Source organism: Argopecten irradians, chromosome 14, assembly GCF_041381155.1.
Source record: "Argopecten irradians isolate NY chromosome 14, Ai_NY, whole genome shotgun sequence".
NCBI lineage: Eukaryota > Metazoa > Mollusca > Bivalvia > Pectinida > Pectinidae > Argopecten > Argopecten irradians.
In genome coordinates, this window is record NC_091147.1 from 4,708,712 (window position 1) to 4,780,800 (window position 72,089).

Sequence of the window (72,089 nt, forward strand, 5' to 3'; positions counted from 1 at the left end):
ACGAAAGATGTCAACAGATCACACAAGTAATATACATAACAATAACTGTTTTAAGTGACAGTTTTTTATTTGAAAATCATCTGAAACTCCCCTCAGATTTCTCCTCGTCGCCCACGCTGTTCCCGCCATTACAACCACATGGTTTCCAACATGATGAACCCCCAGCATTGTTAGATAAAGACTATTTACCTGTTGTTAACCCAGATGTTTCATCACAACCTGCTTCAAAATCACCATTGAATACTGAAAGAACTCCATTAATTCGAAGATTATTAGATTCGTTTGTGAAATGTTCCGCTCCCGGAGGCAGTGATCCCGGTAGGCCTATCTTCGACATTCCCATGGACAGTACTCGTGATATAAACATGGCGAAAGTCACATGTGACACCTATTCAGGATATCCTCACGAGAACGCTCAAAAATTTCTCAGTCAGTTTGAATCATACACGACATTTCTTAATATACATGATGATGACCGGAAAGTAGCAGCGTTTCATCTTCATATGAAAGGACCAGCGGTCGCGTGGTTTAATAGCCTGATAGACAAATCATGGGAATCCATCCTAAATGAGTTTAGGACACGTTTCTGTAACACACAGTGTGGACCGACATATCTACTGGAGATTGAACAGTTCTCCAATACCAAACTTAGTCCAGGTCAGCCTATAGAGGACTTCCATTCGCAGCTACACTAGTTGCCAGGACCTCGCTACCTAAGACATGGCATGTTCCTCGCAGGATCCACAGAGGGCTACTCAATGTATCAGGTCAACTCTGTACAATCCAGGTAATGTCGGTGAGACTTTCAATATGGAAAGCTTCCTTAGTGACATTGGTGATATGGGCATTTTGTTCCCATATGTAGCCTCCAAATCAGCAGATAAGGTATATAAGGGTTTGGCAATTTTCCTAAAGGCAGTGTGATCAGCTACCAGCAGAAGAAGTCAAGTGATCATGATTACCTTCTTAATTTGATAGATATTAATGATTTTCCTCAGCTTCCAATCAGGAATGTGATGGAGACCCATGTGCCAATTGTCTTGCAGGAACCACATCTGAACGACCCAACGTCGATCTTTAAAGGGACAGTTCAGTCAGGTAATCCCATGGAAATCGGATGGAAAAGGAAAATATGTCACTTCTAATGAAATATTTTATATTCGGCAACTGGCTGACCTGCAATCGATGTCCACTGCGGTCAGTTTGAAAATAGGGATATCAGTTTCAGTTTTTTGATCAGGAGGAAGGATCAGTGAGGATGCCATTCGCCTCTACTTGTGCTTTGACCTTGAGCTTACCTCGTGGTACTGATCCAGATACTTTGCAAAAATTGATGATCAGGGCTCTAAAAGAATGCCAAGGATTTGGAAAATGCTAGAAGTTTGATAAGATTTTGTGGATGACATATAAAAGATAATTGAAAATTATAAGGGAACATAATGCAATTTTTATTATTCAACATCTGATCATATTGGACTCTTTTACCTGTTGCCTTCTTTTCCTGTGTGCATCTGAACATTTGACTAGATGTATTTTATGAAATCAATTATCAATTTCTTAATCAATTTTGCATTTTGCATGTAACTTAACATCAGTAAGATCTCAGACAATGCAGAAAATAACAAGAGATCCCAGAGGGATCTTGGCGCCCACCAAAGAATGATTTATGTCTGACAATGGAAAGAGGATCTTTTCCCTGCTTTTCAAACTTTTTCAAACACACTACATATAAAATTTGAGACAGATCGCTATAGTACTTTCTTAGAAAAAGTGGTAACAAACTTCAACAATGAAATCTAAGATGGCGGCCGGTTGGCCATCTTTTTTACTGATCAGTCCCAAAAAGCATTATGGAGCAGTCCTTAAATGCAATATGCACAACTAGGGTTCTAGGGGAACCTACATATGAAATTTGAGAAAGATCCCTTCAGTACTTTTTGAGAAATAGCGGTAACAAACTTAAACTATCAAAATCCAAGATGGCCGCCTGTCGGCCATTTTGTTCACCGATCGGTCCCAAAATGCAACATACACAACTAGGGCCCTAGGGAACCTATATATGAAATTTGAGAAAGATCTCTTCAGTACTTTTTGAGAAATAGCAGTAACAAACTTAAACTATCAAAATCCAAGATGGCCGCCTGTCAGCCATCTTGTTCACCGATCGGTCCCAAAATGCAATATGCACAACTAGAGTCCTAGGTGAACCTACATATGAAATTTGAGAAAGATCCCTTCAGTTCTTTTTGAGAAATAGCTGTAACAAACTTTAACTATCAAAATCCAAGATGGCCGCCTGTCGGCCATCTTGTGGACTGATCGGTCCCAAAATGCAATATGCACAACTAGGGTCCTAGGTGAACCTACATATGAAATTTGAGAAAGATCCCTTCAGTTCTTTTTGAGAAATAGCGGTAACAAACTTTTAACTATCAAAATCCAAGATGGCCGCCTGTCGGCCATCTTGTTGACCGATCGGTCCCAAAATGCAATATGCACAACTAGGGTCCTGGGGGAACCTGTATATGAAATTTGAGAAAGATCCCTTCAGCACTTTTTGAGAAATAGCGGTAACAACCTTTAACTAACAAAATCCAAGATGGCCGCCTGTCGGCCATCTTGTTGACCGATTGGTCCCGAAATGCAATATGCACAACTAGGGTCCTAGGGGAACCTACATATGAAATTTGAGAAAGATCCCTTCAGCACTTTTTGAGAAATAGCGGTAACAAACTTTAACTATCAAAATCCAAGATGGCCGCCTGTCGGCCATCTTGTTGACCGATCGGTCGCAAAATGCAATATGCACAACTAGGGTCCTAGGGGAACCTACATATGAAATTTGAGAAAGATCCCTTCAGTACTTTCTGAGAAATAGCGGTAACAAGAATTGTTAACGGACGGACGGACGGACGGAAGGACGGACGGACGGACGGAAGGACGGACGGACGGACGACGGACCACGGACGAAAGGCGATTTGAATAGCCCACCATCTGATGATGGTGGGCTAAAAAATCAACATTCATTTACGGAGTTATTGCACTTTTTAAAATTCAATTTTTTTTTTACTGAGCTTAGTTTGTTTGTTTGTTTGTTTGTTTGTTTGATTAATTAACGTCCTATTAACAGCTATGGTCATGTAAGGACGGCCTCCCATGTATGCGGTTTGTTGCGTGTATGTTGTGCGAGGTGCGTGTTTCGGGAGACTGCGGTATATTCATGTTGTGTCTTCTTGTATAGTGGAACTGTTGCCCTTTTTATAGTGCTATATCACTGAAGCATGCCGCTGAAGACACCAAGCAACACACCCCACCCGGTCACATTATACTGACAACGGGTGAACCAGTCGTCCCTGAGCTTAGTCATTGAGCTATTGGAACTTTCAATAAATGCATATGTAGCCTTACTTCAGTAAGATCTCTCAATTGCTCTTTGTAAAAATATTGTGATTAGACCTTGTGAAGACGATACAACATACACGCAGCACATCGCATACATGGGAGGCCGTCCTCACGTGACCATAGCTCTTAATAGAACGTTAATTAATCAAACAAACAAACAAACCGTTAAAAGCTTAAGGCATATTTGAAGAGACCACTCCAGTCCTTTCGAACTCTTTGTAAGCTTCCGATGCTTTCAAGTGTAGTGACAGTAGTCTTGGAATAATTTATCTTGAGAACATTGAACGTAATCGTGAACATCAGACTTCTGAGACTCACGTTATATCTCGCGATTCCAGTAAAGTTTCAGTATACCGTATATTCAGGCGTTAGGGACTGTATTCAATCAGCAGAATCGATTGATATTATGAATACCAACGTTATAGTACATAACTCATCGCACAACACGATTGAAAATACGAGAGACGAAGAACTACTTTCAATAGCGGAGCGGAGTACTGCAGACGCCAGCCTGGGTAATCCACCTTTCAAGCAGGATCGTATCTCTACGCAGCTAACAATGACATCACGTAACAATATGGTAGCGCCCATGACTGAGCTAACTGGTACGATGACCACATTCATTCTGGTTATTCATACAATATAACAAACTGTGCAAGGTCTATAAACTTTAGACGGATCAGGTCATATAGTTCCACAAGTTGGGTACACATTACCGCAAACTGAATTTGGGGTTCCTCTAGAATACCTAACACATATTGACATATTCCCTGATAAGCTTAAGAGAAAAATCTTGGAAGGCCAGAACGTTAATCTTGCCCAACTTCTTATGCCTCGCTTTGAAACCGTACGTGAAAACGAAAGTAAAAACGGGACCATTCACATCAACATAGGCGCGAATGAAGATCTCCGACTAAATAAATTGCTAACTAACGATCAGTGAATTTATAAAAGCACTCGGGAAATATAAAAGGACTATAAAGCAAAAAAGCTCCCCTGCGACGGATAGAGCTGGATAGATATGAAGCTAACATAATTGATATATCCAATGTGTATGGGGGAAATTTTATGACTACCATTGCCAAATTTCTGCCCGCGCCGCAGCAGCTCTCAAGGACAAAAGCTAAAGTTGATTGATCTGTTCGTGACAACGGCCTACTTGCTATGATTGTCAGCAAAACAAGGGTCAATACATGTCAACCCTGTTTTTGACTTCACATTCAACAGCTTTTTGTCCACAACGAAGAAACAAGAAAAGTCTGCAATTTCAGAAGAACAGCACAAATCAAATCAAGAAAACAGACAAATATGGTCGTCCAAAAACAAAAATCAATAGCAAAGAAGTTTGCAATAACTTTTACCCAAGAAAATGCTCAAGAGGTGATAATTGCCGAAGTTATTTAACATAATGGATGACAATCTAAGGAAAAAACGTGTATCTGATTGAGCTAAAACACACAAGATAACTCATGCACAATGTTGATGAAACGATGAAATGGTGAGTTGATATGATGAGAAAACGTTCATATTTTATCTAAAATACCGATTTCTTTGAGATAATTAAAGATACGATTATGTCTCACGACATTGAACAAAGTGTACATGTTGGAGACATCGTAGTACTTATCTCTTATGTGCTTAAAATCAATACAGTGCACTAAAATATGATCCACTGTGAGAGGAGAATCACATGCATGGCATGTGGGAGGATCCTCCCCTCTCAATAGATAGGAATGTGTAAAATATGTGTGTCCAGTTCGGAGCCGAGAGAAAACAACTTCCTCTCTGCGGTCTCTCCGACTGGACAGTTAAGGATTAAGTGTAGGTTGAATTTTAAACAGTTTATTGTTTGTTTCGGTAGACCACCTTTGTTGCCAATGGTGTTTGATGGCCGACTGAATTGAAGGTTTGATGTCGGTGTATGGTAGTTTCAAATCTGTTTGTGCTAGGCGAAGAGCAGTCTTAGCTGCTTTATCAGCCTGTTCATTCCCCTTTATACCCACATGACTGGGAATCCAGAAATAAGTAATTTGAGTTTTAGAAGATAATCGAAATGTTCGGATTAAAAGATTTTGAATTAGAGTAAATCTAGGGTTTCTTGATTTCAAAGCCTGAAGAACCGAAAGAGAGTCTGAACAGATGATTGCCTTTTCAAAGCGGTGTTCTTCGATGTGGTAAAGAGTCAGACCGATAGCACAAGCTTCCGCAGAGAAAATGGAGGCAGAATCTGGAAGGGGAGAAAAATCAAATACATCATAAACAGTGTAACCAATGGTATCCTTCATGAATATTATTGTATTATACCTTATGTCACAATGCAATATGCATATAAAATACATGTAGATATTCAAAAACGAATTGACATATAATACTGGCAACCCCTTTGGTATAATGGACTGGTCCATGGGACAAAGCAAGTGTCTTTTTCAGAAACATTATTTACCAAATATTTCTGAACAAGTACAACCAACAAAACGAATTAAAAGAAAACAGAAATGACAATCTAAGGAAAAAACGTGTATCAGATGACGGTGAAATGATGAAAAGGAGGAAGGAGAGGAGAAAAGAACAACCAAATAAACCCGTTCTTGGAAGCTTGAAGTTCTATGTACAATCAGATGAGGCAAAAAACAGTCATGTTCAATAAGATCGACGAAGCAAAGCTATTGCTGAACAAGATATCAAATGTGACAAGTACAGAGCTTCTTAACCAAATTCTCAAAACCTATGAAGACAAAGAATCAGAAGACAGTGGAATTTTAAACTTTCAACAGTACCTACATTGTGATAAAGTTACACGTGAAAGACATCCAACGGAATAGACATGTTGCCAAATTAACTTTTATTTGTAAAGGAAAACATTATTTTTAATGCAACACATCCCCTCTCACTGAAGGTGGGAAATACCTAGCTAATCTGAGGATGATGCATTCTCTTTATGGATTGAGATTCACACAGTATGAAAGGGAAATCCAGCCAATATTGGTGTGTGTTCCAAATCCTCCTTCGAAAATGTACATGATGTCTGTTGTGATGTGACATCGTAGGTTACTCAAGAAAGCATTGAATATGCCATAAAGGAAGAAACAGAGGTGATGCACGTCACGGTTGGAGGAAAAATGCCGCAGAGTCAGATATAATAGCTTTGGGGTGCATCACACACAGAGTTGTCGGTGCCATAACAATTATACGAGAGGACGATCCTGTCTGTCAAAGGCACGAAGTGTTGGGAGCTCAGGCACTTAACAAGCATTTTGATGAGTGTGGCGTAAACATAAATATCCATGGACATGATTGAAATGCATCAGTGAACAAATACCTGAATACTGACCAACCAACAGTGACCAATGCCAATGATACATTGCATGTTGGTAAAAGAGTGTCCAAAATTTTAAAACTGTTACAAGTGGAACAAAGAAAATGCATGGAATCACGTGGCATAAGGAACTGTCTGACAAAACTGCATCGGTAAAAACCCATTGTTATTATACGGTCAGGAATTGTCACAAGTCAGTTGAACAATTACGCGCGTTGCTAGATAATGTTCTGGAACACCATAAAAACATTCATACCAATAGTTCTTGCTGCCGCACTGACGAAAACTATGAATCTTCAAAGAATGTTATTAAAGGCTCTGGTGCTGAAAAGATTTTGTTAAAGGCAATTCATGGATTACAAGTCTACAAAGTCTACAAAAATGCATTGACACTCATCATGTCTATTAACAATCTACCACGACAAGAGAAATTGCATTTGGACATAAAGAATACCAAAGACGCACAAATATGGCCGTTCTTGATTGGAACCAAAATGCGGACAAAGACTATACCTTAATCACTTGGTATGAGGATCCACGAAAAGCAAGAAAGAACTCGGCATAAAAATTCAGGGCCAAAAAGTTATGAACATCTAGGAAAACTCTGGGAATGGTTTATAACTCTTTTGTATTAGAGATACTTAATGTGACTTTGGAATGATCCAACTATTTGTCGTTAACAGAAATACGCCACCAAATAACAAACAATATCCTTTAGTAAGTAAGAGATGATATTCTAATAAGACTTGCTAATCATTCTTTTTTACTGGTATGCAAAACTGACAGATATATATATACTTTTCTGATATGTAATAATATAAGACTCTTTCATATGTGGATATGAAGGATAGGAATATTCTACCCGAGGCTTGCCGAGGGTTTTGCAACATTTTGTGATCCTGAGGGTAGAATATCCCTATCCTTCATATGCACTAATGAAAGAGTATTTTTCTTTCATACCTTGCCGTTTTATTGCAATTATACAACTATAATATCCCGACATTTTGAAATAAATTCGAAGAAATCCGCGGCTGAAAGTAAACTTTTCATTAAAGAAAAATTACGTGATATTTTCAACAAAAATTCCGTTGTTTGCATCTTTTAAAGTAAAACAAGCGAAGTTTGTGAAAAAATGTTTAGATTTTACCGAAGAAATATAAATTTTGTTGACGCCGTGACGTCACGAGGCTTTATTGCATGGGTAGCCATGCAATACAGCCTCAGGTGACATGCGTGTATTGCCCTGGACCAGCCAGTATTACACCCGTAGGTATGAAAGAAACATATATATTGATAAATAAAGGTTACTACATGTAGTCCATGATTTTTCAAAAGATGATATTGTAAGATTAATTAAAGCTATAAAATTCATGAACAACTGATTTTGTTTTATTTATAAACCTCTGTAAACACTAGCCACTGGTCAGTGTGTGATGTTTGGTGTTTACAAACTATTTGTTTGATTGATTTATTAACGTCCTTTTAACAGCTATGGTCATGTAAGGACGGCCTCCCATGTATGCGGTGTGTTGCGTGTATGTTGTGCGAGGTGAGTGTACTGGGAGACTGCGGTATGTTTGTGTTGCGTCTTCTTGTATAGTGCTATATCACTGAAGTATGCCGCCGAAGACACCAAGCAACACACCCCAACCGGTCACATTATACTGACAACGGGCGAACCAGTCGTCCCACTCCCTGTATGCTGAACGCTAAGCAGGAACAGAAACTACCACTTTTATAGACTTTGGTGTGTCTCGGCCAGGGGACAGAACCCAGAGCCTTCCTCACAGGGGCGAACGCTCAACTCAAGACCAAAAGTGAGGCGGTGCCAAGGGAGGCATTAGGAAAGATAAAGTCAGTTAGGAAGAAGAGAAAAGATAAGATCCCAAGTTTAGTCGCCTTTTACGATCATGCAATAGGGGCAGCAGGTACAATTCTAACGCCATACCTGCAGGGCCACAGCTGCTGATGCTATTTTTATTGCTGTCTTGGCAGAAGTCCCTCCCCTAAAATTAGTTACGGCTGAGCGGTAGACTGTGCGGTAGGATCTACCGCTGACTCTCCTTTAAGTTATTTAAGTGGTAAAACAAAATACGATATCCGATATATGCACAGCATAGAGTAATTTATGTATCAACTATTTTTTCATCTATTAATTATATTTCTCCGGTTCATCAGTATAAAATGATTTTCCGTATCTGGGATTTATCTCCCATAATTAGTAGTTTCCTCCAGACAAGTTTGATAAAGATTTTATATAATTTGATGGCATTAGAATTAAAATTTGATATACTCAATTTCGACATGTAAAAAAACCCATAGCAGTGTGATTTTGTGAGTTAAGTTATTTAAAACAAAATACGATGATACAAATAATGTACGCCTTGCGAGTGCTATGGTTTAATGAAACGAGGTAACCGTGATGTAAAAAGAATTAAAAACGAGATCACAGAGGGATCTTGGCGCCCACCAAAGAATGATCTATATCTGACAAAGGAAAGATGGATCTTTTCTCTACTTTTTAAACTTTTTCAAACATACTACATATAAAATTTGAGACAGATCGCTTCAGTACCTTTTGATAAATAGCGGAAACAAACTTCAACTATCAAAATTAAAAATCCAAGATGACTCCTTGGCGGCCATCTTGTTGATCAATCGGTCCCAAATCACAATATGCACAACTAGGGCCCTAGGGGAACCTACCTATGAATTTTGAGACAGGTCCCTTCAGTACTTTCTGAGAAATGGCGATAACAAACTTTGAATAACAAAATCCAAGATGGCTGCCTGGCGGCCATCTTGTTGACCGATCTGGCCCTGCAGGTAGGGCGTTAGAATTGTACCTGCTGCCCCTATTGCATGATCGTAAAAGGCGACTAAAGTTAGGATCTTATCTTTTCTCTTCTTCCTAACTGACTTTATCTTTCCTAATGCCTCCCTTGGCACCGCCTCACTTTTGGCCTTGAGTTGAGCGTTCGCCCCTGTGAGGAAGGCTCTGGGTTCTGTCCCCTGGCCGAGACACACCAAAGTCTATAAAAGTGGTAGTTTCTGCTCCTGCTTAGCGTTCAGCATACAGGGAGTGGGACGACTGGTTTGCCCGTTGTCAGTATAATGTGACCGGGTGGGGTGTGTTGCTTGGTGTCTTCGGCGGCATGCTTCAGTGATATAGCACTATAAAAAGGGCAACAGTTCCACTATACAAGAAGACACAACACGAACATACCGCAGTCTCCCAGTACACTCACCTCGCACAACATACACGCAACACACCGCATACATGGGAGGCCGTCCTTACATGACCATAGCTGTTAATAGGACGTTAATAAAACAAACAAACAATTGTTGACCGATCGGTCCCAAAATGCAATATGCACAACTAGGTCCCTAGGGGAACCTACATATGAAATTTGAGGCAGATCCCTCCAGAACTATCTGAGAAATAACGATAACAAACTTCAACTATCAAAATCCAAGATGGCGGCCTGCGGGCATCTTGTATACCGATTGGTCCAAAAATGATATATGCACAACTAGGGCCCTAGGGGTACCTACATATTAAATTAGTGAAAGATCCCTTCAGCACTTTTTGAGAAATATCGATAACAAACTTCAACTGCCAAAATCAAAGATGGCTGCCTGGCGGCCATCTTGTTTTTCCGATCAGCCTCAAAATCTGTATGGCACAACTAGGGACCAAGGGTACCCTCCATGTAAGTTTGAACAAAATCCCTCCAGTAGTTCTCAAGAAATATCGATAACAAACTTCAACTGCCGAAATCAAAGATGGCTGCCTGGCGGCCATCTTGTTTTTCCGATCAGCCACAAAATTTGTAGGGCACAAATATGGACCAAGGGTACCCTCCATGTGAAGTTTGAACAAAATCCCTGCAGTAGTTTTTAAGAAACAGTGATAACAAGCATTGTTTACGGACGGACGCAGGGCGATTTGAATAGCCCACCATCTGTAGCCCACCATCTGATGATGGTGGGCTAAAAACTAATCAAAATAACGCTTATCAAAAAGTTTACATCAAAGCAATATGTAATTATATTAAATTTCTAAGTGGTATTAACATGTGATTCATGCACCTGCAAATTAATTTAAATTTTTCACTTTTAATATTTTTTGGATCAACTCCATTACATCGAAGTCTAAAGAAGGGTGTTGTGCCAAGTGTGTTCTCATGGACTGATAAAGCATCGCCATAGGACCATGATAGAGAAAAACGTATAATGAATAGAGGTATCAAGAGTAAATTACTGGTAGAACTTGATGCTGTTGTTAATACTGATGACCATTTACATACTGTACCAGATGTTGGACTTAATGTTGAGATTTGTGATGATGAAACCGGTTAAGTGTTATTGGAAAATGAAACCTAGTCTGACATTAGTGTTCGAACCACCTTTACGCCATCCATTCAGACACCAGCTCATCCAAACTTTATCATTTATAACTTTATTGATAATGATGCTGGAATACATTTCTATACTGGACTAGAAAATTCTTTGGAATATATAGGACATCAAGTTAGTAATCTGTCAGTTGAAAATCAATTTTGATGACATTGATGAAACTAAGACGTCACACTAATAATTTTGAACTGTCAAGACTCTTCGGGTTATCTGACAACACAGTATCTAATATTGTATTAACTTGGATAACTTTTATGGATTAACAATGGAAAGAGTTAGATTTGTGGCCAGTAAGAGAACTTGTACATCACTTTACACCATCTGACTTTGGATTGACGTTTCCCACTACTAGATTAATTGTTGATGAACTGAGTGCCCTATTAAAAAGCAAAAAAACCACTTAAGGCTCAACAAGCTACTTTTTCTACATATAAAAAAAAGAAACACTGTTAAGACTCTTGTTGGTGCCACACCTGGTGGGTTTATTTCAAATGTTTCCCAAGCTTTTAGTGGTTCAAGAAGCAATTTATCAAACACGCAAACTTGTTCATATTGAACGAACAATTGAATAATTTTGAAAAAGAAAAAAATATGTCCAACGGTAAAATTCATGGGAAAGTCATACGGAGTAGATGAAAGTTACAATGCCTTTGACAACATCCATGCTACAAATATGTGTAAAAAAAACCACAGAAACTCCCTATATTGTTGGCTCAGTGATGACACAGATTTTACACCACAGACAACAGTCTTTTAACGATCTGCAACAAATCAATGCTCTACAACTCTGGATTAGATTGGAGGCGACAAAAGACATGTAATTTTAAGGGACAATTTCAGAAATGAGATTATTAGGAGTACCTGACAGAACTGAAACATATACTTACTGTATATAGATTCGAATTTCTTCAGGTGGTTACATGCTTCAATCAATGGGGAATGTCTGTTGGGAGTCCGGGGAATGCGAGCCACAATTGACAGGATGAGTTCAGTATATGATGAGGACATATGTAAGTGGAATAAAGACATTTCTGACCAGTGACTGATGGCCTAGCTTTGGAGCTATTCTGTACAGTGATAAGGGGCCAGGATCGTGAAACAGTCTTAGACTTAAGCTTTTGCTGAGCCAATCAAAAATGACGTAACTTTTTGTAAAGTCATCTGTGATTGGCCAAGTCTCAACTTAAGAATATTTAAGACTAAAGACTGTTTCATGATCTTGGAGACAGATGTGTCAATGGCCAGCAGATCAACTGGACAGCAAACGCCCATGTCCACTTTTTCACCTTCTATTGGTGCACAGGAACATCCTCTACTACAACACGTTCTTGAAAAACATCTTAAGAAACTTGAGAAACAGGATAAGGACAAATATACGATTTTATTTTATGACATTTTAAAGAAATGATCAATTAATGTAGAAGGTGCAGTTCATGTAAACCATGAGTTTCTTTTACCCATATCTTATGTTTTCGATACAGTGTATTGCAAGGATCTATCCATAAAGGACCTCTTTCACGAACAATGGAAATTTGCCTGCGAACTAATTTTTTTTAAATCTTTAAGAAAAATTTTTGGTGCACTCAAACTGAAAGTGGAAGTGGGAAGAATTACCATGTTTAATAATTGACATGGCCGAAAATAACACCCAGAATTTCTGTCTTAAAAATGTAGCCAAATTTTTATTTGTTACATTTTGCCTACATATTTGTTATCATAAAATGTAATTATTTATAGTCTTTATTACATAAAACATTACTTTGATACCAGGTTTAATTTGGCTATAGCACAGGCCCATTGGGCCTTTTGATTTTTTTAACGTATTTCAAGGGATGGCAGTTAAGTTGCTACATACAACATTTAATTTAAAAAAATTGGTTCGTGGTCAAATTTCCATAGTTCGTGAAAGAGGTCCTTAAAACCTCTTAGGATCTCAAACTAAAAGTTACTATTTTTTTTAAAATGAAGTTTCTGCTCTAGATATCTTCTAAGTTTCAATTGTTCAATCATTTTTCTGTGGGATTCTCAATCGACGTTGACAATGTGAATCAACGCCTCACAGTTAGACATATTTAACATGGTACAGGCATATGCTGCGAAAGACAGAATACCAACTCTGCATTTGTCGGATGACATGCATTATGACCAGAAAAAGTGGGAGCTTGGTCCCAACACATACATTCATATTGACATTTTACACCAACGTTACCACAAAACATAACTGTTGGTTACCAGCGTTACACTGTCAACGTCTACATCCCAAATCCATTGAGATGCCGGAACTGCCAGAGGTACGGCCATTATGAGAGCAACCGTTTTTTGGTTTTTTTTTTGTACATTTTCCTATATAACATGTATTATATATGTGTTTGCTAAAAAGTAAAGCTACCCAGATAATTTATCTCGGCGATCACGATATTGAAATAAATAAAATAAGCAATCGATCGATCAATCGTTTGTCTGTCTCTCTGTACACTATGTGGCACACATAAAATAAAATTCTTTAAAGTTGCATCACAAAATGTAACGAGGTTCTGTCTTCACTACAGATTAGGTTATACAGGATCCCTTTAGATGCGTGTGCATTTCACAAGTCTTATAGCGTGATCTATGTAACAAAATGTGTTAATATTTAGTATGTAACAAGTAGTTTAAAAGTACATTTGATATAGCACATATGGGAAATAAAAGCAAACAGCAGATTGATAGGAATAGATCTGTGATCGTCAGAAGCAGCAGTGTTGTCTTGCGCGGTATCACGTAGTCTGTCATCTTGAGAGATGATTTCCAAGATATTCAGGGCAGACCCTGACTTGCAATTAACCAGTTCACCCCTGTGAGGAAGGCTCTGGGTTCTATCCCCTGGCCGAGACACACCAAAGTCTATAAAAGTGGTAGTTTCTGCTCCTGCTTAGCGTTCAGCATACAGGGAGTGGGACGACTGGTTCGCCCGTTGTCAGTATAATGTGACCGGGTGGGGTGTGTTGCTTGGTGTCTTCGGCGGCATGCTTCAGTGATATAGCACTATAAAAAAGGCAACAGTTCCCCTATACAAGAAGACACAACACGAACATACCGCAGTCTCCCAGTACACTCACCTCGCACAACATACACGCAACACACCGCATACATGGGAGGCCGTCCTTACATGACCATAGCTGTTAATAGGACGTTAATAAATCAAACAAACAAAGCAATTAACCAAAGCGGAAATGACCGATAACCTTGAAGCATGATCTTTCTGAGTGATGAAAGTGCAAAGTCATTTATTGATAAATAAGTTACAATTAGGCCACGTTGGCAAGTATTATAGTACTTGTAAGGTTTTTAACTGAATTGGAATAATATTTTGTTTGTTTGTAGCATTATAAGTTAACACAATTATGAAAAGAAAACAGCTTTAGTACAATTCAAAATTCAATAACATTTGAATATTGTTTGATTATTTTAACGTCCTATTAACAGCGAGGGTCATGTAAGGACGGCCTTCCTTGTATGCTTTTGTTTGTTTGATTAATTAACGTCCTATTAACAGCTATGGTCATGTAAGGACGGTCTCCCATGTATGCGGTGTGTTGCGTGTATGTTGAGCGAGGTGCGTGTTTTGGGAGACTGTGGTATATTCATGTTCTGTCTTCTTGTATAGTGGAACTGTTGCCCTTTTTATAGTGCTATATCACTGAAGCATGCCGCCGAAGACACCAAGCAACACACCCCACCCGGTCACATTATACTGACAACCCTTGTATGCAGTGTATAGCGTGTGTGAAGTGCAAGGTGCGTGTTTTTGAGTCGGAGTAACCAGTTGGTAATTTATATTACCCCCTACCAGTCGGGGTTTCTTAGTTGGTAATTGATATTAACCCCCACCAGTCGGGGTAAAAGAAGTTGGTAATTGATATAAGCCCCTAGCAGTCGGGGCTGCAAGTTTGTAATTTATATTAGCACCTACCTGTAGGTGTTCTCAGTTGGTAAGTTATATTAATTAGCCTCTACCAGTCGTGGTTCTCGATTGATATTTTATATTAACCCCTACCAGTCAGGGCACTCATTTGTTGATTTTTTAGCCCCTACGGAATATTAAATTGGTAATTTATAGTAGCACTTACCAGTCGGGGTTACCATTTGGTAATTCATTTTGGTCCCTACCATTTGAGGTAATCAATTGGCATCTTATAATAGCCCCTACCAGATGGTGATTTATATTATTTATAAACCCGGTAATATTCTACAATTGCAGTTTATATTAACAGACAACCAGGCGGCCAGCAGCAGTGAGACAGCTGCAGTTAACAGTCTGTCTATCGCTAATACTTCAAAAGGCAGAGGATCTAGAGAAAAAGCCACAAAGACCCAAGCCTCCACTTCAAGTTAACAGTCTGTCTATCGCTAATACTTCAAAAGGCAGAGGATCTAGAGAAAAAGCCACAAAGACCCAAGCCTCCACTTCAAGTTAACAGTCTGTCTATCGCTAATACTTCAAAAGGCAGAGGATCTAGAGAAAAAGCCACAAAGACCCAAGCCTCCACTTCAAGTTAACAGTCTGTCTATCGCTAATACTTCAAAAGGCAGAGGATCTAGAGAAAAAGCCACAAAGACCCAAGCCTCCACTTCAAGTTAACAGTCTGTCTATCGCTAATACTTCAAAATCACATGGGGCGAGTTCACTTGAAACTCTAGGGTTAACCCGAGTTACTGAGGTTTCAATTGGACGACGCGAGTTTTAACTCCAATGACGTAATTTGACCTTTTACCTTAACACGAGTTCAACCCACCCATGCTGCGAGGTTCAGAGAGTTCCAAGATGGCAGATCATGCACGTACCAGTGCGGACGAAAAATTGTAAGTGTCAATATTTTAGTATTTGTGTTAGTATTTCCTAGTAACTGTGATATATTTGGCATCAACAAAGATGAGTCGATACCAAACTCCAAAGTTTTAATATGTATTTGTTGTGGAGCTGTCATTTAAATTTAAAATTGATGTTTATACAGAAGCCAGAAGCATATCACTCAGTCACTAGCCTAAATCTAATAGGTCTAGTGCGTTTCTGAGTAGGCTGAATATACATGTATACTGTATTGTAGATGTTTGGCGTTATTTTTCGACATATTAGACTTAGGCCTATAAGTTATTTACTGTGCAATTTGTAAATCGTACAAAACGCTCGGTTCGCTGTATACAGTAGACCTATGGCTACTATGTGATCAGACACTGGCAGGACTTTCATGCACCTGCACGTGGAACATGCAGCGCCCATGGTGCGCGTAAACAACCTTTACATGACACCGATTGGATTATCAGTGTTAATACTTCATTTGAGGTATACTTCAGCTGGAGTTAGGTATCCCATGTGATGCTGTGCGAGATGTTTAATATCAGAAATACTGTACCAGAAATACTGTACACTAGGCCTAAGTAATTATATATTTTAGCTCACCTGGCCCACATGCGTTTGGCTCTATAGATATATATTTTTTTATATATAAATATATATATATATACTGTGTCAATTAAAAGTTTATAACTTCTTTGATCCCTGTATAAAAAAAAATCTACTAAAAATAGAAATGTATTTTTTGGGACAAAATTCGCAACTGGCAACAGATATTGATCAATTGTAAAATCTCAGAAGAATACATTATTAAAGATAAATTATTTGTCTGTTGATTAAGAATATTGCCAATTCTCACATCTTATTGAGTTTGTTAATAATCATACTTTTTCTGAAATTGGGTAGTGTTATATGGCCGGACGAGTTATACTTTAACACAGTATTACATACATGTATATATAGCCTATAGAGAAAAAATATGTATGGAGTCTAATGCCTGTGTCTGGCCTGAAGTGCCAGTGAGCTATGTCATGGCGAGCCTCCCGTCGTCTTGGAACATTACTTGGCATTATGAACCAGGTGATCGATACAGGCCCTTGTTCCGTTTGTGCAAAAATATACATCATTATTAATTAATGCCCCTTAATTTTGTCACTATAACCTAATAAGCGTTGAGACAATAAAGTTAATTGTATGAAAGAAATTAATGTTGTTTTTGTTATTTGACAGGGTTAAAATTCGAGTCATCAAAAATAACAAGACATATATGGCTTTACTGGGAGAATCATTGGCTACAGAACTACAATCTCCAGACTGTGGTGAGTATCAGTTAGTAGCTTCCTCTTTCCATTGCCAGGTATAGATCATTCTTTGGTGGGCACCATGATTTCTGTGGTAGCTCTTTGTGTAATGTGAACTAAGATACCAATTAAGTGAATCTAAGGCTATAGTCTAGTCACCCTAAGCTACGTTTCACCTCAAAGTAATTGCAACAGACACAATTTAAGCAAAAAAGTATCAATTATGACACCATAAACACATACTAAAAATCGCCAAAGGGTAAATATTGAAAATTATGATTTAAAATTGTTGATTTATGTATAGATTACATAGGGAACAAAATGATAAATCTGTATATAAGACAAATACAGAAGACGATATCTATAAATACTGTACAAATTATAATATATACATATATAAATATATATGGGTCAAGGAAGTAATATCAACAGTTATTTTCAACACTTGATCCTTATAGACATATGTCTGTAGGATACGAATTACTTAAAGTCGTAAATATAGGACAAAGAAGTAATTCTAACAGTATGGACTTATAGAATCTTACATTGGTCTAAGTGATTTGAACAGGGATATCTCAACCTTGTCCACTTTACAGACCCATCTTTGATTCTTTTTCTCCCATACTTAGTAGAAAAAAATGATGAAATTCCACTTGGTTTTCAGTTTTGTTATTGCGACATCATCGCAGAAACGTCGTTATGCGTCAATATTGATCACGTCATCTACAATACGCGCCGCAGTTACGCAGCATGTATTTATGACGTCACATTATTGTCTAGTGCATGTGAGCTTCCTTACACACCCCTGTGTAAAAAATATTGTTGAATTTTCGAGACGATCTGCCCCTTTGCTTTTTTGCGTCTTGACAAAAGGGCAGATCGCCTCGAAAATATGAAAATATTTTGTCCACACTGTAAGAATTACTTCTTTGCCCTATATATAAATATATAGGTATATATACTTATGAAAATGTAGTAAATGTACAAGAACTTGTAAGTGTTATAATACATGCATGTTATAAAGGTTAATGATTAAGTATCAGTTTCTTGAAATTGCAGATCAAGCAAAAAAAGACCTCGTCTTTGAAGCAATAGGTGTCCCAAATACACCAATACAAGATGAAAATGCAGCCAATAGCCAGCTGAAGGCCTTTGAGTCACTTTGGCAATCCAAGATCCAAAAGATCATTGGATCAGCCACAGCAACAGCTACTCAAGCCACAGCAACAGCTACTCAAGCCACAGCAACAGCTACTCAAGCCACAGCAACAGCTACTCAAGCCACAGCAACAGCTACTCTAGCCACAGCAACAGCTACTCAAGCCACAGCAACAGCTACTCAAGCCACAGCAACAGCTACTCCAGCTACAGCAACAGCTACTCAAGCAACAGCATCAAGTCAAGAACAGGTATTTAGACTTGTACAACAATTTGGCCGGACTTTAAATTTCGCAATGTCTGGATTCATTTAGACTCTTGGTTCCTTTGGAGGACTGGGAAGATAAATATATTCGAGTTTCAAAAGCTGTTGTCTTGTCAAGAGAAGAATTCCATTCTATTCTAGTTGAGAAACTCCCAAAGAGTAAACTTTGATTTTAACAAATTGCTTTTTATACTTGCAGATGCACGTATGGACGGACACAGAAGAAAGACTTCTCATTCATCTTAGATGCGCTAGGGAAGAAAAATTTCTTTCCTCAAAAGCCCACGACACATTATGGAACGAAATATCCTCAGAAATGAAGAGAAAAAACACTAATGTCACCAAAATCCAATTGATCAACAAATGGAAGAACCTCAAGAAAAAATATAAAGAAGTTATTGACAAAAACAAAAAGACGGGCAATGCCAGAGTAACGTGGAAATTTTATGAAGAATTCAATGAAATATATGGAAACAAGGCTTCGACACATCCATCTTATTGTATCGACACTAGCAACACAAATCCTGTGACTATAGGTAATCTGACGAGTACTGATGACCTTCCAAAGCTAGCAACAACTCAAAAGAGGAAAAGAGCCCCCAAAAGTAAAGACGATATTGGCAAACTATTACAGGACAACAACCAGGATGTGTTAAAGACTTTAAAAAAACACCATACTGAAAAAATGCAAAGAATGGACAGGCTTCTAGACGTGTTTGAAAATTTTGTTGGCAAAAGTAACAAGCCTCGAAGCGAGGTTAACACTGATGATGATGATTCGGATGATTAATTTTCAAGTTCAAGATTTCGGCAGTTAAACTTTGTGTCGCAACCACAGGGACCTGGCACGAATTTCAAACTAACAGTATATAAATATAGTAAAAAATTAACGTACCCTGCGAGGGTATAAATATCAAAAAAGGAAAAAGTGAAGACTTGGTTTCCTTAATTATATATATATATATATATATATTAATAACTAAATGTGGGGAAAAAAAGTCTTCATTTTTTTTCTTTTTTGATATATACATACATATGTATTAAAGTATGAAGGGTATGAACTCTACAGTATAGAAAACCGACATTTATTTAATCCATGATTGTTTTGGTAAATAATTTATCTTTCAAATGAGTGCTTGATGAAGAAAATTGGCCAAGTATTGACCAAGATATGGCCTGATGAACAGAGAAATATACCCAGACTAGGTTATGTCCTGTTTAAATGTTGTATCGCCTCGATCTAGCTCTATTAATGGGTACTTCAATAACTAAGTCAAATTTACAAAATCTACACTTGTGGTGGTAAATAGTAATCATAACTGTGTTCATCCACAATCTCCTTTGGAGGTGTTGTGTGCAATACTTTATAGAAACTCCATTTAAACATCACGGTGCTCACTTATTTCAACCAGAACTGCCATGTTCATTTTTTCTTGGGAACACTTCTCGATTTAACATATTTTTAATGTATTACATGATTATGCAAATTATGTAGTGTTGTGTTGGTCGGTAAAAGTGGTAATTAAAATAAATGAGCTACACAGTGTTTAATGCATGAAGTTTCTACAAAGTACGGGACATAACACCTTCAAAGGAGATTGTGGGTGAACACAGTTATGGGTACTGTTAAGCATAGATTTTGTGATTTTGACTTGGTCTATCAGGTACCTATTAGAGGCGACAACATTTACACCGGACAGGGAAATGTCTACCTACCCTAGTTTGGGTATATTTCTCTGTTCATCAGGCCATATGTTGGTCAATACTCATCGAGCAGTCATTTGAAAGATTAATTATTTCTCGTTAAGGTAGGATATGCGTCACTAATATATATAGAGCCTGTTTATTAAAAAAAAAGTATCTCAGATTAAAAGAATGTCAATTTTTCTCTACCGCAGATATAAACCCTTGATACTATTATAATTATATATACATAAAGTACGTGTTTGGTAGAAATTCGTGCCAGATCCCTGTGGTTGCAACATGTTGTTGAGGTTTACAAAGTGTTGAAAGTTCTAGCTCACCTGGTTCAAAGGAAAGTTAGTATTGAATATCACTCATAATCATATGGTAAATATAACATAATTATATGGTGGATATTCTATTAAAAAGAAATTGTGGGATAAATTTTGCTATTTCTAATTGCACAAGTTTTTGTGATACTGGTAATTACTTAAAAACCAGATGAGGGATACAGATCCTCTAGATCTGGGTCTCTTGTTGTCAAGTTGATTTCTTTGATATCATTATTATTATAGGTCATGACATTGTACATATATACAGCCATCGTGATTCATCCGTCGTCGTCCATCGTGTATCCCCCCTATTTTAAACTTCTACTCCAGTTTCCACCTGTGGAATTTAGTTGAAACTTGTCTGAAGTAATCCTGACCAATTTATTTTTTGGTTCAATTCAAAATTAAAGATGGTCACCATGACGCCATCATGATTTTTTTTTTATTCTTCCTCTTCAGCCATACTGGTGCTAAAAATTTTGAAAGGAAGGACCTTGCTGTTCCATCTTCTGTACATTATAGTAGTTCAAAAAAGAATTCAGAAGGTAAACACTTTATTATCAGTACATTGTATATATCCATGTAGTGGTTTATTGATAATTGATAAAATGAACTAAGGACATGTGATTTTCTTACCTTTAATTGACTCAACAAATCTTAACAATCAAAATTGCTTGCATTCAGTCTTTTGTAAGAGACATGTCTACATGTATTTTTAAATACAAATGTATTGAATAAACTTTAATTGCCATTGATCTATACCTGATATCGTACATTACTGTAGGTACATTATAAAAATGCTCATAATTAACTTTCAAATACCGGGTATTCCAAATGTCCATGTTTTCCAAAAAGATTTATTATTGTTTTTTATACAGGAATATACATTTATTTTTATGATGCAAAGTATGCAATTTTTACATTTGTTACTGTTTTTTATTAAATTGTTTGAATTTAAGAAAATGTTTGTTATATCTTGACTCTCACAATAACTTTCACAAGAATTGTATGGTTTACATCAAAAATTGACTGTTGAACAGTATGGAAAAGCTGTATGCAATTCATTGATACAAAATACACACAAATGTATGTTTTACCATAGTATATTTAGAACAGTATATTTAAGGCAAGGCATTCATTAGCTGTTCCCTTCTATGAACCCCATCTATGGCGTTCTGAAAAATATTTGGAAAGTGATTATTTGGGTGGTTGTCATCTTCATTACTTCTGTCCACATATTGGTCTAGCTCGTCATGACAGAGGATACAAAGGTTGTGTAGAATACAACCGCAAACGATTGTTGATGCAATGTTTTTCTCTTCGTGTACAGTAATTTCTTGTAACCTCCTGAATCTACCCTTCAAGTGCCCAATGGCTCTTTCCACAACCTGACGTCCAGAGGACAGCACTCTATTGAATCGTCTCTGAACTGGGCGCAGGTGTCCGTTGTCCTTGAATGGGGTTACCAACCAGTGTTTAAGAGGATATGCACTATCAGCTGCAATAACCTTATTTGGTGCTAGATACCCTCCTTCTTCAGCTTTATCATATAATCCAGAGTTTCGAAGAACTCGTGCATCATGTGCACAGCCAGGCCATCCAGTGTAGCAGTCAATTATAGCCAGATGGTTGTCGACAACAACCTGAAACAATACACATTTTTACTTTACTCAATATGATAGCAGTACTCATTATGAGCTCACCTGGCCTGAAGGGTGAGCTGTATACAGAATATTTCTTGGAATAGCAAACCAGGTGAGTAATAATTATAGGCTCTCTGTGCCTCTTTTATTTTATATTCATGTTATAATTGATTTTAAAGATGAGAAAACATACACCATAAAACAAAGAAAATGAATGCAAGTTTGTTAGCATCAATTTACCTGAAGCTGCATTGACGGGAAATGTTTTCTATTAATAAAATCATTATCCCCTCTTGGACAACCGGAAAGTCTTATGTGTGTTCCGTCTAAATAACCCATGATGTCGGGTAGACCAAAACTTAATTGGTTCTCTCGTGCCGTGGTCTCTTGTGCATCAAAGCCGGGCCATTGTATAACCTGTAAAGGAATTAATTATTATATAATTGATTTGAAGATGAAAATAATAATTAAAAATATTTGCATTTTGATATGATTTTCATTCCGATAAATGCAGAGAATTTCAATTACAAAGAACGCTCATTTTATTTAATTCTTTGTTCTTAGATTGGTTTGTCACTACTAGCTGTATATTTATATAATTATTGTCATTATTCGTTGGTTTAAGATTTTCGTCAGTTTACTTACATATTTAGCACTGGACCTACATCTATGCATGCATGTACATGTATACAAAATGTACCTTTGAAATGGAACAGATACAAATTACGGATTTAATTGGCTACTTACCTTCAAAAGTTTATCTAGGAATACCTCTGCAACTCGCATGATAGTGTTATGTACGGATGACTTTCCAACTCCAAAATAATGTCCAATTTCTCTCATTGTTTCTTTATTAGCCATGTAACAAAGAAATATAAAGAGCTGTTTAGATGGTGATATTTGGTCGTGGCCTCCGCGATGTCTAAATGTCAAAGGTTCTTGAATTTCTGATATGATTGCCGTAAACATTTCTTTGCTGATACGAAAATGAGTTCTGTAATCCTCTGTAATAAATCGTGGTAATACCGTCTCTGTATAACCCTGGACACTGGGAAGGTGCTCTCGCCTTGGTTTGTAATGCATAATATCCCGTAAATGACTATTTGTTGCTAAAATGCATAGCAATTCATCACTGTCTTCGTTGATAAGTTCAAACATTAACGTACCGAACAAACAAAACACGTGGTCGGCCATGTTTGTTTACAACTAGAGTTTGGGGTTTCCCGTTTTGTTGAACTTGCGAGAGAAGAGGTATATTTTTAGAATATTACGTCACGAGAGTAAACCCCAGAGTTTCAAGTGAACTCGCCCATGCATGGCATGTAGGAGGATCCTCCCCCCTCAATAGATAGGAATGTGTAAAATATGTGTGTTCAATTCGGAGCCGAGAGAGAACAACTTCCTCTCTGCGGTCTCTCCGACTGAACATATTAGGATTAAGTGTAGGTTATATTTTAAACAGTTTACTGTTTGTTTCGGTAGACCACCTTTGTTGCCAATAGTGTTTAATGGCTGACTTAATGTAAGGTTTGATGTCTGTGTAAGGTAGTTTCAAATGTGTTTGTGCTAGGCGAAGAGCAGTCTTAGCTGCTTTATCGGCCTTTTCATTTCCCTTTATACCCACAAGCCTGGGAATCCAGAGATAAGTAATTTGAGTTTTAGAAAACAATCGAAATGCTCGGATCAAAAGATTTTGGATTAATTTGGTTTTAGGGCTTCTTGATTTCAAAGCCTGAAGAACCGGAGAGAGTCGGAACAGATGATTGCCTTTTCAATGCGGTGTTCTTCGATATGGTCAAGGGCCAGACCGATAGCACATGCTTCCGCAGAGAAAATGGAGCAACATCCGGGAGTCGGATAGAGGAACAGTGATTAGATGTACAGCATGCTGCCGCAACATTATCACCATCTTTTGATCCGTCAGTGTAGATCTGAACATGGTCAGGGAAAGCACTAATGCACTCTCGAAAGGAGGATTTATGTTCTTGGCTCCTCTCACAGTGGAGTCTGCGTTGATTTCGGCGGTTTGACACTCTGTCTCTTGTCGCCTAAAAAAGGACCAGAGGTCCTAGGAGCTGTTTGACGAAGAGGATGTCGGAAACCTCTGGCCGCATACTGGTTGTGATAGGGTTGGAATCTAGTCGGGCCTGGTAACCGCTGGAGAGGTGACTTATAGTTGTTCCTACTGCCTCTATGGCCCCCTCTGTAGCTTCCTCTATTAGCCCCTCTAAGACTTGGCTGTAACTTGTGTGTAATGTTTTTGGCATCAGTCAACTCTCTGAAACGTTTATCCAGATCATCCCCAAATAAAAGATCACTGACTAGGGTGTCCTAACTACAACATATAATGATATAAAATATAGTAGAAATATTCGCTATGCAGTGAGACTTGGCATTTGTAATAAGAATGTAATATAACATGTATATATATTCGTCATAAAATTCGAGTATAATTCCAAAATAGAAAATATATTTTTATATATATTAGAAACTTACCTGCACAACTCTTTGTAAGACTGGTGTACATGTGGCTAAATAGCCTCTCGTCGTCTGACAGATCCGTTTATAGTATTTGGATGAGTTTGAACGAGTCCATTGCCAATTTCATACATTCTGATATATCTCCACCGAAAATTGTCAGCGAACATGCCGTGCTCTGCAAAATTTGGAGCCCCACGTCCAAATCTCTCGCGTTCCGTGTCATGCTCTGCCAAACAGCTTTGTTAACACGAGGAGTTTTAAGTGTGGAGCAGTTCCCTGGCCGTTTGTGCAATTCTAGTAAAGCTTTACGTTTCTCTTTGGAAATTTTCACACGAAAACTTTTGCTGACAGCGCTGGCAAGACCTTCCGAAATATTTGGTCCGCATTTGTCCTCTGTATCGAAAAAATCACTCAAGTCCGAGATAATGTCCTGAGACGTAGGCTCTACGTCGGAAGCCACAGCTTCATCATTAACAAAGTTGTCCAGATCATCTAACCCGTCTGTGTTTTCCGTCTGATGCACAGTCGGAGTTTGCTTGGGTATAAACCCTGACATCTGCTGTTGTAAAAATGTAAACATTCTACGGAAGTCCGCCATGTCATTAGGGCTCTGTCCCACAGTAAATGCGCCCGGGGAAACAGTGTCGGTTGAATGCGCCTGCGCAGAACAAGTAGGAGGTGGACATGCCGGAAGTGAAGTCTCACAATTGCGGTTGTCAATGTTTTCGACGATAGCCTCTGTGACTAGGGCTTCGTCATCCCCATTAGCTGGTAACTCAACGTCACCGGACACGACCTTTAATTGGCAGAATTGCCGATGAAATCATGGCGCAACCCAGAATTGGGTGGTAAACTCGCCAAATTAGTCTCATGTGTAGGCACTGACCCAGAATTGGGTGAACACGCCATCTTGGCTCGCAACACCTCGAGCAAAATGTAAACAAAAACACGTGGTTAACACGTGTAGTGTCACTGAGAAGTCTATAAAATGTCACAAAATGATCACGATCGAATAAAGCACAATATACCAACAAAATCGTAAAAACACCGAAATTGAGTAAAGTAAAATCCAAGCGAAAATCTTCTGTTGAGCTGATCACAACAAGCGTATGTACTGAATCATGTGACTTGCGCATGTCATCTCGTGGGATCTCTCAGCGTGGTTGATTTGAAAAAATAACCTATTGGGTAATTGTTTGATAACAGTCATGTAGATATTTATCTGTTTTACAATATTTTCTCCCCATTTGAACCAATTTATTCTACAATTTAGAAAAGGTAAAGTAGAGTTATTTCCCCTTCCCTCAAAACATTCGAGTATCGTTGGGAATATGGCTAGAGTTATTGCCCTTGGCTCGTTCCGGGAAAATGGTGGAATCAAAAGTAAACAAACCGGAGAGGTTTGACGGAAGTTTAGTTGGTTGCTTGTAGCTATTTGATAATTGGATTTTAGATGTTATCTTGTAAATATTTTAAACAATTTTTGTTGTTAACATGTATACATGAGAAAATAATGTATGAATTAATTATTGAAGTTATTATTGAAAACATGAGGAACATTTGTACTTGCTAAATTCAACACATTGTTGGAGGTTGGTAATAATAAAAGAATATAGAACATATGTAACAAGAGGCCCAGAGGGCCTGTATCGCTCACCTGGTTTGAAATGCCAAGTAATGTTCTGAATACGTTTGGTTTGGTTTGGTTTGGTTTATTTATTTTTACGTCCTATTAACAGCCAGGGTCATGTAAGGACGTGCCAGGTTTGTTTGTGGAGGAAAGCCGGAGTACCCGGAGAAAAACCACCGACCAGCGGTCAGTACCTGGCAACTGCCCCACATGGGATTCGAACCCGCATCCCAGAGGTGGAGGGCTTGTGGTAATATGTCGGGACATCTTAACCACTCGGCCACCGCGGACAGGTTCATTGTTTCTTTTGTAAAGGAATCTTAATATTTACCTCTAAAACCCCTATTGGCCCCACCCCTCCTGCCCCCAGGGGGTCAGAGCCAAAGTTCTGTTCTCCTTCCCCCAAGGATGTTTATGGCCAAATTTGGTCACAATCCAAGCAAAACTCTAGGACAAGTAGCGATTTATAGGATTTACCTCTATTTCCCCTATTGGGCCCCGCCCCTCCTGGCCCCGGGGGATCAGAGCCAAAATTTATACAAGTTCTGTTTCCCTTCCCCAAGGATGTTTGTGGCCAAATTTGGTTACATTCCATGCAGAACTCTAGGACAAGTAGCGATTTAAAGAATTTACCTCTATTTCCCCTATTGGGCCCCGCCCCTCCTGCCCCCGGGGGGTCAGAGCCAAAATTTATACAAGTTCTGTTCCCCCTCCCCAAGGATGTTTGTGGCCAAATTTGGTTACATTCCATGCAGAACTCTAGGACAAGTAGCATTTTAAAGGATTTACCTCTATTTCCCCTATTGGGCCCCGCCCCTCCTGCCCCCGGGGGGTCAGAGCATAAATTTATACAAGTTCTGTTCCCCCTCCCCCAAGGATGCTTGTGGCCAAATTTGGTTACAATCCATGCAGAACTCTATGACTAGTAGCAGTTTAAAGGAAATGTTGACGGACGGACGGACGACGGACGCCGCGCCATGACATAAGCTCACCGGCCCTTCGGGCCAGGTGAGCTAACAATTAATTATCAAGATGACAATGTTACCTCCATCCTATGTTACCCTGTCCTATGTAACCCTATCCTATGTCACCGTCGTCCTATGTTATCCCTGTCCTATCTCACCCTGTCCTATGTTACCCTGTCCTACCTCACCCCTGTCCTATGTTACCCTTGTCCTATGTCACCCATGTCCTGTGTTACCCTGTTTTATGTCACCCTGTCCTATGTTACCCTTGTCCTGTTACCCCTGTCCTATGTCCACCCTGTCCTATGTTACCCTGTCCTATGTTACCCTGTCCTACCTCACCCCTGTACTATGTTACCCTTGTCCTATGTCACCCATGTCCTGTGTTACCCTGTTTTATGTCACCCTGTCCTATGTCACCCCTGTACTATGTAACCCTATCCTATGTCACCGTCGTCCTATGTTACCCCTGTCCTATCTCACCCTGTCCTATGTTACCATGTCCTACGTCACCCCTCCTACGTCACCCCTGTCCTATGTCACCCATGTCCTGTGTTACCCTGTTTTATGTCACCCTGTCCTATGTTACCCTTGTCCTGTTACCCCTGTCCTATGTTACCCATGACCTATTGTTACCCTGTTTTGGTGCTAATAGCCTGTTAACCTGCCTCAGACAGATCTTCATTGTCTTGTAAGGATAATATTTGTTATATTAGCTATAATATTTGATAGTATGATAGATCTGTGCCTTAAATGAGGAATTCTGTAGTTATCCAATTATTTTTCATTGGGAATTGGATGTTACAGTATGGATAGATGGATGCCTTTGCGATGTTACTCGATATGTAACATTTGTAATGTAGAATTAGTATTATGGCACAGTTTGTCCTTGTGTAAAGGAATAGCGATACTTTAGGATGAAGTACAGATTACGCTGTAATGAGATAACTTGTAGCGTTGTATTTTGAAGTTACTTTATTAACTAGTTATGGTTAAAGTTTAATTTTAGTTTATTAATGAGTAAAAGTGAATGTTGTACATGTATAGACATAACCCTAGACATGATAAGCCAGTGATATGTTATGTTAACCGAGACATGATAAGCCAGTGATATGTTAACCGAGACATGATAAGCCAGTGATATGTTAACCGAGACATGATGAGCCAGTGATATGTTAACCGAGACATGATGAGCCAGTGATATGTTAACCGAGACATGATAAGCCAGTGATATGTTAACCGAGACATGATAAGCCAGTGATATGTTAACCGAGACATGATAAGCCAGTGATATGTTAACCGAGACATGATAAGCCAGTGATATGTTAACCGAGACATGATAAGCCAGTGATATGTTAACCGAGACATGATAAGCCAGTGATATGTTAACCGAGACATGATAAGCCAGTGATATGTTAACCGAGACATGATAAGCCAGTGATATGTTAACCGAGACATGATAAGCCAGTGATATGTTAACCGAGACATGATAAGCCAGTGATATGTTAACCGAGACATGATAAGCCAGTGATATGTTAACCGAGACATGATAAGCCAGTGATATGTTAACCGAGACATGATAAGCCAGTGATATGTTAACCGAGACATGATAAGCCAGTGATATGTTAACCGAGACATGATAAGCCAGTGATATGTTAACCGAGACATGATAAGCCAGTGATATGATAACCGAGACATAATAAGCCAGTGATATGTTAACCGAGACATAATAAGCCAGTGATATGTTAACCGAGACATGATAAGCCAGTGATATGTTAACCGAGACATAATAAGCCAGTTATAATTAATGTATGATATTGTTTATTATGATGTTCTGCCGTCCATGAAATAAATGTTCAGACACTGAATTTCTGCCTCCGTGTTTCAGTTCCCCAGTATCATGACCCTGATTTCCCGGAGAAATAGAAATCCCGTCGGCTACAGAGACAACCATCAGTATAGTGACAATCATCAGGATCCAGACAACCATTAGGATAGTGACAACCAAAAGGATAGAGACAACCACCCGGATAGTGACAACCATTAGGATAGTGACAACCATTAGGATAGAGACAACCATCAGTATAGTGACAATCATCAGGATCCAGACAACCATTAGGATTGAGACAACCAAAAGGATAGAGACAACCACCCGGATAGTGACAACCATTAGAATAGAGACAACCATCAGTATAGTGACAATCATCAAGATACAGACAACCATTAGGATTGAGACAACCATCAGGATACAGTCAACCATTAGGATAGAGACAACCATCAGTATGGTAGCAATCATCAGGATACAGACAACCATTTGGGTAGTGATACATCAGGAGAGCGACACCCATCAGGATTTTGTTTGTTTGTTTGAGTTTTACGGCCCATCGACAACTAAGGTCATTTAGGGCCAAACTACAAGTCGGGCATTAATATCAGGATAAAAGATCAGGGTAAGAAAAGGCAAGTAAGGATTAAAACACAGATTGTAAACGTTTATTTGATAAAAAAAAGGTTTGCATGAGATAAAATAGTTTTGGCTAAAACACACGAGAAAACTCATGCACAAAGTTGATGAAACGATGAAATGTTGATACGATATGATGAGAAAACGTTCATATTTTATCTAAAATACTGATTTCTTTGAGATATTAAAAATAAGATTATGTCTCACAGCATGAAACAAAGTGTACATGTCGGAGACCTCGTAGTACTTATCTCGTATGCGGTTAAAATCACTACAGTGCACTAAAATATGCTCCACTCCGAGAGGAGAATCACATGCATTGCATGTGGGGAATCCTCCCCTCTCAATAGATAGGAATGTGTAAAATATGTGTGTCCAGTTCGGAGCCGAGAGAGAACAACTTCCTCTCTGCGGTCTCTCCGACTGAACAGTTTAGGATTAAGTGTAGGTTGAATTTTAAACAGTTTATTGTTTGTTTCGGTAAACCACCTTTGTTGCCAATGGTGTTTGATGGCTGACTGAATTGAAGGTTTGATGTCGGTGTATGGTAGTTTCAAATCTGTTTGTGCTAGGCGAAAAGCAGTCTTAGCTGCTTTATCAGCCTGTTCATTCCCCTTTATACCCACATGACTGGGAATCCAGAGATAAGTAATTTGAATTTTAGAAGATAATCGAAAGGTTCGGATTAAAATATTTTGAATTAGAGTATTTCTAGGGTTTCTTGATTTCAAAGCCTGACGAACCGAAAGAGAGTCTGAACAGATGATTGCCTTTTCAATGCGGTGTTCTTCGATGTGGTCAAGAGCCAGACCGGTAGCACAAGCTTCTGCAGAGAAAATGGAGGCAACATCTGGAAGTCGGATAGAGGAACAGTGATTAGATGTACAGCATGCAGCCGCAACTTTATCACCATCTTTTGAGCCATCAGTGTAGATCTTGACATGATCAGGGAAAGTCCTGATGCACTCCCGAAAGGAGGATTTATGTTCTTCGGGTAATGCACTGGACTTTGTCCTCTGATGCAAAGTTAAATTGATATCAGGTGTTTGAATGAGCCATGGTGGTACATCCGATATGGTGTACTCGTCAATGGTGTCGAAATTTATATTTAGTTCCTGCAAAAACTTTCTGATGCCAAATGTTGGTATGAGCTTTTGATTTTGTGTAAATATTTCTTGGTGTTGTGGATTGAATACAAGGTTAAATGCAGGATTTTTGGGGTTGGATTTCAGTTGAGCAGCATACTGTAAGGATAATTTCTTTCGTTGATCGTCTAGAGATGGCTCATTAGCTTCCACATGGAGACTCTTCACAGGTGTTGTTCGAAAAGCTCCAAGTGCCAGACGCAGTCCCTGATTCTGGATAGGGTCAAGCATCTGTAGACAGGAGCTGCGAGCCGATCCATAGACAATCGAGCCGTAGTCGAGTTTTGATCTAATAAGTGCACAGTAGATACGCAGAAGCATTTCACGGTCTGCACCCCAATCAGAATGGGACAGAACACGTAGAATGTTCAGCGCCTTCGAGCACTTATCCTTAAGGCATTTTATGTGTGGAACAAAGGACAGTTTCGAATCAAATATTAATCCAAGAAATTTAGTTTGTTCAACTACTGGAATTTTAATTTCATTGAGTGTGAGGTCTGGATCGTTGTGTGGTTTTTGTTTTTGACAGAAATACATGCAGACAGTTTTTGATCTTGAAAATCTAAAGCCATTTTCCGTCAGCCCAATTTTGTAATTTGCCTCAACATTGTTGTAGTTGTCGTTCTAAACGAAAGAACGCAAACAAATCTAAAACGCGTTTGAGGGAATGTTAGATGCATGAAGTACTCTACTATGTGATATTGCGGAAAAAATACTGCATTAATTATGGCTATACATCTATACATCTCACATTTTATGTTAATAAACGTTATTATATATTTAAAGTTGAGCTTTTATATTTTTGACTTTGTAAATAATCTTACTGTGAACTGCAAAAATTAATACTTATATTATTGTAGTTTGGTTATTTTAAGCAAGTAAAAATATTTCATCAAGTAAATTTCCTACTTACAATGAAATAAGCTTTAATAAGTTTGATAGTTTTAATTACTGAAAAATTCAAGTAATTGTTCGAATTTTCAAGTAATTGTTCAATATTAAGTATGCGATTAATTGTTCGAATTTCAAGTTATTATTCGTTATTAAGTATGGATTACTAATATGTCTGGGTTCTGTGTACATGTTCCAGTATACTGTAAACCAACTTTCTTTCGCGTGCAATTTATTTTCGTGATACAAATCAATCCACAAAAGTTTATCTCCGCGAAATATTATGTACTTCATCTCTACTGAAAGCATACAATATTCAACTTTTAAATCCACGAATGGTAGCGTTTGGGAATTTGTTTTGAAATGGAAATCGCAAAATCAAGTAGCTGCCAAAGAAATTTTGGTTTACAGCAAACTTGTTAATATATATTAGTTTGGTTCATTAGATTAATGTCCTATGAACAGCTTAATATTTGTGGTTTTGGCAGCTGTGGTATGTGTGTTCATGGAACAGGAGAGAAAATGTAGTGGCCAGACAGGGATTCAAACCCCGGACATTTGAACACTTCCTGTTCACCGATGATCGACCATATCAAATCCCGCTTCAATAATGATGTCTCCCTTGTTATAGAGGAATGTTTGTTTGAATAGCGATATCTGACGCAAGTATTATATGCCACTTTTTTTCCACAATAGGCGGTGTAAACGCTGCAGCTGTTGATTAGCAATATTGTTTATACCACACGTGGTATAAACTCTGTACGCATTCTGATTGGCTGACACGGTGAACTTTGACCGAACTACTTATTTCTCAGTGTCAAGTCATCATTGTCAACGTCATCTATAATCAAATTATGTCATTCGATGTTGTGATCGCCGCTTGTCGTCCAAAACTGCTGTTGGAAAGTGTATGCGTTGTTGTCATTCTGTCAAAATACGTGACATTTCCATACATGTTAAATTGACCTTTAGTACTAATAATACATCTTGACGGACAAGAATTTTACTGCTGAGTTTCGTAGATTTAACATGTTACTGTATCCCTGCTGTTTTTCTATCTGCTAAAAACAAGTCACACTACATTGGTTGTTGAATATTGAATTTAAACATTTAAAAAATAACTCACTCATGTGGAATAAAATAAAAATTCAACAACCACTCATCGTGTAACCTCTTTATAGACACCAAATCAGCAGACCACAGTAGGTCAAATTATACTTACAAACCAGTCGTTTTGCTCACTTTAAGCTGAGACAGAATTTAATAACAATACTCCAGTTCCTTCCGTTAAAAACTTTCATTTCATGTCATATTTAAAACCAAAGAACAGCAATTTCGATTCCAGGTACTACAAGCATACACAGCAGATCCATCGGTAGACAAAGGTGTCTGTTTGATTAATTAACGTCCTATTAACAGCTAAGGTAAGGTTCAAGGTAAGATGAAAAGAAATATATTTGTTAAGTAATTATAGAACTACATTAATATTCATTCTTAAATGACAATGCAAGTTAAAAATTATTTAAAAATGGTTTTTGAAAAAATAAGTATACTTGTATTTCATGAATCGTTAATGAGACGTCTCATTCCCCTGTTGAGGATGGTCTTTTTTGTTTTACATTCCGACGACTCACCAACCCCCCTATATAAAGCGCTCATTCATGTACATATAAACCAAGCGGTCCACATTATATCACCTACAAACATGTAAACAAAGCCCTCACTTTTTAAACTATAGAAAATATGTCAACTTCTCTAAGCTGCCATTTAGATGTTTGTCAAAATAAAATTTCAACACAAATAAATAACAAGAGATCCCAGAGGGATCTTGGCGCCCACCAAAGAATGATCTATATCTGACAAAGGAAAGATGGATCTTTTTCTCTACTATTTAAACTTTTTCAAACATACTACATATAAAATTTGAGACAGATCGCTTCAGTACCTTTTGAGAAATAGCGGTAACAAACTTCATCTATCAAAATCCAAGATGACTCCTTGGCGGCCATCTTGTTGATCAATCGGTCCCAAATCACAATATGCACAACTAGGGCCCTAGGGGAACCTACATATGAAATTTGAGAAAGATCCATTCAATACTTTCTGAGAAATAGCGATAACAAACTTTGAATATAAAAATCCAAGATGGCTGCCTGGCAGCAATTTTGTTGACGAATCGGTCCCAAATCACAATATGCACAACTAGGGCCCTAGGGGCACCTACATATGAATTTTGAGACAGATCCCTTCAGTACTTTCTGAGAAATAGCGATAACAAACTTTGAATAACAAAATCCAAGATGGCTGCCTGGCGGCCATCTTGTTAACCGATCGGTCCCAAAATGCAATATGCACAACTAGGTCCCTAGGGGAACCTACATATGAAATTTGAGACAGATCCCTTCAGTACTATCTGAGAAATAGCAATAACAAACTATAACTATCTAAATCCAAGATGGCGGCCTGGCGGCCATCTTGTTTTTCCTATCAGCCTCAAAATCTGTATGGCACAAATAGGGACCAAGGGTAACCTCCATGTGAAGTTTGAACAAAATTCCTTCAGTAGTTCTCAAGAAATATCGATAACAAACTTCAACTGCAAAAATCAAAGAGGGCTGCCTGGCGGCCATCTTGTTTTTCCGATCAGCCGCAATATCTGTATGGCACAACTAGATACCAAGGGTACCCTCCATGTGAAGTTTGAACAAAATCCCTTCAGTAGTTCTCAAGAAATATCGATAACAAACTTCAACTGCCAAAATCAAAGATGGCTGCCTGGCGGCCATCTTGTTTTTCCGATCAGACTCATAATCTGTATGGCACAACAAGGGACCAAGGGTAACCTCCATGTGAAGTTTGAACAAAATCCCTTCAGTAGTTCTCAAGAAATATCGATAACAAACTTCAACTGCCAAAATCAAAGATGGCTGCCTGGCGGCCATCTTGTTTTTCCGATCAGCCTCATAATCTGTATGGCACAACAAGGGACCAAGGGTACCCTCCATGTGAAGTTTGAACAAAATCCCTTCAGTAGTTCTCAAGAAATATCGATAACAAACTTCAACTGCCAAAATCAAAGATGGCTGCCTGGCGGCCATCTTGTTTTTCCGATCAGCCTCATAATCTGTATGGCACAACAAGGGACCAAGGGTAACCTCCATGTGAAGTTTGAACAAAATCCCTTCAGTAGTTCTCAAGAAATATCGATAACAAACTTCAACTGCCAAAATCAAAGATGGCTGCCTGGCGGCCATCTTGTTTTTCCGATCAGCCTCATAATCTGTATGGCACAACAAGGGACCAAGGGTAACCTCCATGTGAAGTTTGAACAAAAACCCTTCAGTAGTTCTCAAGAAATATCGATAACAAACTTCAACTGCCAAAATCAAAGATGGCTGCCTGGCGGCCATCTTGTTTTTCCGATCAGCCTCAAAATCTGTATGGCACAAATATGGACCAAGAGGACCCTCAATATGAAGTTTGAACAAAATCCCTGCAGCAGTTTTTAAGAAATAGTGATAACAAGCATTGTTTACGAACGGACGGCTGACGACGGACCACGGACGCAGGGCGATTTGAATAGCCCACCATCTGATGATGGTGGGCTAAAAATCTAAACAATTATCGGTCCAAATATCTCCACGTATATCAACGTACTCAATCCACTAACTGACCATGTACACGTGACAACGCACAACTATCAAGGTCGCACACCGTTACAATGTACGTTTAAAACCTATAGTTTATTGAAGTGTTTTATTTGCTCCTACTGGACATATTTTGGGATTTAGCTGACTACACATCTATTACTTCAGTGAAACCTTGTCAGGTGAGTGCAGTATTTATTTTCAATTTGCAATATCAGGGTATGTGTATCTGAGACAAGATATATTTAGAATGAGGCATGTATGTAGAGGGTAGGCCAGTGAAGGTTGTTACTAAGCAGAGCAAAGGAAAAATGGCTGCCAGTTCCTTGATTTGTTTGTTTGTTTGTTTGATTTATTAACGTCCTATTAACAGCTATGGTCATGTAAGGACGGCCTCCCAAGCATACGATACTTTCATAACTAAGGGATGTCTCAGAAACAATTTTCGAAATAACGTTTTCCGTTCGATTTTTTTTTTGTTTATTGGTTTAATTTCAAATGCTTGTTTTTTAACTTGCATTGTCAGCTTTAAACCATTTTTGGCTGTAATATAAAAGAATTGAAAACATTTTCCAGCATAGACAAAACCAAAAGTTTACAATGTCTGATTTGTATCATTTATTTTGTTTTAGAATACCCAAATGTGGAAAAGGAACAGTTTTGTGGTTTATGTTGATTCCCTCCTGGAATGAAATTTGGGGATGACATCTTTGAAATGTAAGTGAGGAGTCCATGAATCATCATATCCTTTTGTTTCTGCCTTTTTATAAAGTTCCAGGAACTTTCCCAAATCTTCATGTAGGCTTGACTTATCCAGATGTAAGAAAGAATGAAAACTGTTTTTAGTAAAAACAGTGAAATTCAAAAAGAGCCAAATAATCATTATAGTGACGATATTAAACTTGTTTTCTGCAGTCCATAGATACAGCGCTTGCTTGATGTAAAACAAATAGTCATGTTCGGAGTCATACAGACAAACTGTTACATGCTCTGATGTAGCTCCGAATGTTGGGACTAGGTATTCAGACAACAACAGCTGATTCGTGTTGCCCTGAGCAAAACTGTTGGTAATAGATTCAGCGAAGATCTTTTGCAAGACTTTTGTAGAGTATAGAACCTTTTCATCTGTAGACGCGAAATCAGAGCTGTCATTTTCACCTCCCTTTTCTCGCTTCCTTTTCTTCCTTACAGGTCTATCATCATGTTCATGACTGTAATTATGAACTTCAGCCTTGTCTTCACTGTCATACTGTATAACTGATACAGGTACTGTATGATTCACTAATATGTCTACACTGCCATGCCATGTTCCCCGAGACCCTGTTTAAAAATGAAATGAAAACATACAAGGGCTTTTCCAGTAAATAAGTTAAAAATGTGAAAAGTTTACACACTGCGCATAACAACGAAAGAAACATGATGACTATAGGGCATTTTCAAAGGGTCAGATAACCTTAAAAGGGACCTCCTACCTTAAAGCCCTTTATATCACCAAATGACAAATGCCCCTACCTCCAATGTAAGATAGAGATATTCTACCAGAGGATCACAGATTTTGGTTTTTAAGTTTAACGTCCTATTAACAGCAAGTGTATGTAAGGATGCACTGCCCAGCAGTTAGTACCCGGCAACTGCCTCACATGGGATTCAAACCCTCGACCCAGAGGTGGAGGGCTTGTGGTTTGTTTGATTAATTAAAGTCCTATTAACAGCTATGGTCATGTGGTAATGTCAAGACATCTTAACCACTCCACCACTGTGACCCCTTACCAGAAGATCACAAAATGTAGTAACACATGTGGCTTGCAAAGGGTTTTACAACATTTTGTGATCCCGAGGGTAGAATATATCTATCATTCATATACCATGCTCATATGAAGGAGTATTTTTCTCTCATATCTTGAAATTTTGTAAAAATGTTATGACAGATCACCATTTCGAGAAATAAGTTAGAAGAAAACTGGGACTGTAAATCAATTTTATATCCATTCATGAAAATCACGTAATATCTTTAACTCAAATCCTGTTTTTTTTCATTCTTCAATCTGGTAACACAGTTTCTGCATTTGTTTGTTTGATTTATTTACATTCTGTTAATTTATTTACATCCTATTAACAGCTATGGTCATGTAAGGACGGCCTCCCATGCATGCGGGGTGTTGCGTGTATGTTGTTGTGTGAGGTGCGTGTTTTTGGGAGACTGCGGTATATCAAAAGTCAGCTAGTTGTATTGCTTGCATTGGATCACCATGCAATACAGCCTCAAACGTCACCAGATAAACCAGTATTACATCCATAGGTTATGAGAGAAATAAATATCATGGCTTTTCTCCACCTCCTAAACCTGGTATACCCTAAATGACCCTGTCTGTTAACAAGTGGTATTACAAAATCTATGTCTTACCTATTGATGTATTTCCAGTCACGATGTTTGCTTCACAGCCACATGGACACAATGTTGGTACTTCCCTCTGATGTCCATCTACCTCACACACATTGCCTGGTACCAGCTGGGAAAACAGGTGCTGTGCAAGTACTGTCGAAACACGTGACTTATCCATCCAAATGGAGTTAAATGCTTTCTTGATTGCCTTAGAATGTGTGCTTCGTTCTGCCAAAAAAAAAATAAAAATTGAATGATAGGGAACACATTCTAGGATGAAGCACAGTATCATCAGCAATTTGAAATTTTGACCATGCATCATTTTCCATCCCGAGTACCACAACTATGTTTACGAACAAGAGGCCTTTTTACGATTGGTCATCTGACTACCTTGGCAATAATTGTATAGAAAATTTATTAGATATATAAGGTCATGGTAGCCATCTTCGATTTGGGATTAACTAGAGGTGTAACAACACATTGTTGGGACGATTTCAGGATCATTTCATGCAAGTTTCAGCCAAATGGCACCCGTAGAACTTGAGAAGTTCAAAATGTGTTTTCAAGATGACGGCATTTGAGAAGTTCAAAATATGTTTTCAAGATGACGGCTATAGCGCCCATCTTGGATTCCGGATCAACCCGAAAAATAACAATTTGTCAAGATCATTTCAATTAAGTTTCAGCCAAATTGCACATGTAGAAATTCAGAAGTTCAAAATGTGTTTTCAAGACGACAGCTATGGTGGTCATCTTGGATTTCAGACCGGCCTAAAAAATAAAGGCTTTGTCAGGACCATCTCAGGATCAATTCAGGCAAGTTTCAACCAAACCATTGAACAGAGGAGATAGGAGTCCCTTGTCATTCTCCAGCCTATGATTGACAATAAAACCTTTGATATGCAAGGCATTCAAGAATATCTGTGTTATACTAAAAATATGTTTTAGATATTTTCACCGCTACCACATGGAGGCGTCCTTCTATATGACAAGGAGTATCACAAGGCCTAAAGTTTGGTTTTAAGTGGTCTTCTTCGTGTTGTGACATTCAATACTTTCAGTTACTAACCAATCCAAACAACCCATCATCAAAATTACTTTTCAGGTTCAAACTCACAATCCTCCGGTACAGCATTCATAATCAAGTGACTACAAAACATTCCCATTCCTCCCAAACGGACGCGAAATTTGCCCAAGGTTCAAAGTTGATGCATGCAACACCCCTACCCGTCGGCTATCAAAAATAGATTCAATATAATCAAAAGGGACATAACCCTTACAGAAGGCATTGACATAGAGAAGTATGCCTCTTGTTCAAAACATAGAGATCCAGTAGAAAGTCAAATAAAGCAGGAGATTGAAGCTTTCTATTGAATTGAAAGGTCAAGGTCGTCAGTTTTTACAATTTTGTGTTATTTCTCTCTCATAATTGAATGTCATGACATTTAACATTAGTGCAGGATTCTTGATAACATATCATTTACTTTTATCGAGCCCCACTTAACATTGACGTAAATGTATAATCCATACCATGCAGAAAATCTAACAACACCATGAAAACTGCGTGAGATTCTGGATCATCCTCAACAGCACTAACTCCACCAATGGAAAATCTTTTTAGGACAGCTTCATTAAGGATATCATTCATGGAAACAAATCCGCACTTCGGATAAACACAAGTTAAATCATTCCTCAACAGATTGACATCGTCAAGTACTTGGAGAGAGATTGTAGCGTCGGAAAATAATGATCCTTCTCTGGCATTAGAACTCCTTATAACTAAATTATAAAAACTGAATCCATTTCTTTCTGTAAAAAAGAGATCCAGCATCTCCTTCACGATTCTTTCCTCTGCAGAATCTTTATAACGATTTATTCGATTTACAGGTAGTCTGGCTGCCATTTTCTCTCACGCCGGATGCTCTTTGGTAGCGCGATACGGAGGACAACTCGGCACTCTAGTCATTTCGGCCACCGAGAAATCGGGCCACCATTTCATTATACTAAAGAGATAATAAGAGAAATTTCCAATTCCCTCGTATTTTATAAACCAATTTATATAAGTTTTTAAATGACATAATGTCCATTACTATGGAAATTAAGCTATGACGGTTCACACACAGTGGTAACGAGATGGTTTTGTGTCGAGGAGATTTACGGTCCGAGATGGTCAAATGTATGTGGCGTGCTAAATCATTTTCGTATTAACAGTATGAAGTTAAATTAAGACTCTTTAACACAAAGTAATGAAAACTACAAGGAAATTTAGCATATTTAAAATCTTTTAATCACGGATACCCATTGAACAAATTTTAATTTGCGGCATTGCAAGTTAACTACGTACTTTTATGTGAAATCCGGATAATAGTGTGTGTCACAGGCATGCCGGTTTGTATTGTATGTTCGTCATACCCGTATCCTCAGTGTCTCTCATCTGTTCGCTACAGTCCTCCATATTAAATGGGACTCAAGTCCGTTTACTTCATAAGGTGTTTATTCAGCAATGAACACGGTCTGAAAAGACACACAAAGTGAATTAGATGTAGACAATAATAATTGGCGACATACTGACGCATACATGGACACATACATGATCAAGTATAACATATAATCCTCTACTCCCCCCAAGTCTTTGGCGGTGAAGTATCACTAATATGAGTACTATTGGCAAAGACTGATATACAATCACTAACATGTCAAACTACTTGTCTAAGTGAACATAAAATGAACATTAAGTCTGTAAAAAGTACAACACAAATGTCCTGAGTAGTAGAATGTCAAATCATCCAGACATATCGTAGTCTAAGTGCCACGCCGGTGTTGTTGTTGTACGACCAGATTTACGGACGGGTGTGAGTGATGGAGTTTGTGGTATAGGTATAGGACTAGGGAGCACTGTGAGCGGAGTTCGGTTACGATTGTCCTTTGAACTTGATGGAGAGTTGAATTCCAGATGGCGACGACTTTGGGTGTCGCGTGTTACAGATCGCTGAGTATCGTGATTTACATCAGGTGATGAGCAAAATAAATGTTCCTCATTTCTAGTAACCGTCGGAGTGAAAGGAGTAGGACTAGCAATTGTAGTTTCTGGAACTTTTGAGGTAGGTAGCGACACACAATGAGGAAGGCCAATGGCAATGTCTATATCGATCGTCAGATGCGCTGGAGGGGTAATAACAGGGATGTATTTTCGGAGGAATTTCCTGTTGCTCAGGGTAACACGTCCAGACCCATCAACCTGAACTACATATTGGGCGAATTGGCGAACCTCGATGATAACACAGGTCTTGTCCCATTTGAGGGGATGGGGTCCGACTTGGTTTTGGATACGCACATGATCTCCAACTACCAGTGGCGAAAGACGTTTAGTATGTTCAGACCAACGTTCGCTATCACGCATATGTCGGTTCCTTAACGCTTCTTCGCGGGCTGCTAGTGTTTCCATCCATGTGTTATGTGGAATGTACCGACCTGGTGGTATAGGGATGAAGTCCCGTATAGGATGACCGAACACGCACATAGCAGGGGAAAGTTTTGTGTCCCTGTCAGGTGTATTACGATGATAGTCGATGGTGAACACCCCAGTTTTCGAGGAATCGTGTGCTCATGGCAGTGAACTCGGGACTTCTATCTGAGGCCAGTTCATCTGGAATGCCAAAAGTAACAAATGTCCTTCGGAGGCTTTCTATCAAGCCGCTAGAATCATCTGACGCTTTCTTCACTATTTGCCAGTTAGAATAACGATCGACGATTACGAGATAGTTACATCCCATGTAATGAAAGTAGTCGGCGCATACACATTGGAACGGATAGTCAGGCGTGGTCAAAGGCATTGGTGGTGCACTCGGGTTGGACGGGGCGTTACGATTGCAGTGATTACATGATGCCCGAACCGACGCGATGGCAGGTGTGATCCCAGGCCAGAATATCGAAGCCTCAGCTCTTGAAGTCATAGATGTAACCCCCTGATGTGCTGATTGTAGAGAGGCCAATATTTCCTGTCGAAGTGATGGTGGAATGACTATTCTCTCCTTGTAAAGAACCACACCATCTACTGTATGAAGGTCGTCACGGAGTGTGAAATACTCCTATAGTGACTTCGGAAGTTCATGCCGAGTGTTCGGCATACCGGATTCTATCAACGCGAGTAACGCCTGCATGTTGTCATCGCTTGTGGTGGCTGTTTTGACACGATCCCATGTTACAGAACGTAGTGTGTAGAAGCTGCCGCTATGACATGTTCCTCGACAAAAGCTAATCCGGAGGATGGGATGCGTAAACCATGTAGTACACTGAAGTCAGTGGTTGATGAGAACATAGTTGCAATGTCATCTTCGAGAACGAGTTTATCGGGATCGCCAATAGGATGTCTAGAGATGCAATCAGCAGCGCAATGTCGTATGCCAGGTACGTGTAGCATTCTAAACCGATAACGTAGTGTCTTTTCCTTGAGGTTGCGAAGTCGATTGTTCGGAATATTTTCGAAAGATCTATCTCCAAATAGCTTCAAAAGCGGTTTGTGGTCGACCGCTATGATCAAGTTGTCACACCCAAGAACGAAGTGTCGAGCCTTATCTAGAGCATCCGCTACGGCTAAAGCTTCTCCCTCAACTGGCGCGTAGCGCATTTTTGCGGCGTGCGTGAACCGACTTCCGACAAGTGTTACTTTCCATCCATCGCGACAGCACAGGTGACTCTCTTTGGTACACGCACAGTGTTTTTGTAGCAACCTATTCCAGACTTCGACCAATCCGTCGCGAGGCACGTTGGTTTACTTGGATCAAAAATTCGAACACCCATTTCAATTTCGTTTGCGATGACGATTTTAGATCCCTCGAATCTTCGTTGGAGATCTTCAGTCCACTTAAATGGTTGATCAGGCTTGAGTAATTGACGAAATGGATGCATGTTCTCGGCCATGCTGAAGGCATATGATACCTGATTGACTAGTCCGAACTATGATCGCACATCTGTGATATTCTTCGGCGTAGGGAAGTCCAAGATAGCACGTTAATATTTCTGTGATGGTCGAACACTATCGCTGGTGATTTCAAATCCTGCAAATTCTACAGTGTCTTCTGCGAATAGGAATTTCTCAGGATTGAGGGTTATCCCATTACGGCCGCATATGTCAAGCCACTGTACGGCCTGGAAGAAGCTCTCCTCAACAGTGTCTGACCACAAGAGCACATCGTCGACACACTTGGTTTTGTTAGGAATATCCGAGACAAGTTTGTCATAACGTCTAGTATACCCGTCGCCTGAAGCGATGAAACCTTGGGGCGCAGTTCTGTAGCGGTACCTTCCCCAAGGTGTGATGAATGTAGTCGGGTGTCTGTCCTCACGAATTGGTACACTGTGATAACCGTTCCAAGCATCAAATAATGTCTTCTTCTTTCCATGTGGAATAGATCGGCTTGGTGGAATGGTGAAGGAGTGTGGTGAGTCTCGCGAGTGGCGTGCACGTTCAAGGGTTGGAAATCAACGGTGCGTCGAGGTGTGCCATTCTTTTTCGCACAAACTACCATTCTATGGCACCAAGTGACAGGTTCACCGATCGGTACGGGTTCAAGAACCCCAAGACGGACGTCCTGATCTAAATCCAGCCTTCACTGCATCTTGCCAGTGAATCGGAACGGGTACAGGTGTGTGATGGGCAACCGGTTTCGTGTCGGGATCTATCATGAGTTTCATGGGTTGTCCGTTCATTAGAGGTAAGGTCTGATGTTCATACGTATTGAATGTGCTCGACTTGTAATACTCGAGGAGGTAATCTTTCAGCCGGCCGACAGTGTCCGTTGTAGCTGGGAAAGGAAGTTTCATCGGAGGAGGTGGAGGTTGTTCATGTGTAGGACAATCGCATGGTATATCCTGGCGGTTAACTGGAGATGAAGTAGCATTGATGTATGCAGAGGTGTCTTCAGTGCCAACATGCGGAAAGGATTCTTGAATGATACCTAAGACGGCACAGGCTTCGCGACTGAGGAAGAGCTTGTCTGTTGAGTCTGTAACGTAAGTCATTTGTCTCGTCTCCTTGATATTGCCTGCCTTGTCTTCAGACGCCATTCTAACATTCTAAACTTGACAGTTATAAAACATTGGTTTTAAATGTGTGAAAACACCATACTCCCCATAAAACTCTTCTACCCTGTCATTCATATCTACTGCCATCGCTAACCCTTCCGCCACTCTCTTTGCGTCTCTCAAACTACTCGCTCTCGTGTAATATTCTGCCGAGTCCTCACTAGACCAACCAACGTGATTCATGATATCTCCCGTACTGAAAACAGCACCGATAATGCCAGTGTAACAGCACACCCCGCTCTCAAACTATGAAGAGTTTCGCCATCAAACTGACCTATCGAGATCAGATATCCCCTTAAACGTTCATATATCGCCGAATATCCCAGGGGTGAGTCCAGGACTCTTCCCCCCTCAGTGATGGGTCGAAACAAATAACCGGTCTCAAGAGAAATTGACATGGCCTTCGCACCCTTGTAATATCGCTCTAAGGCAGCCACCGGACAAATAGAAATGTCACTACATCTGAGTGTCTTTCCAAAAGTATGACAGATGACAATACCACTGCTATCTGAAAGGGATTTCACCTCTTGAACCAACACCCGGCCCAAATATCCCGCTCGATCGCCTGCAAAAAACTGCAATTTAAGAAGAGCTTGGTCCCGCAATAACACATATCTTTGTTTAAAACTCAACTCTGACCTAATCAATTCCCTGTCAATGTAAGCTACAGTGGCTCTTATTTTCGCCAGAAAAATAGGCTTTGCCTGTTTAGGAATAACATGAGACCATGCCTGTTCTTCCTTGAACACCTTAAGATAACTCTTCACCTAAGGTGACATGGCAGGATTGCCACAATTGGACTGAATATCCCAAGACCTACCCCTACCATTCTCCTGGAAAATCTCTACTAACTGTTGAACCATTCCTTGTACAGACCCAGCGGCCAGTCTAGTTGGACATTCGCATGACTGAATACCGGGCTTCCCAATATACTGACATGATACTCCATGTACCTTCATCTTTCCAAACTTATCAGACCAGACCAGAAATCTACAAATAGCATGAGGAGTGGCATTTGTAACAGTAGACTTCACCGGAAGTGTTGACAGAAACAAAGATAACCTCGAAACGAGACATTTCTGTTTTCTCACATACGGAGTCATCGCCACACGATCTCAAAATCTTTCAGTCGAGCATCTATGGCGTCAAGGTGAATGCCGAGACTGCAAATGTCCTGTAATTAACAAAATAAAAAAGGTTATTGTACTCACGGAAAGTGTAATCTATAGACCTTCAAAGCCCATCTTAAACCAAGTTTGTCTGCAATAAAACCCTTTTTCGAAGGAATGCGTAATATGTCTGTATCACCTTTTTGTCCCAAGATAAGAGATGAGACACAAAAAGAACTGATAATAGGCCACCACGCTGGTCGTGGTTAAATCACGGGAACGACAATTGTACATCCGCTGACCTTCTGTTCACACATAAAATTGAGAACTGGCAAGACTAGATGGAAAGGAGGAAATACATAGGAATTGTCCTCACCATGAATTACGATGTAATAGGTGAGGGAAACTGTGTGAAATGTCGCAACTGTTTACCACACTTGTCCTGTATTACATTGGTATCAGTGGCCATCAAGTCAATAGAATGTGGACCAAATACCTGTTGAACTTTAGCCCATGCGCTATGCGACAACATACAATCCGCGTAAGATATCGCATGAGACGGTTGGTAAGCTTCATTACATTTTGACGGAACATATGATAAATGTAAATCTATATTTAAGCGAACAGTCATATCAAAAATCTCTTTGATTTTATTAGTCAGGTGGGCATCCCAAGCCCCATAATTTTGCCATGCTTGTAACACGGCCATATTGTCAACACAGTGGTGTTTCAATTGGTGCTCAAGAGACTTGAGTGCCATGAGGACTCCAGATGCTACTTTTAAATGAATCGGGCTATCATCATCTTGAGCCCAAAAATCACCAAAATGTCGGCCTTTATTGTCACCCGATAATATCGCCATATCATATCGATAGGAAGAAGCATCTGTTGCGATATATATTAAGAGACTTGAGTGCCATGAGGACTCCAGATGCTACTTTTAAATGAATCGGGCTATCATCATCTTGAGCCCAAAAATCACCAAAATGTCGGCCTTTATTGTCACCCGATAATATCGCTATATCATATCGATAGGAAGAAGCATCTGTTGCGATATATATTTGCTGATGTCGCTCCTTACGCCACGGAGAACACCCGTACCAGGACTCCATAAACCGCCAATGTTCTAATTCATACAAAAGATTGTCTGCCACCAAAATATCACGACTATTGCTGATAAAGCAGCATTGACCTCCCTAGCATAACTTAATGTCTTGGCCAATCTACGGAAGGGTCTCTATTTGTGGATGATTTCTTGATCTGTTAAAGATAAAAAAACATGCACACTATAGAACGACAACTACAACAATGTTTAGGCAAATTACAAAATTGGGCTGACGAAAATGGCTTTAGATTTTCAAGATCAAAAACTGTCTGTATGCACTTCTGTCAAAAACAAAAACCGCACAATGATCCTGACCTCACACTCAATGGAATTAAAATTCCAGTAGTTGAACAAACTAAATTTCTTGGACTAATATTTGATTCTAAACTGTCCTTTGTTCCACATATCAAACATCTGAAGGATAAGTGCTCGAAGGTGCTGAACATTCTACGAGTTCTTTCCCATTCTGATTGGGGTGCAGACCGTGAAATGCTTCTACGTATCTATCGGGCACTTATTAGATCAAAACTTGACTACGGCTCTATTGTCTATGGATCGGCTCGCAGCTCCTATCTACAGATGCTTGACCCCATACAGAATCAGGGACTGCGTCTCCCACTTGGAGCTTTTCGAACAACACCTGTGAAGAGTCTCCATGTGGAAGCTAATGAGCCATCTCTAGACGATCGACGAAAGAAATTATCCTTACAGTATGCTGCTCAACTGAAATCCAACCCCAAAAATCCCGCATTTAACCTTGTATTCAATCCACAACATCAAGAAATATTTACACAAAATCAAAAGCTCATACCAACATTTGGCATCAGAATTTCAAAATTGTTGCTGGAACTAAATATAAATTTCGACACCATTGACGAGTACACCGTATCGGATGTACCACCATGGCTCATTCAAACACCTGATATCAATTTATCTCTACATGAGAGGGCAAAATCCAGTGCATTACCCGAAGAACACAAATCCTCCTTTCGGGAGTGCATTAGGGCTTTCCCTGACCATGTTCAGATCTACACTGACGGATCAAAAGATGGTGATAATGTTGCGGCAGCATGCTGTACATCTAATCACTGTTCCTCTATCCGACTCCCGGATGTTGCCTCCATTTTCTCTGCGAAAGCATGTGCTATCAGTCTGGCGCTAGACCATATTGAAGAACACCGCATTGAAAAGACAATTATCTGTTCCGACTCTCTTTCGGTTCTTCAGGCTTTGAAATCAAGAAACCCTAGAAACACATTAATCCAAAATCTTTTGATCCGAACATTTCGATTGTCTTCTAAAACTCAAATTACTTATCTCTGTATTCCCAGCCATGTGGGTATAAAGGAAAATGAAAAGGCCGATAAAGCAGCTAAGACTGCTCTTCGCCTAGCACAAACACATTTGAAACTACCATACACCGACATCAAACCTTACATTCAGTCAGCCATTAAACACCATTGGCAACAAAGGTGGTCTACCGAAACAAACAATAAACTGTTTAAAATACAACCTACACTTAATCCTAACCTGTCCAGTCGGAGAGACCGCAGAGAGGAAGTTCTCTCTCGGCTCCGAATTGGACACACATATTTTACACACTCCTATCTATTGAGAGGGGAGGATCCTCCTACATGCCATGCATGTGATTCTCCTCTCACAGTGGAGCATGTTTTATTGCATTGTATTGATTTTAAACACATACGAGATAAGTACTATGATGTCTCCGACATGTACACTTTTTCATGCCGTGAGACATAATCGTATTTTCAATTATCTCAAAGAGATAGGTATTTTAAACAAAATTTGAACGTTTTCTCATCATATCATCGTATCAACTCAACATTTCATCGTTTCATCAACATTGTGCATGAGTTTTCTCATGTGTTTTAGCCAAAACTATTTTATCCCATGCAAACCTTTTTTTATCAAATAAACGTTTACAATTTGTGTTTTAGTCCTTACTTGCCTTTTCTTACCCTGATCTTTTATCCTGATATTAATGCATGACTTGTAGTTTGGCCCTAAATGACCTTAGTTGTCGATGGGCCGTAAAACTCAAACAAACAAACAAGTTGGATACAGGTGATGGTGGGTGTTCCTGAACACCGCTTGACACAGGCGTGGTCCCTCCTATAATCTTACTTTCAGATTTTACCTTGACACATTTCGCCAAGGCCTTTGAGACCACATCTGTGGTCTTTTCTTCCCAAAACACTAAGACAAAAACTTGGAATGTCAATACTATCTTGGTGAACGAGGACTTGTCTATATAACTCCTCGTGTGTATTAGCATTAAACTCCTATCAACAATAGCTTTACTAATCAAGAGGACGTTAATTATTCAAACTCCTATCAAACAATAGCTTTACTAATCAAGAAACTTTGAAGAAGCATTGTAAGCTTATCTTCAGGCCATTTCATACTGTCGGCTATTTTTTCAAAATGCAGAAAATACTTAACTTCTTGCTCTTGAAAAGGAGGAACTAGCCTAATGTTTCTACTTACATCAAAAGCTCTGTTTCCTTGTAAACCACCGCCTACTTTTGGCCCCTGTGACGAAGGTTCTGGGTTCTGTCATCTGGCCGAGACAAAGTCTATAGAAATGGTAGTTTCTGATCTTGCTTAGCACTTAGCATACAGGGAGTGGGACAACTGGTTCGTCCGTTGTCAGTATAATGTGACCGGGTGGAGTGTGTTGCTTGGTGTCTTCGGCGGCATGCTTTCAGTGATATAGCACTGTAAAAAGGGCAACAGTTCTACTATACAAGACACAACATGAATATACCGCAGTCTCCTAAAACATGCACCTCGCACAACATACACGCAACACACCACATACATGGGAGGCTGTCCTTACATGACCATAGCTGTTAATTGTTTCAAACAGCTGAATTCAAAACAATTTATTTATATATGCAATATTATACAGATGGTTTAGAATATCTAAAGTCATTGGTGGTGTTACAATAGATAATTTAAAGCGTTACTTATCTGTATGCGAATGTCTTAATATAATCCTTGATCCTTCCCAATCTGATTGAAATACAGATCCTTATAGCCACTCCGTTCAATATAGGAATATTCTGGTGCGAATTTGATTGACCATTTCCAAAGGTCGTCTTGACGTGACCCCTAATGGGATGTTGTCAGATCCTCTTATCAAACGTAGTGATAATAAGGATCTGTATTTGAATCAGATTAGGTCCTTCCAGTTTCCGAATAACAATAATCACAAATCATGAGGAAAATGAATGAGTTTTTATGTTTGTGTGGACACAACATTCAAACTCCTATCAACAACAATTGTCTCAATTTAGCGATATCGTCATCAATTTCTTTAGAATCACACCACCTATTCAATAATTGTTCTTTTTCTCTGGCAAATTCTACTTGAGTTTGTTCATCTCTCTTTCTCGAGTTTCTAAATTTCTGGCGGTAAGCCTCAGGAACTAACTCATCAGCTTTCATGAATACTTGGTAATTTGAAATGTCATCTACAAACAAAGAAAAATAAATGTCTCTAGCTTTACTAATCAAGAAACTTTGAAGAAGCATTGTAAGCTTATCTTCAGGCCATTTCATACTGTCGGCTATTTTTTCAAAATGCAGAAAATACTTAACTTCTTGCTTTTGAAAAGGAGGAACTAGCCTAATGTTTCTACTTACATCAAAACCTCTATTTCCTTGTAAACCACCGCCTACTTTTGGCCCCTGTGACGAAGGTTCTGGGTTCTGTCATCTGGCCGAGACAAAGTCTATAGAAATGGTAGTTTCTGATCTTGCTTAGCACTTAGCATACAGGGAGTGGGACAACTGGTTTGCCCGTTGTCAGTATAATGTGACCGGATGGAGTGTGTTGCTTGGTGTCTTCGGCGGCATGCTTTCAGTGATACAGCACTGTAAAAAGGGCAACAGTTCCACTATACAAGAAGACACAACATGAATATACCGCAGTCTCCTAAAACATGCACCTCGCACAACATACACGCAACACACCGCATACATGGGAGGCTGTCCTTACATGACCCTAGCTGTTAGTAGGGCGTAAATTAGTCAAACAAACAAACAATTTGGATAACCTTCTACTTCTAGAAATATATAACTAAAAACAGTAAACAAATAAACATACAGAACTTTCTGGAAATAGATCATTCTAGATCCCTACTTATAATCAACATGTTTACAAACATGTATGTTTATACATGACAATATTCTAGAAAGTTATATAACCTAAATTAATGATATGACCTATATATATAATTAGAATGTATTGATAATATAGCTATAGGAGTTATCTCCTTTATTTAACAACTACATGTATTTAGTGTCATACATAACACTAAGCATTGAAAACATATTTGTAAAATCAGTACAAATCAATTCGTGTCGGCATTTCCGCAAGTGCCGTAAAAGTAAATAACGGACGGCGCTTCAATGCTACCGCACACATGAAAACCTATTATATTTTCCTATATAATGTCCCATTTGTTAGGCAAAAGAGGAAATATTACAGTGTTAGCGAAATGAGACATATCAGTTTAAAACATTTTCATACCTTGACAAAGTTGGTGTCACCATGATTATTTGTGGCAAGAGACACATAAAGGCTCTTTTGATTTAAAAAAATGATAGACCAGTAAATTAATTGACAGACAATATAAATGATGACAAAGGATGTTTCTGATAAGCCACATGCATAATCAATGTAACTGTTTGCAATGACCAGATTAAATGTGTTACATAAGGAAGGTTGGAAAAAGTGAGAATAAAAACATAATATTGTCCGTTTTACCATATGTCTAAAAGATATAGAGAGGAAAATGGTATATCAAGAAAATGTGATAACCATCCCACATGACATAAGAGGCTTTCAGTATTACATCAGTCTTTCGAAAAGTTTACGAAACTCTAAATTTCAACTCCTACGCCAAGGGGTGAGGGACGTATCCCGTTTATGTCCCAGTAGCAGAAGGATAAAGGCCTCTCACTCTCCAAATACAGCAGCTGGGAATGATCCGTTTCACTCCCTGGCCAAGTCTCCCATGACTCCATAAGGTAAAGTTCCGGTATGCACTATGGCGCATGGCCTTGTTAGCATTTTCCACTGAGCACGGTGTCTACCCATCATATCCCTGAGGTAGGTGTTTCCAAGGGCTAAAACTTGGGGATCAAGGACTAAAGTATCCTTTGGCTGAAAGAAAGAAAATAATTTTGCATAATTATATATCTCATTTACCATTTCCTTAAATACATATCAAACAAACAGACAAATAAATACATATGTAGTTGATTAGGCATGTTTGATTAGAAAAAGTAAATATTTCTTATACGCTATTTGCTTCTTGACTTTGTGACACTATAAAAAGTGAACACATAATTATGAAGTAAAATGACTTATGATAATATGTTTCCAAAAAATGGGATACAAAAAATAGGCACCGATGTCGGGAATGTGCAGCATACATGGTAAAACTACAGTGATACGCTGCAAATGTCCGACATCATCCCATCCAAAGTCTCTGAACAGTACTGTTGTATTTTCCTAATATCAGAAAAAATATATTCTTACATACCTTTCAAGCGATGATATGATAAGAAATTCTTAGAAAAAGGGGTACCACCAAAGACTAATCATGATAAATTGATCATTATGAACATACAAGTATATAACTTGATCTGTATACATATTTGAGTAGTATACATTATAGTGGGTAAAACAGCTAGTAAAGGGTGTCACTGGCACATTATATGATTGAAATTACGTAAACTTGTACATGAAACATTTGAAAATCACTCGATTGTCTAATCAATAAAGCCATATGAATTGTATATTATACATAAAAGTTATCCGGGGTCTATGAATCAAGGACTAGATACGTTAAGCAGAATATGAATGACAAGATAGATTATAAATTTCAAACTCATACAAGGACATAGTCATTCAGATCCCCCGCCAATGGAGATATTAAAACTGAAATAAGTTTGCTTGTGGAGACTTGTGTATGAAAAAAAAAGGAAAAAGTGCAAAAAATGAAAACCTAAAAATAGCAAAAGGTACTACTAGACCATAAAATGAATGTGTCTATGAAGTGGAAATATCTCTGCTGGTTCCGGAAATGAACCTGCTACAAAAATATGATATTTTCAGCAATGTTTCTATGGTTACAGAAAAAAGCACAAAAAGTGAAAACCTAAAAATAGCAAAAGGCACTACTAGACCATAGAACAATGTGTCTATGAAGTTTCATGGAAATATCTCTGCTGGATTTAGAGTTGTGCTCCGGAAACGATTCTTACACAAAAATCTGCCATTTTCAGCAATGTTTCCATGGTTACAGGAAAAAGTACAAAAAATAAAAACTTAAAATAGCAAAAGGCACTACTAGACCGAAGATTAATGTGCCTATGGAGTTCCGTGCATATATATCAACCGGTTTTCCAGTTATGCTGCGGAAACGAACCTGGTTCAAAAATATGATATTTTAAGCAATGTTTCCATGGTTACGGAAAAAGTGCAAAAAATGAAAACCTAAAAATAGCAAAAGGCACAACTAGACCATAAGTACAAAAAGCGAAAACCTTAAAATAGCTAAAGGCACTACTAGACTATAAGACCAATGTGTCTATGAAGTTTCGTGGAAATATCTCTTCTGGTTTTAGAGTTATGACCGGAAACGAACCTGGTACAAAAATATGATATTTTCAGCAATGTTTCCATGGTTACGGAAAAAATGCAAAAAATAAAAATCTAAAAATAGCAAAAGGCACTACTAGACCATAAGACCAATGTGTGTATGAAGTTTCGTGGAAATATTATACTCGTTTTAGAGTTATGCTCCGGAAACCATTCGTGCGGACGGACGGACGGAACCCATTTGTATATCCCCCGCCAACTTCGTTGGGCGGGGAATAATAAACATGTGATAAGAAACCCAAACTGACATTGTGGAATATACGTTTTAGCCTTCATGATAAGAGGACAACTGTTTTGAATGCGAATGTGACAAGAACAGACGATATACTACTGATCATTACTTCTGATAATACAAAAATAATAAACTGAAAATACAATACAGTGAGCAGACATATTTTTACACCATTCACCTATCCATCTCTAGTCGATGTTGACGTTCCAGCCTCCTAAGCACCAAATCCTGGCCAAGTGGTTGTGACCTCTCATCCGCCAAAATAATCAGGAAATGCAAGGGGAGCCTTCCAGAAGGCAAATCCGTCTCTCCTTTTCCCGCTAATGAAAATAACTCCCCCAGCTGTTCGCCTGTTAAATCAGCGACTTGTTAAGCTACCTCCTTGAAAGACAGATCTTCTGTTTGTCGCCCCACAGACACCCTTGCCAGGCCCTTTAGGGATGTTACCGCCACCTCATCCTGCAACTTTCTGATTGCTGGCAATTAACTCAAACCTTTTAAGCTGTCCCTTTACTTCAGTGTAGTTGGCATCCCCATCTGAGTGTATGAAAACAATGATCTTTAATTAAATAAGAAGCCCTATTAATTATAGTATACACCACCTATGGGCGACGACCTTATTTTATATCATATTCTGTATTTTCACAATTATAAACTACCTAAATGTATAAATGTCTTTATAATAACACAAACTTTCTAATAATAATAAATCACATCCTTCACTAGAAATCATGTATTCTCCTTAACAGAAGCATTATATTCAACACAAGCTGATTGGACAGCCATCAACACTTAATTCGAAGGAGTGTATTCTTTAAATGTGGTATCTGAATATATATAAATTGATGTTGACCGACAGAATGTTCACCAAGAAAATGCGGGTTATTTGAACATCCGCCGGTTCATTCATCTCTGTAGCTCTAAAACGGAAGGGCAACAGTTCCACTATACAAGAAGACACAACACGAACATACCACAGTCTCCGAAAACACGCACCTGTTTCCATCTACTCTCGCGAAATTCATTTGATCATGTAGTCTACCACACGCCTTGATCCACCTCAAACACTTATTCAAATTTGTGGAATGGTAACAAAGTTACACTTATTAATCGGTTACGATACCTTTCGTCTGTATTACATTTCCCCCAAACACATCGACGGGCCATTGTTGGTTTAACGATCAAAACGTAAAATAGTACCATGCATCACAAGCATGTATCACGGGTTTGTTTGTGATGCAACAATGGCGACCAAAACATCACAGCTCCGGACAAAATCCCGATCTATTATCTCATTGGTCAATTAATTGATTCTCATTTGCGTATCAGAACTATGAATTTGCTCAGTCTTTCAATACTCATTTAATCATTTTAAAATCAGATTAATTAAACATATTATTTTGTCATAAATGTTCAAGATGCATACCTGGTAGCTACACCTCTATGAACATCTGTCATCACACTTGCTCCGTCTGTACTGTTGCAAGACCAACCATCTGCTAGGGATCAGAGTTAAAATGTCGGAACGAGGCTGGCCGTTTTCAATTATTCGGAACAACCGGTTCGGCCATTTGTAAAAGCTATTAGTTCAAGTATAAAGTATCCCAAACCTGCTGTTTTTGACACAAGCTTACGAGTGCTTTGTCAAGGCTCCTTTGAAATAACATAAAATCATCAGATCTGTCTTTAATTCACAAACGAACAACTAGAGGTCCAACCAGTCAAAATATATAAACGGAAACGGACTTACTCTCGGAGTGAAGCATTCGACTGACAGAGTGTGTGACATTTCTATAAATAACCTCATTCATACTGGAGAGTTGCCAGTCGAAGGCAGCCAAAGGTAAGCTAAGCGTGGTGACTACGGCAGACATCTTGATGGGTTAGGAAGTTTCAATCTGATTAAAATACAGATCGATAATTTATTTCGAATTAATACCTCTGATGTCAAACAAAATTTGTAAGGAATGAAAGTTTTATGTTGTTTGTATGTTATATAACTTTGCGAAAGCTTGGAAAAAAACTTGGGGAAAATAAAATTCACAAAACAAAAACACAAAAAACTGGATTATTGAGGATGTACATGTATACCACGTTCTCAGAAAGTTCAACTTATATATAATCTTACATATTTTTTGAGACTTGGAAAACACATATTCACATAATGATCAGGTGCATTTATAGCTATTTATATGTCAGTTGTGTTTTAATTATCTGTAATGCTGGCCATACACTTTGTATTACTCGGTATTACTTGATAAACATGTCTTTAATTATTAACAGTTTCTAGCTGTTGTGAAGACTTATTTGGATTTATCGTTTGATTTTATAATAAAATTTTCATGTCTGTCATTATAAAATAATTGAATCAAAATCTTAATCTTAAAGATGTATTTCTTGTAATTTTCACTGAAACGACATGTCGTTTTAACATTTGATATTTGAACATGGACATGTATCTTGATGATTTAGCTCCCTAAAACCATTTGTCAGCCTATAAGAGAGCCGAAATCTAGGGATAATATATTCCTGGTTTTGAATAAAACGCCTTCAATCATCGCCATGTTCAGTACCTTCGGGTTTTGTCGGAATTCCGAATCGTATCATGTGACTGGCGTCCACACGTCCTGCACGTGGTGATCCAGGTAACTAGTGTAAGCGCATATGTGTTTGTTTACGTTTTCCTTCTGGCTAATATCAGCAAATCTTGCTGGTATATGTCCACAGAGCGAGTATTTGAAACATCTAATTTACACATACAGTAGTTGTAATTCAATATTGTGTGTATCAAATATTGTAATGTGCGAGCATTATTTTCTTTGTCGATCCAGTCTGCTGAGTCGACCACAAGTTTTGTTTACGAAAATAGTTGACATTTCTCTTGGTTTCACAACTCTCCATGAAAGCTGGGTCCACGTCCCGAGACTGGGTGCACTGCTCTCATGCAGATGCACACCACTTTTGGGGGTGTGGTGTGCGTCCACGTGATATCAGTGTAGCTGAAGGCTTTCACAATAGCTCCAATTTGAGCCAACCTGTTTGCCGTGGGTTGCATCTCGTATCCGGAATGGCTTTAGATTTTCAAGATCAAAAACTGTCTGTATGCACTTCTGTCAAAAACGAAAACCACACAATGATCCTGACCTCACACTCAATGGAATTAAAATTCCAGTAGTTGAACAAACTAAATTTCTTGGACTAATATTTGATTCGAAACTGTCCTTTGTTCCACACATAAAACATCTGAAGGATAAGTGCTCGAAGGCGCTGAACATTCTACGTGTTCTGTCCCTTTCAGATTGGGGTGGAGACCGTGAAATGCTTCTGCGTATCTACCGTGCACTTATTAGATCAAAACTTGACTACGGCTCGATTGTCTATGGATCGGCTCGCAGCTCCTATCTACAGATGCTTGACCCTATCCAGAATCAGGGACTGCGTCTCGCACTTGGAGCTTTTCGAACAACACCTGTGAAGAGTCTCCATGTGGAAGCTAATGAGCCATCTCTAGACGATCGACGTAAGAAATTATCCTTACAGTATGCTGCTCAACTGAAATCCAATCCCAAAAACCCCGCATTCGATCTTGTATTTAATCCACAACACCAGGACATATTCGGACAAAATCAAAAGCTCATACCAACATTTGGCATCAGAATTTCAAAATTTTTGCTGGAACTTAATATAACTTTCGACACCATTGACGAGTACACCGTATCGGATGTACCACCATGGCTCATTCAAACACCTGATATCAATTTATCTCTACATGAGAGGGCAAAATCCAGTGCATTACCCGAAGAACACAAATCCTCCTTTAGGGAGTGCATTAGGGCTTTCCCTGACCATGTTCAGATCTACACTGACGGATCAAAAGATGGTGATCATGTTGCGGCAGCATGCTGTACATCTAATCACTGCTCCTCTATCGGACTCCCGGATATTGCCTCCATTTTCTCTGCGGAAGCATGTGCTATCGATCTGGCGCTTCACCATATCGAAGAACACCGCATTGAAAAGGCAATCATCTGTTCAGACTCTCTTTCGGTTCTTCAGGCTTTGAAATCAAGAAGCCCTAGAAATACTCTAATCCAAAATCTTTTAATCCGAACCTTTCGATTATCTTCTAAAACTCAAATTACTTATCTCTGGATTCCCAGTCATGTGGGTATAAAGGGGAATGAACAGGCTGATAAAGCAGCCAAGACTGCTCTTCGCCTAGCACAAACAGATTTGAAACTACCATACACCGACATCAAACCTTCAATTCAGTCAGCCATCAAACACCATTGGCAACAAAGGTGGTCTACCGAAACAAACAATAAACTGTTTAAAATTCAACCTACACTTAATCCTAAACTGTCCAGTCGGAGAGACCGCAGAGAGGAAGTTGTTATCTCTCGGCTTCGAACTGGACACACATATTTTACACATTCCTATCTATTGAGAGGGGAGGATCCTCCCATATGCCATGCATGTGATTCTTCTTTCACAGTGGAGCATATTTTATTGCATTGTATTGATTTTAAGCACATACGAGATAAGTACTACGATGTCTCCGACATGTACACTTTGTTTCATGCCGTGAGACATAATCGTATTTTTAATTATCTCAAAGAAATCGGTATTTTAAACAAAATATGAACGTTTTCTCATCATATCATCGTATCAACTCAACATTTCATCGTTTCATCAACTTTGTGCATAAGTTTTCTCATGTGTTTTAGCCAAAACTATTTTATCCAATGCAAACCTTTTTTTTTTATCAAATAAACCTTTACAATCTGTGTTTTAGTCCTTACCTGCCTTTTCTTACCCTGATCTTTTATCCTGATATTAATGCATGACTTGTAGTTTGGCCCTAAATGACCTTAGTTGTCGATGGGCCGTAAAACTTAAACAAACAAACAAATCGTATCCGGGGGAAGAAGGTCCTGGTGGTTGAATAGGTTTTGCTCTTTTTTCTTCCTTTTTTTACTGCTACACACTACTTTGGCTTCAGACTCTGGTTAGACGAGAGGTAATATGGGCCCTGTATTATCAATCGGCTGGTCATGCCGAGCCCTTGGTTCGTAGATCTCTAAGAAGGCGGTGGCTTAGGGTCAATCGCGAGTTTAATTTGGATTGTCTTGATTCTGATCGATCTTGCGGGTGTACAATCTTGCGAGCGTGTTGTCGCAAGCTTGATTTGAATTATGTTTGTTCGAAATATTCTTCCGAGTATACTATCTGTGTAACCCTGACACTTTGACATTGGATATCCATGTCATCATGAGTGTCTCCCTGTTGGGCTCCGAGGTGGGTGGGGGCACAGCTAGCGAATTGTAATTAACTCTAGAAGATGGCTTCCAAAAACAAACAAAATGAACTACAACCAAAATCTCCCCAAAAGGAATCAACCACAAATCAACAAACAAAAAGCGGTACAACAAACACATTCCCACAGTTTCTGGTCATGTCCTCTACACAGAGTGGCAAGACCACTGCAGGTTTCTAACCCTTAATATTGCGAAAGGGCATCAAAGGCATTGCTGGAGATGTTAATCTCCTAATAGAGGTTTTCCGCAAGCAACAAGCGGAGAACCTCCTTGGAACCACCAGTTTTGGCGGCCTCACTGTGTGTGTAAAACCACACTCATCATTGAATTGCAGCAAGGGGGTAATCAGGTGCCCAGCCTTGCGCAATGACAATGAGGCCGACATACTGTCATACTTCCAAGAGGAGTGCATTCCGGTCACGTACGTGAAGAGAATCATGAACAGAAAGAGTGGGAACTTGGTCCCAACACACACTTTCATATTGACGTTCGCAACACCAACGTTACCGCAGAGCGTAACTGTTGGTTACCAGCGTTATGCTGTTACCGTCTGCATTCCAAATCCATTGAGGTGCCGTAACTGCCAGAGGTACGGCCATCATGAGAACAATTGTAGACGGAAAATGGTATGTCAGTACTGTGGCCGTGAAGGTCACGATGAAAAAGACGAGTATATGTGAACATTGTCAACCGTCACTGCGTCAATTGCGGGGGTGACCATGCTGCGTCTGCTCGCACCTGTCCTGCCTGGACTCGGGAGAGGTGGGAGATATTACGGGTCAAATATACCCGAGGGTGTCTCTTTCCCCGCGGCTAGGAGGATAGTCGAGCGTTCAGACCTGAATGTTGGCAACCTATGCTCAGATCACCCGCGCAAAGTCGCCTGTTGACAGTGTCACCGTCAAACATGCGTCTGTACAGGCCTTGGTTTGACAAGCCTAACTGGGGGACAATGATATCCCAGATATGGCTGATGCTAAGACCTGCAAAAAAATCATGGGGGATCCTAACAGGTTCAAGTCTGGTCCATCTAAGCCACAACTAAAAAACCACAACAAAAACCACCTGGAGCTAAAACGCCCAATCCCACTGGCGTCTCCAGGACTTACACAACACCAAACACAGAACATTAGAAAACAAGTTACTGCCGCTCGTCATAGACGTGCTACATCTTCACCGTCTATTGACGTTATAAAAAACTCCCTAATAAAGCCAAGCGCCCAGCTAATACACCACCGCAGGAGCAACGCCAGACCAAAACCACACAAGGTAAAGCTGGCGAGGTTCCCTGCACTAAACAACAAACCCAGTAAGGGATCAGATGACCCTATCCTTGGACGGAACATCTATGATGTTCTATCGGACGACAGCGAGTTTGGTGTCAACCGAAACAAACAATAAACTGTTTAAAATTCAACCTACACTTAATCCTAAACTGTCCCAGTCGGAGAGACCGCAGAGAGGAAGTTGTTCACTATCTCGGCTCCGAACTGGACACACACATATTTTACACATTCCTATCTATCAGTATGGGAGAGGGGGAGGATCCTCCCACATGCCACGCATGTGATTCGCCTCCTCTCAACAGTGGAACATTATTTTAGTGCACTGTATTGATTGTAAGCACACATACGGAGATAAGTACTTTTACGATTGTCTCCAGACATTGTACACTTGGTTTCATGCCGTGAGACATATATCGTATATTTTTAATTATCTCAAGAGAAATCGGGTATTTTAAACAAAATATGAACGTTTTCTCATTATCATATCATCGTATCATCTCAACTATTTTATCCCCATGCAAACCTTTTTTTTCATCAAATAAACGTTTTACAATCTGTGTGTTTTAGTCCTTACCTGCCTTTTTCTTAACCCCTGATATTTTATCCTGATAAGAATGCATGACTTGTAGTTTGGCCCTAAAATGGACCTTAGTTGGCGCATGGGCCGTAAAAACTCAAACAAACAAACAAGCGTCCCCCAGGGTGGTATCATATCCGTCACACTTTTTGAATTAAAAAATTAACAGCATAACTAAATGTCTTGGCCAATCTACGGAAGGGTCTCTATTTGTGATGATTTTTTGATCTGTTACAGATCAAAGAACATGCACACTATAGAACGACAACTACAACAATGTTTAGGCAAATTACAAAAATTGGGCTGACGAAAATGGCTTTGAGTATTTTCAAGATCAAAAACTGTCTGCATGCATTTCTGTCAAAAACGAAAACCACACAACGATCCAGACCTCACACTCAATGGAATTAAAATTCCAGTAGTTGAACAAACTAAATTTCTTGGACTAATATTTTATTCGAAACTGTCCTTTGTTCCCCACATAAACCACCTTAAGGATAAGTGCTCGAAGGCGCTGAACATTCTACGTGTTCTGTCCCATTCTGATTGGGGTGCAGACCGTGAAATGCTTCTGCGTATCTACCGTGCACTTATTAGATCAAAACTTGACAACGGCTCGATTGTCTATGGATCGGCTCGCAGCTCTTATCTACAGATGCTTGACCCTATCCAGAATCAGGGGGACTGCGTCTGGCACTTGGAGCTTTTCGAACAACACCTGTGAAGAGTCTCCATGTGGAAGCTAATGAGCCATCTCTAGACGATCGACGTAAGAAATTATCCTTACAGTATGCTGCTCAACTGAAATCCAATCCCAAAAACCCCGCATTCGATCTTGTATTTAATCCACAACACCAAGACATATTCAGACAAAATCAAAAGCTCATACCAACATTTGGCATTAGAATTTCAAAGTTTTTGCAGGATCTAAATTTCGACACCATTGACGAGTACACCATATCGGATGTATACCACCATGGCTCATTCAAACACCTTGATATACGCAATTTATCTTTGCATGAGAGGACAAAGTCCAGTGCATTACCCGAAGAACATAAATCCTCCTTTCGGGAGTGCATCAGGACTTTCCCTGATCATGTTAAGATCTACACTGACGGCTCAAAAGATGGTGATAAAGTTGGCGGCAGCATGCTGTACATCTAATCACTGTTCCTCTATCCGACTTCCAGATGCTGCCTCCATTTCTCTGCGGAAGCTTGTGCTATCGGTTCTGGCTCTTGACCACATCGAAGAACACAGCATTGAAAAGGCAATCATCTGTCAGACTCTCTTTCGGTTCTTCAGGCTTTGAAATCAAGAAACCCTAGAAATACTCTAATTCAAAATCTTTTAATCCAAACCTTTCGATTATCTTCTAAAACTCAAATTTACTTATCTCTGGATTCCCAGTCATGTGGGTAATAAAGGGGAATGAACAGGCTGATAAGCAGCTAAGACTGCTCTTCGCCTAGCCTATAAGCTGTAATAAAGTGGCAACATGAAGTGACAACACTATAACCAAGAATACCACAACAACAAAATACCACGTCTGGAGCTAAAACGCCAATCACCACAACATGGCGTCTGCCAGGCACGTGTACATGGCAAGGCCGGTTCCTTACATGACCAAACACTGTCACCGATACCCCATTCGTTAACAAATAGCAAAAAAAAATATTATACGCCATCCGCAGAGCTTCCGTCAGCGTAGACGATGCTGCGACAAACACTCTTCATCCCATGATCTATCACCGTCTTGACGGTAAAAAAACTCCCTGAGATAAAGCCAACTAGCGAACCAGGAAATACAATACACCACTGGCAGGTAGCAACGCCAGAGTCAAAACCACCAAGGTTAAAGCTGGTCGAGCCCATAGGTTCCCTATGGCACTAAACAACTCAAACCACAGTATTGAGGGATCAGCGTGAATGCTTCTACCTCGGGCATTTATTTGATCCTTGGACGGAACATCTGATGGATGTTCAGCGCTATCGGACGACATGAGGCGAGTCCAGTTTGGGATGACGAACACATTAACTTGCTATTGCCACCACAATGAAAGTCCTAAGCTCAATCGGTAGTCCATCTGTCTAGTCGGGTCCCACATAATTTATCCTATATGCCTCAAGGGAACCTAACGCCAATAGAGACTAAATCCACATACTATCTTATGTATCATTTAATGGAACATCACGGCGGAATTTTAAGCGAGCTCAGAAGCAACATAGGAAGAATTTAAAAACATTTTGCGGGAACTTAACAAACAAAAAACACCATTGACCTTATTCTCGACCGTAGTTATACGCCAGCCATGCTCATTCAAAGAACTGATTTGCGGAAAATGTGACAAACATTCACAGTCTCAAGACCATGCTATCTCCCGTAACAATTTACAATATAATCCTATCTCGACAAATCAGGTGGAACCTGCCGCTCCAACATGGGTTTCCGGTGGGCACGAGGTTGGCCCGGTATCCCATTCAGGTGGTCTGATGGGTGATTATTGTGCGGTCGGTGCATGTAAATATTTAATTAAAAAACTGGCTCTCTCCTAATCCAGATACACATTCACTGCTAAAATACACCATTACGTAGAGTTACTATCAGCTTGTTTGTGCATATCGTAAGAGACACGCAACTCTTCACACGACATCATGTGTCAAATAAACTGGTTCTTTCTGTACCTTACTCTCTGAAATCAATTTATACATCTAGTGCTGCTGGAATAAACCGCCAGTATAGTCGTTTCCACAACTCCGAACTTCGAGTGCCTATATTCTAAAACGACAACATTAGACGTAGTACCACGTGACCATAATACGGGGAACTTCCCATTGTGCACTTGAAGATAGAGGTAGTGACTGTATCCGAAGATTAGGCTGACATTAAAAGCAAGCTTAAGATCTGCCGTGTATTCGCACTAACTGCCCAACAAGATTCTTAACACATCCCGACCTCATAGGCTCGTTTGACCCACATTGATCTACGTTGTGTAATGTGACGAATGTCTTGTACTGGAGTATGCTATATGGCATTACGTATGTGTAAACAGGTGCATAGAATATAATAAAAATGGGGCGATAACAGGTTTACAGTACTGTGGTCCTATAGCAAAACTTAGACGGTCACTAACAACAACCACATGGAGCTTGCGCAGATCCACCGGGGATCTGGACGTAACAATCAGGCCAACACCGGAATGGTTCATTTAGAAAAAAGTTCATTACGCAGAGGAGCTCGTCATTGTCGTGGATAGCATTTAGTGAACACGTCGATGACGACCAAAAAAACCTCCCTGAGTAGAAGACACGAAGCGACGACTGCAATTCTATACACTCTAACAAAGTAGCAACTGCCATACCAAATTTCCGTGCAAACTCTAGGCAATGTTATCACCTCAATTAAAACATTTACAAGCTCTGTACGGGATCAGAAACCTATCCGCTATGGTGGAAGTACTGATGGCTGTCTATCGGGACTCTACAGGAGTCTGTGACAAACAATGTATCGCCACAAACAACCTACTTAAAATTTGGAGTCCTAGCGGTAGCCTCGACAGATCTCAAATCCGTCCTCACAGGACCAACATATGGGAGCTCATATAAGACGTAAGTCTCTCGCTTACCCCCCACAGATACAGTCGAGAATCGTTTATCGAAATTGGTAAACATCAGTGGACCATGAAAGAAAAACCTCATCCAATTCTTGCCCTTCAGAAAATAAATTCTGAAAGAAGTAAAATCGCAATTCTTTTCATACCCATAGAAAACTCCAAAACTTGCCGCTTCATTGGTGAGTTCTTCTTGCATTAAGATGTGGCATGGCATGTAACAAGGGGGGTGACGTTTCTCTCTGTGGACACATCAAAAGCGCGTTATCACTTTCAAGCTGTAGACTATTCGCATAGAATCTTGCAGTACTTAAAAAAACATCTGGTATAATTTACCTCAAATTACTTAAAAGTAGTGTAAGGTGAGTGGAAGCCTAGGCCTACCTCGAGTTTCACAGAATTGCTCGTTGTGGACCTCTAACGGTCATCAATAGCTATCTCGGCTCCACTGGGTACCTGGACGATAAATTATGACTTGTATCGAAAATTTTATTTAAAAATTTGTGTTTATGAGCAATGCACCAGGGAATACTGTTACACTCTCTTTTGGATTGCCTATAAATCTTGTTTGAACTCTTCGAGCAGTGACCCCCGACAAGTATCTTAGGAATGATTTGATGAGTCAACACCTTCCGAAGCGTGGTATTGATGCTCACTTTCTCATAGCGCTTAAGGAAAATAAGTCACCAAAACTTGAGGATATCCGTATGCGTTCATGTACATAAGGCGGGAGCTGTTCAATTTAAAAATTTGTAGCAGAAGCATCACGATAAATTTTTTGAACGTATGATATACTCAGTATTAGTTTGGTTCCTGTCAATCAGAATCACAATATAGCTACAGAAAACCTTACATAATCGGCTTCTCGCGCAAAAACCTGAAGTTTCGTCTCTCAATATATTCATTTTCAATAGATCTCAGAAATTGCCCTATGACACCACCTACTCTGTTTTATACTTAGAGCAAGCTTTTCGGCCAAGCCGTACCTTCAAGAAAAGTACTTGTACTCAATTTTAAAAATGGTAGAGTACGTCTCAAAAATTAATCAAATTACTTGGACAAGAGTTTACGTCTCAAACAATTAATTTCCAATACATCTTCGAAGAAAGTTTGGTTCACAAAATGATTGTTAAAATCAGTGGGAAAAGAAGGAAGCAACCCCATCTCTGGGTGGGTATATTGTCCACCTTCATTAACAAACAATAGAAATACTTTTCCTTCAAAATCCAAATAGCTGGACGCTCTTTGCCAAAAAATTTTGCTAAAAATTCATCATCAAGCGTACAAATCATTCCAAAGTAACATTCAAAAAAATTTAAAAAGAAAAAGGAAAAAGTGAGGTGCTTAATTTAAATCCTCCGGCTGACGAAGTGAACTAGTTAACTTAGGAGCCTTTCGAGTTACCAGAAATTGCTCGAGTCCCTTGAGAAATCAAAGGACTCGGCAGGAGGGCTGGAGTACAGAACGCCAGAATTCCATATTATGTTTTTTTAAAATCAAATTTACCGAGACTCTTCACTAAAATGTCTTTTAACAGAATATTTAATCAAGTTTACTCTCGTATTGGCAAAATTCCCTGAGTCTTGCCCTTGAAGGAATCTACTATTATTATACCCCTTCCGAAGCCCATGGAAAAGATGCTAACCGATGGCCACTTAACTATCGTCCTATTTAGCCATTGGCGAGTTGTATTTGTAAAACTCTTCATGTAGAAGTCAACTCTACTAGCAACGTATGATATCATTACCAGATTAGTTTAAGGTTCCTGGAATCAAACAATATGTTTTAGGTCAGCTATTGCACAAAGCGGACTTTAGAAATCACGCTCAGGGGATACGGTAGACCACTTAGTTAGACTAGAAGGAAACAGTTTATATACTGAGAAGCATTTTGAGGCCGAAAAGAACATCATTGTGTAGGCCGTATTCAATTTGACCTTGAAAAGGCATACGACACAACTTGGCAATATGGAATCATGAAACGATCTCCATGATATCGGTATACGTGGTAATTTGCCAAAAGTTTATATCAAATTTTATATCTGACAGGCCATTTCAAATTTCGAACTGGGATTTCAACTTATTCAGAAACAGAAACACAGGAGATGGGCGTCCCTCAGGGTGGTATCTTGTCCGTCACACTTTTTGGACTAAAAATTAACAGCATAACCAAATGTCTTGGCCAATCTACGGAAGGGTCTCTAGTTTGTGGATGAATTTCTTGATCTGTTACAGATCAAAAAACATGCACACTATAGCACGGCAACTACAACAATGTTTAGGCAAATTACAAAATTGTGGGCTGACGAAAATGGCTTTAGATTTTCAAGATCAAAAACTGTCTAACTGTCTGTATGCACATTCTGTCATGGCCCTGCAGGTAGGGCGTTAGAAATTGTACCTGCTGCCCCTATTGCATGATCGTAAAAGGCGACTAAATTTAGGATCATTTTCTCTTCTTCCTAAATGACTTTATCTTTCCTAATGCCTCCCTTGGCAACCGCCTCACTTTTGGCCTTGAGTTGAGTGTTCGCTCCCTTGTGAGGAAGGCTCTGGGTTCTGTCCCCCGGCCGAGACGACACACCAAAGTCTGTAAAAGTGGTAGTTTCTGCTCCTACTTAGCGCTCCGCATACAGGGAGTGGGACGACTGGTTCGCCCGTTGTCAGTATAATGTGACCGTTGGAGGGTGTGTTGCTTGGTGTCTTCGGCGGCATGCTTCAGTGATATAGCACTCTAAAAAGGGCAACAGTTCCACTATACAAGAAGACACAACATGAATATATAGCAGTCTCCCAAAACACGCACCTCGCACAACATACACGCAAGCACACCGCATACATGGGAGGCCGTTCTTACATGACCATAGCTGTTAATAGGACGTTAATTAATTTCTGTCAAAAACGAAAACCACCACAACGATCCAGACCTCACACTCAATGGAATTAAAATTCCAGTAGTTGAACAAACTAAATTTCTTGGACTAATATTTTATTCGAAACTGTCCTTTGTTCCCCACATAAACCACCTTAAGGATAAGTGCTCGAAGGCGCTGAACATTCTACGTGTTCTGTCCCATTCTGATTGGGGTGCAGACCGTGAAATGCTTCTGCGTATCTATCGTGCACTTATTAGATCAAAACTTGACAACGGCTCGATTGTCTATGGATCGGCTCGCAGCTCTTATCTACAGATGCTTGACCCTATCCAGAATCAGGGACTGCGTCTGGCACTTGGAGCTTTTCGAACAACACCTGTGAAGAGTCTCCATGTGGAAGCTAATGAGCCATCTCTAGACGATCGACGTAAGAAATTATCCTTACAGTATGCTGCTCAACTGAAATCCAATCCCAAAAACCCCGCATTTAACCTTGTATTTCAATCCACAACATCAAGAAATATTCACACAAAATCAAAAGCTCATACCAACATTTGGCATCAGAATTTCAAAATTTTTGCTGGAACTTAATATAACTTTCGACACCATTGACGAGTACACCGTATCGGATGTACCACCATGGCTCATTCAAACACCTGATATCAATTTATCTCTACATGAGAGGGCAAAATCCAGTGCATTACCCGAAGAACACAAATCCTCCTTTCGGGAGTGCATTAGGGCTTTCCCTGACCATGTTCAGATCTACACTGACGGATCAAAAGATGGTGATAATGTTGCGGCAGCATGCTGTACATCTAATCACTGCTCCTCTATCCGACTCCCGGATGTTGCCTCCATTTTCTCTGCGGAAGCATGTGCTATCGGTCTGGCGCTTGACCATATCGAAGAACACCGCATTGAAAAGGCAATCATCTGTTCAGACTCTCTTTCGGTTCTTCAGGCTTTGAAATCAAGAAGCCCTAGAAATACTCTAATCCAAAATCTTTTAATCCGAACATTTCGATTATCTTCTAAAACTCAAATTACTTATCTCTGGATTCCCAGTCATGTGGGTATAAAGGGGAATGAACAGGCTGATAAAGCAGCTAAGACTGCTCTTCGCCTAGCCCAAACAGATTTGAAACTACCATACACCATAGGCCTTGGTTGACAAACCCAACTGGGACAATGATGTCCCAGATATGGCTGATGCTAAGACCTGCAAAATAATCATGGGGGACCCGAACAGGTTTAAGTCTGGTCCATCTAAGCCACAACACAAACCACAACAAAAACCACCTGGAGCTAAAACGCCAATCCCACCGGCGTCTCCAGGACTTACACAACACCAAACACCGAACATTAGAAAAAAAGTTACCGCCGCTCGTCATAGACGTGCTACATCTTCACCGTCTATTGACGTAAAAAAACTCCCTGAGAAAGCCAAGCGAACCAGCAAATACACCACCGCAGGAGCAACGCCAGACAAAAACCACCAAGGTAAAGCTGGCGAGGTTCCCTGCACTAAACAACTCAAACCCAGTAAATAGGGATCAGGATGACCCTATCCTTGGTACGAAAACATCTATGATGTTTCTATCGGACCTGTACGACTGCGAGTTTGGTGACAACACACTTGTTATCGCCACCAAATAACAATCTCGCCTTTCTTCAAGTAGTTCACTGTCGGTCCCACAAACTATCCTCAGGGGACCACTCATAAGAGACAAACACTATGTCATTACTCAATGGAAACATACGCGGATTTAAAAAGCGAACATAGGAAGAATAAAAACATTTTATACAAACTGAAAAAAACCATCCATATTCTGCCTTTTCAAGAAATAATGCCCCCATGAGGAAGACACCATCAATCTCCGACAATTTACACTATACACACCAAAAACTCCAACAACAGGTGGCCGCCCATCAGGTGGTGTGGCGGTGGCGGTGCATATAAAACGTTCCTCACAGACACATTCAGCTAAATACCACCTTACAAGCTGTTGCTATAAGCGCAACTCTTCACCGAAAAATAACAGTCTGTTCTATATATTTACCTCCAAATACTCCATTTAGTTGTGATGAACTGAGTAACATCGTATCACTAAACTACCAGTGCCATATATTATCATGGGTGACTTTAACGGTCATAATAGCCTCTGGGGATCCCCAGGCACTGACGATAGAGGTAGACGTATCGAAGATTTTATTAATAAAAACAGCTTATGTCTTTATAACACCAATGCCCCAACATATTTACACTCTGCCTCTGGCTCGCTTACCCACATTGATCTATCGTTGTGCCATCCATCAATTCTTCTGGATTATGATTGGATGTGTCAACGGTGATCTCTGTGGGAGCGATCACTTTCCCAATTATACTTAAAAAACATAGGGTCACCAAAACTTGAGGAGCCCTATTCCTCGTTGGAATCTACATAAGGCGGACTGGGTTCAATTTGTAAAAATTTGTGCGACAGAGAGAGGCTCATTGAGGATAAAATTTTTGAAACCTCGATGACCCCATTAAAATTTTCACAGAAGCGCTCAACTTCTATCGCTAAAAAAAACCATACCAAAAGCCGTGCCAAAACCTACAAAAGTTTCGTCCTCTCAAATGATTTTCATTTATTCAATAGATCTGGTAGAAATTCCGCTCTGAGGGCGGGTTAATTGGCTTCGCTAACCGTCTCAAACTATAACAATTTAAAATTATGGAGAGCAAAACGCTCTCGTAAGAGTTCAATCAAATCCGACCAAAGGAAACAGTACTTGGAAAGAGTACGTCTTCAATAAATTTAATTCCAATAACATCTTCGAAGAATGTTTGGGACAATGATTGGTAAAGAATTCAGTGGTGAAAAGAAAAGCAACACCATTCCTTCCCACCTCGCATCTAACAACAATGAAATATTTTCTTCACAATAATCCGCAAATAGCTGGACGCCTTTGCCAGAAAATTTTGCTAAAAAAAATTCTATCCATCTCAAAAGTCATTCACACATAAAGATTTTTTCAAAAAAATGTTTAAAAGGAAAAGGAAAAAGAGACGTCTTAATTTTAAAATCCTCCAATAGTGAAAGTTACAATAGGCCTTTCGAGTTACCAGAATTGCTCGAGTCCCTTGAGAAATCAAAGGACTCGGCAGCTGGACCAGACGAAATTCCATATATGTTTTTTAAAACAATTACCAGACTCTTCACTAAAATGTCTTTTAAACTATATATTTAATCAAGTTTACTCTTCTGGCAAAATTCCCGAGTCTTGGAAGGAATCTACTATTATACCCCTTCCGAAGCCCAGGAAAGATGCTACCGATGCCAATAACTATCGTCCTATTTCATTGACGAGTTGTATTGTAAAACTCTAGAACGTATGATATATACCAGATTAGTTTGGTTCCTGGAATCAAACAATATTTTAAGTCCTTTGCAAAGCGGCTTTAGAAACCGCAGGGGAACGGTAGACCACTTAGTTAGACTAGAAACATTTATACGAGAAGCATTTGCCAAGAAAGAATCCATCTTGTGGCCGTATTCTTTGACCTTGAAAAGGCATACGACACAACTTGGCAATATGGAATCATGAACGATCTCCATGATATCGGTATACGTGGTAATTTGCCAAAGTTTATATCAATTTTTATATCTGACAGGCATTTCAAAGTTCGAACGGGTTCAACTTATTCAGAAACAGAAACACAGGAGATGGGCGTCCCTCAGGGTGGTATCTTGTCCGTCACACTTTTTGGACTAAAAATTAACAGCATAACCAAATGTCTTGGCCAATCTACGGAAGGGTCTCTATTTGTGGATGATTTCTTGATCTGTTACAGATCAAAAAACATGCACACTATAGCACGGCAACTACAACAATGTTTAGGCAAATTACAAAATTGGGCTGACGAAAATGGCTTTAGATTTTCAAGATCAAAAACTGTCTAACTGTCTGTATGCACATTCTTGTCATGGCCCTGTCTGGGTAGGGCGTTAGAATTGTAGCCTGCTTGCCACCTATTGCCATGAACGTTCACATAAGGCGATCTGTAATATTTTGGATCTTTTCTCACCTTACTTACCTAAATGACTTTATTTCTTTCCCTTTTGCATCTCCTTGCACCGCCTCACTTTTGGCCTTGATGTTGAGTGTTCGCCCATTGATTGCAGGAAAGGCTCTACTGGGTTCTGTCACCCGGTCAAGATGGACACATACATTAGTCTGTATAATATAGTGTTAGTTTCTGACATGCTACTTAGCGCTCCGCATACAGTGTAGTGGGACAGGGATGGTGTTCGCCCCTTTTGTCTCAGTATCAATGTGGACCGTTTGGGGTTGTGTTGCTTTCGCTTGTCTTCGGCGGCATGCTTCAGTGATATAGCACTCTAAAAAAGGGCAACAGTTCCACTATACAAGAAGACACAACATGAATATATAGCAGTCTCCCCAAAACACGCACCTCGCACAACATACACGCAACACACCGCATACATGGGAGGCCGTTCTTACATGACCATAGCTGTTAATAGGACGTTAATTAATCAAACAAACAAACAAACAAAAGCACTTCTGTCAAAAACGAAAACCACACAATGATCCTGACCTCACACTCAATGGAATTAAAATTCCAGTAGTTTGAACAAACTAAATTTCTTGGACTAATATTTTATTCGAAACTGTCCTTTGTTCCCCACATAAACCACCTTAAGGATAAGTGCTCGAAGGCGCTGAACATTCTACGTGTTCTGTCCCATTCTGATTGGGGTGCAGACCGTGAAATGCTTCTACGTATCTATCGGGCACTTATTAGATCAAAACTTGACTACGGCTCTATTGTCTATGGATCGGCTCGCAGCTCCTATCTACAGATGCTTGACCCTATCCAGAATCAGGGACTGCGTCTCGCACTTGGAGCTTTTCGAACAACACCTGTGAAGAGTCTCCATGTGGAAGCTAATGAGCCATCTCTAGACGATCGACGAAAGAAATTATCCTTACAGTATGCTGCTCAACTGAAATCCAACCCCAAAAATCCTGCATTTAACCTTGTATTTAATCCACAACATCAAGAAATATTTACACAAAATCAAAAGCTCATACCAACATTTGGCATCAGAATTTCAAAAATTTTTGCTGGAACTTAATATAACTTTCGACACCATTGACGAGTACACCGTATCGGATGTACCACCATGGCTCATTCAAACACCTGATATCAATTTATCTCTACATG

General features: G+C 39.5%; 4 protein-coding genes across 4 annotated transcripts; 1 reads left to right on the forward strand and 3 right to left on the reverse strand.

The window, feature by feature from the left end:
- The first annotated feature begins 15,791 nt into the window (after nucleotides 1-15,791).
- Nucleotides 15,792-20,822, forward strand: LOC138306895 (uncharacterized). Its single transcript, XM_069247444.1, has 4 exons — nucleotides 15,792-15,979; nucleotides 17,202-17,290; nucleotides 18,332-18,681; nucleotides 18,895-20,822. Exons 1-4 carry the CDS (start codon nucleotides 15,915-15,917, stop codon nucleotides 19,483-19,485), a joined length of 1,095 nt encoding a protein of 364 aa, XP_069103545.1. The 5' UTR covers nucleotides 15,792-15,914; the 3' UTR covers nucleotides 19,486-20,822.
- A 512-nt stretch (nucleotides 20,823-21,334) lies between these two features.
- Nucleotides 21,335-23,663, reverse strand: LOC138306894 (uncharacterized). The gene is made up of 3 exons (XM_069247443.1): nucleotides 23,101-23,663; nucleotides 22,594-22,770; nucleotides 21,335-22,353 (listed from the first exon to the last, which is right to left on the reverse strand). Exons 1-3 carry the CDS (start codon nucleotides 23,545-23,547, stop codon nucleotides 21,832-21,834), a joined length of 1,146 nt encoding a protein of 381 aa, XP_069103544.1. The 5' UTR covers nucleotides 23,548-23,663; the 3' UTR covers nucleotides 21,335-21,831.
- A 6-nt stretch (nucleotides 23,664-23,669) lies between these two features.
- Nucleotides 23,670-25,970, reverse strand: LOC138308012 (uncharacterized). Its single transcript, XM_069248969.1, has 2 exons — nucleotides 25,950-25,970; nucleotides 23,670-25,630 (listed from the first exon to the last, which is right to left on the reverse strand). Exons 1-2 carry the CDS (start codon nucleotides 25,968-25,970, stop codon nucleotides 24,917-24,919), a joined length of 735 nt encoding a protein of 244 aa, XP_069105070.1. The 3' UTR covers nucleotides 23,670-24,916.
- Nucleotides 25,971-36,181: 10,211 nt separating this feature from the next.
- LOC138307558 (uncharacterized) lies at nucleotides 36,182-39,993 on the reverse strand. Its single transcript, XM_069248360.1, has 3 exons — nucleotides 39,490-39,993; nucleotides 37,981-38,187; nucleotides 36,182-36,896 (listed from the first exon to the last, which is right to left on the reverse strand). The coding sequence occupies exons 1-3, from the start codon at nucleotides 39,860-39,862 to the stop codon at nucleotides 36,244-36,246; spliced, it is 1,233 nt and encodes a 410-aa protein (XP_069104461.1). The 5' UTR covers nucleotides 39,863-39,993; the 3' UTR covers nucleotides 36,182-36,243.
- Nucleotides 39,994-72,089: the final 32,096 nt, after the last annotated feature.

What these genes read in the sequence shown, in the direction of transcription:
- LOC138307558 (XM_069248360.1), bottom strand. Translation starts at nt 39,862, where the DNA reads ATGGCAGCCAGACTACCTGTAAATCGAATAAATCGTTATAAAGATTCT. An exon ending in GTTGTTAGATTTTCTGCATG is followed by an intron (nt 38,188 to 39,489) that starts GTATGGATTATA and finishes TTTTTTTGGCAG; the next exon opens with AACGAAGCACACATTCTAAG. An exon ending in GACTGGAAATACATCAATAG is followed by an intron (nt 36,897 to 37,980) that starts GTAAGACATAGA and finishes ATTTTTAAACAG; the next exon opens with GGTCTCGGGGAACATGGCAT.
- LOC138306895 (XM_069247444.1), top strand. Translation starts at nt 15,915, where the DNA reads ATGCTGCGAGGTTCAGAGAGTTCCAAGATGGCAGATCATGCACGTACC. An exon ending in ACTACAATCTCCAGACTGTG is followed by an intron (nt 17,291 to 18,331) that starts GTGAGTATCAGT and finishes TTGAAATTGCAG; the next exon opens with ATCAAGCAAAAAAAGACCTC. An exon ending in CAGCATCAAGTCAAGAACAG is followed by an intron (nt 18,682 to 18,894) that starts GTATTTAGACTT and finishes TTATACTTGCAG; the next exon opens with ATGCACGTATGGACGGACAC.
- LOC138306894 (XM_069247443.1), bottom strand. Translation starts at nt 23,547, where the DNA reads ATGGCCGACCACGTGTTTTGTTTGTTCGGTACGTTAATGTTTGAACTT. An exon ending in TCCTAGATAAACTTTTGAAG is followed by an intron (nt 22,771 to 23,100) that starts GTAAGTAGCCAA and finishes ATTCCTTTACAG; the next exon opens with GTTATACAATGGCCCGGCTT. An exon ending in TCCCGTCAATGCAGCTTCAG is followed by an intron (nt 22,354 to 22,593) that starts GTAAATTGATGC and finishes GTATTGTTTCAG; the next exon opens with GTTGTTGTCGACAACCATCT.
- LOC138308012 (XM_069248969.1), bottom strand. Translation starts at nt 25,970, where the DNA reads ATGCGCAAGTCACATGATTCA. An exon ending in TGCGCAAGTCACATGATTCA is followed by an intron (nt 25,631 to 25,949) that starts GTACATACGCTT and finishes TGCCAATTAAAG; the next exon opens with GTCGTGTCCGGTGACGTTGA.